Source organism: Carettochelys insculpta, chromosome 13 (assembly GCF_033958435.1).
Source record: "Carettochelys insculpta isolate YL-2023 chromosome 13, ASM3395843v1, whole genome shotgun sequence".
Classification (NCBI taxonomy): domain Eukaryota; kingdom Metazoa; phylum Chordata; order Testudines; family Carettochelyidae; genus Carettochelys; species Carettochelys insculpta.
In genome coordinates this window covers 27770904-27842992 of record NC_134149.1, presented here as the reverse complement: position 1 = coordinate 27842992, position 72089 = coordinate 27770904, and the positions used below count along the sequence as shown (strand labels likewise).

At 44.9% G+C, this 72089-nt stretch overlaps 1 protein-coding gene across 2 annotated transcripts; it reads left to right on the top strand.

Annotated features, from left to right (window-relative positions):
* The first annotated feature begins 50119 nt into the window (after positions 1 to 50119).
* Positions 50120 to 65029, top strand: ITM2A (integral membrane protein 2A). Of its 2 annotated transcripts, none has more exons than XM_075007412.1 (6): positions 50120 to 50286; positions 54880 to 55011; positions 55291 to 55479; positions 58114 to 58224; positions 59968 to 60118; positions 63984 to 65029. In XM_075007412.1, exons 1-6 carry the CDS (start codon positions 50203 to 50205, stop codon positions 64070 to 64072), a joined length of 756 nt encoding a protein of 251 aa, XP_074863513.1. In that variant the 5' UTR covers positions 50120 to 50202; the 3' UTR covers positions 64073 to 65029. The 2 variants fall into 2 exon arrangements, with proteins under 2 accessions (XP_074863513.1, XP_074863514.1); XM_075007413.1 differs by lacking the exon at positions 50120 to 50286 and adding an exon at positions 54146 to 54405.
* Positions 65030 to 72089: the final 7060 nt, after the last annotated feature.

Here is a 72089-nt window from a genome sequence, read left to right as displayed (position 1 = left end):
ATCCCCTTCCTTCCCAGGGAAGAGCCCCTGACTTTGTGGTATGCAGCAGCAGAGAGGACGTTGGGAACCACTGAGTTAGCCAACAGGTCACCCCATTGAGTTGTGGAATGCAGCAAAGCCATATGCCATGGGTGAATGATGAAGGCTCACTCCCTGCTGACTACACACCTAGCTGGCCCGCTTGGCTAAGCACATGTAATCCCCTGTAATCCGCTCCAGGAGTGTCCTGTGAGATCTCAGGTCTCCAACCGCCACCTGTCTCTGGACAAGGATCCATGTCCCACTCACAGCTTCCGGCCTTGCATTGTGATAGCCCAACAAGCCTATCTGCCCTCTGCTTTCCTCCAAGGGCAAGGAACTGGCAATTGCCAGCAGTCACAAGTTACCATACAGCTTCTTCTAAGCAAGCCCATTTATTTGTGAAGTAAAAGCATCACAAAGATAGTGTCAAAACCACAACAAAAGTTCTTCTGTATATATGAAAACCGTGCCCAAGCTGTGTATTATGGGGCCCCAGATGGCCAAAGTCTTTCCGACTTTCCTGCAAGGATCAGAGCCTCTCTCTGACATGAAATCCTATCTGCTGGACAGCTGTGAAGACAGCCGCTGCAGGCATCTGGGCAAGGGGCATGGGGAGGTGGCTCTGTGCCCCTGGAAGGGGCAGGGCCTTGCGTGGAAGGCATTGTGCGGTGGGCAATCACCCCTCAGTGACACCCACAACACAGGGTGCCCCCACTCCTCCCACCCATCAGAGCCCCACAGAGCAGCACTTCAGCACTCCAGCGCCAATTCAAACCGGCCACTGATGCTGCCACAGGAGCAGCAGTGGCAGCTGGGAGCTTGGGGCCCCTTCGAATCACTGGGCCCTGGGGAAGTTGCTCCTTTGCCCTACCCCTATCAGCAGACCTGCTCCTGGCTCAGAATGATATTGAGTCAGCTTAGGCACAGACTTTTTAGAACTTAACCCATTCTTTGCTTTTCTCTTGAAATCCCAGTATGAACCAGTATGTGCAAACCTGCCCAAGGACTGGTACCTCTCTGGTCAGTGCTACACCCTAAATGATTCACCTTAATCATCACACACACAGTGTTTTCATTCCTGGCAGAGTCGTGGTAAGGAGTTGCCCACACAACACCAGCTCACATGGATACCGACTCTTAATACTGCATGGTCCCCAAAGACGTTGATGGGATTGCACTATCTATCACCCTGAGCACGCAGAGCTTCCTCTTGCAAGAGCTCAGCACGTCTGAAAATCAGCCCCGTCGGCGAAATATGACTCAAAGCACAAAACAAGCTTTTAATTTATTTTATTTTGTTCGAGGACAGTTTTTAAAAGTAAAAGCCACTCGCTGGCAATTGTAGAAACTTCCAGAATCATTCCCAAGCCCAGCCAAATGCAGTGTCCAGACACGCTAATACACAGCCCGTTTTGCCCTCAGAGGCATAAGAACTTTTCCTGGCTTTCATTGGAAAGAGCTAATCACACCAACCCAATACTGGAGCCAACCTATCCATGTCATTTGTGAGGTCTTCAGTCGCCTGTTTTCAAAGAGATCCTTTGCATGAGTTTGCCCGAGCCCCTTTCTTTTGTTCCCATTTTTTTTTCTTTGATTCTTTTGCCCACTTTATTATCCTTCCCCAGAACCTGTGCTCAGTGGAGAAGACAAATAATGGAACGGTTCCTCCACAAACTGTGCCATCCTCACTTTCACTCACCTGCACAGGGCAATGAGGTGCCCTCCTCCAAGGATGATTTTGGCACCTTCTTGACAGGGATACTCTTCCCTGATCAAGTGAAGGATAACGTTTTCCCCAGTTCCATGACACGTCGCAAAGGATAAATCTTTATTTCTTTTGAGAAATCTGGGTTAAGATATGGAAATGTATTATTAAATCCAAATGGTTCTACAACCAATGCTTGTTTTGCTCACTCTTCAGCAACATCAACAACGTCCTGGAGCATGAAATGCTGTAACAATATAGCAGCTGTTCCCCATGACCTTCCTAAATAGAATGATGGCTTTTTCATTGGCATTTTTAGCCTGAAGCTATTTGAACTTCAGGGAGTGGGTTTTGTTTTCTTCTATTTAATTTTCTTACATTTAAAAAAGAGCCTAGTCTCGTTTGTTTTCCATGACCAGGGTTTCACTTCCCATATCTGCTACAGAATTGTTTCAGATTCTGATGCTGCTTCCAAAATTGATATTGGTCAAAGCTTTGTAACCCAGTTCAAAATAAGAAGCTAGAATATATTGAAAAAGCAGCCCTTCAAACATGAGCCTCAGCTCATAACAGTGGCCTTTTTAATATCCTTTAATATTCTTTAGCCTGAGTGGCTAGCCAACATTGAAAACCAAGTTTCTCTTAGGAGGAGAAATTGATTACATGAAGATATTGATGATGCCAAGCTGAGAGGGATTGCAAGAGATATGGAGGAGAGGAAGAAAATTTTCTGGACAGACTGGAGAAATGGTCTGAAGTAAACAGGATGAAATTAAATAAGGACAAATGCAAAGTACTCCACTTAGGAAGAAACAGTCTATAGCCGCGTCTACACGTGCCGGCTACTTCGAAGTAGCCACGCCAACTTCGAAATAGCGCCCGCCACGTCTACACGTGGCGAGCGCTATTTCGAAGTTGACATCGACGTAAGGCGGCGAGACGTCGAAGTCACTATCCTCATGAGGAGATGGGAATAGCGCCCTACTTCGACGTTGAACGTCGAAGTAGGGCATGTGTAGACGATCCACGTCCCGCAATATCGAAATAGCGGGGTCCGCCATGGCGGCCATCAGCTGAGGGGTTGAGACGCTTTCTCCAGCCCCTGAGCTCTATGGTCGCAACGTGCAGCAGCCCCTTAAAGCTCCCCGCCCCCTGCCTTCCTGTGCAGGAAGCTGAGAGAGCGTGCAGGTGGCAGCAGTAACACGCGGCCAGCCTGCATGCCTCCCTGCAGCCCAGAGAAACCCCCCCACGCTGCGATGGCCACCCGTCAGCCCCCCAAGCGCCCCCAGGACACCCCCCTCAAGGGGAGCCAGGGCTCCCAGCCTGGCAGCCAGCCCTGGAAGAGGCAGCAGGGCCCCTCCTGGACAGAGGCCGAGATCCGGGACCTGCTGGGGCTCTGGAGCGAGAAGGAGGTGCTCCAGGTAATGGGGAGCAAGACGCAGAACGCGGATGCGTGCGCTCGGCTGGCCGAGGTCCTGGCCGCCTGGGGTCACCCTGCCCGCACTCCTGACCACGTCAGGAGTAAGGTGAAGGAGCTGCGGCAGGGTTACGCCCGGGCCCGGGATGTGGCCAACCGATCTGGGGCCGCCCCCGCCACTTGCCCCTTTTACAGGGAGCTCAGGGAAATCCTGGGCCCCCGGCACACCTCCTCCCTGCCAGCCACTCTTGACACCTCGGCCGACGAGCCCCAGCAGGCCCCGGAGGCGGAGTCTGCCCCAGAGGCAAGCCCTGCACTCCAGGGGCGCCCCCTGGGATGCCGGAGGAGGAGGAGGGGGAATCCTCCTCCAGCGATGGCGGGCTCCACATCATCATGGCTTCCTGGAGCTCCAGCAGGGCGTCCACCCACAGGGTGTCCCCCGACCGTGGGAGCGGACCATCAGGTATGTACCCCCCCGGTGCACACCCCCGGGGTTGAGGGGAGGGGGCAACAGACATGACCAGGGCCCTCCACATACCCAGATGACCATGGCCCCAAGGACAGCAGTGGCATGTCCCTCAGAAGAGTGCATCAGCCCCTGCCCCCCCAGCAGGACAGTACCATGCCCCATCCCTGGGGATGTGGGGAATGGAACCTAGGGTCCCCCGGGGGGAGGGGGTGGGACACCCATCAGCATCAGCAGCATCTCCCGGGGATGGGGATGGGGAACCAGCAGCAGAGGGGTGGGGGGACAAGGGCCGCGGCTCGGGGGCCACACTAACAGCTGTCTCTACTCTTCTTCCCTCCCGTGTTCCACAGCTGCACCATCGGAGGGCCCGGAGAGCGCCAGCGAGGTGTCAGTGGTCCCGGAGAGCCCACCAGGGCCATCACTCCAGGCCAGCCTCTCGGCGGAGCACCGACCAGCCCCAGGGTGGGGCCGACGGCGGACCCAGCACCACCACCGGACGGCGATGGACCCCCAGCTGCTGGTGACCCTCCGGCGACAGCTGGAGGTCTCAGAGCAGCGCCTGCAGGTGGACGAGCGGCACCTCCAACTGCAGGAGCGGGTGCTGGCCTGGCACCAGGAGGCATGGGGGACCTTTATGCACAGTTCTGAGCACATCGCGGACTACCTGGCCCCCGCATGCCGCGCCGGCCGCCGCTCTGCCCGCCCTGCCTGCTCCACCCGCCGCTCCACCCGCTGCTCCACCCGCTGTCGCACCGCCATCCGCCACCGAGGGGCCTTCCGCCAAGGGGGACCTGGGGCCTGCTGACACCCACTGGCCGTATCTGCTGGTTCGCCCGGCCCCCAGACAGCCTCGGCCAGGGCTGAGGCCAAGGCGAGGGTCGTGCCCGCCAACCCCCAGCGCTGGACGTTAGGGGGTGTGGGGCCCAGGACGTGCCCCCCCCTTTGTACATATCCCCATTATGTTGTATATAGTTTGTATTAGACCCCTGTTATTTTATTATACCTGACCCCCCATGTAAATAGTTCTCCCCTTCCTTGTGTTCCACTGTTTGTTTATCATATAATATATAATATATTTGTAGTAATAATAAGAGAATTCACCATTTTGTGGTTTCACAAACAACAGGTCTATTTTTATTTGCAAGAAAAGTCAGGGAGGTGTGCTGTTGGGTGCTCTGTGGTGTGGGCGTAGGGGCAGGGAGTGTTGTGGAGGATGGGGGGGTGCAGTGGGGGGCCTGCCAGCGTTCACCCCGCGGCCTGGTTAAAATGGGCCCGCAGGGCCTCCCAGACCCGGATCCCCTCGGGGTCCACCTGGCGACTGGGGGCAGCAGGTGGCTGCACGTCAGCCCTGCCAGCCTCCACAGCCCAGCCCTGAAAGAATGCCTCCCCCTTGCTCTCCAGCAGGTTGTGGAGTTCGCAGCACGCGCCCACAATCTGGGGGATGTTGGTGGGGTCAGCATCAAGGCGGGTCAGGAGACACCTCCAGCGCCCTTTGAGGTGGCCAAAAGTGCGCTCAACCACCTGGCGCGCATGGTTCAGGTGCGTGGTGAAGCGCTCCTGGCTGGCTGTGAGATGGCCCGTGTAAGGGTGCATGAGCCAGGGCCGGAGGAGGTATGCCACGTCTGCGACGATGCAGAGGGGCATCGTGGTGTCCCCCACAGGGATCTCCCACTGGCAGATGCAGGTCCCCGCCTCCAGCCAGCGGCACAGGCCCGAATTCCTAAATACCCGGGCATCGTGGGTGCTGACAGGCCAGCCAACATAAATGTCCAGGAAGCGGCCCCGGCTGTCCACCAAGGCCTGGAGGACCACCAAATGGTAGCCCTTCCTGTTCAGGAAGCGTCCTCCGCTGTGCTCCAGAGCTTGGATGGGGATATGGGTCCCATCCAGAGCCCTGAAGCAATTTGGGAAGCCCAGGGTGGCAAACCCCGCAATGGCAGCATCCGGGTCCTCAAGCCGCACGAGCCTGTGGAGGAGCAGGGCGTTGATGGCACGGACGACCTGCAGGGGAAGGACATGGGAGAGCACCAGTGAGGGGTGTGCAGGGTGTGTCTGGCCCTCCCCTCCCAGGGCTCCCCTCCCACCCCCAGGGCTCCCCTCCACCCCCAGGGCTGCCTCCCCCTTCCCATGGGTCCTCTTACCTCCATGAGGACAGACCCAATGGTGGCCTTGCCGACGCCAAACTGCTGCCCCACAGATCGGTAGCTGTCTGGAGTGGCCAGCTTCCAGACAGCGATGGCGACCCGTTTCTCCACGCTGAGGGCACGCCGCATGGCGGTGTCCTGGTGCCTCAGTGCAGGGCTGAGCCACTGGCAGAGCTCCAGGAATGTCTGCCGGCTCATATGAAAGTTCTGGAGCCAGTGGTCGTCGTCCCACTCGCTGAGCACCAGCCGCTCCCACCAGTCGGTTCTCGTGGGGTAGCTCCACAGCCGGCGGCGTGTGCAGCTGGTGGGCGGGGTGCAGAGGACAGCAGGGTATGGGGTTGCTTCCTCCTCCCCTGGGGACAGCTCCTCTTCTGTGACTAAAAGGTGATCATCTGCCTCCTGCATGGCATTGAGCAGGGCGAGCACTGCTCCTGCAGGGGCGGCTGGGTGGACCTCTGGCTGCTGCTGCTGCTGCTGCTGCTGCTGCTGCTGGGGGTCCATAACTGCTTCGCCGAGGTGTGCGTGCCTATGGCTCTGCAAACCGCTTGCTGTGCAGGCTGAGTGTGTCTGGGAGGGACCCTTTAAGGGAGCGGCTAGCTGTTGCCCCGGAAGTGCTAGTCTGCCCTGTGACCCTGTCTGCAGCTGTTCCTGGCACCCTTATTTCGACGTGTGCCGCTTTGGCGTGTAGACGCTCCCCTGCAGTGCCTACTTCGATGTGGTGCTGCCCAATGTCGATGTTGAACATTGATGGCACCAGCCCTGGAGGACTTGTAGACGTTATTCATCGAAATAGCTTATTTCGATGTTGCTACATCGAAATAAGCTATTTCGACGTAGCATTCACGTGTAGACGTAGCTTATTACACACATAGCGGAAGTGTTGTAAGCAAGACATGAGAAGTTGTTCTTCCACATTGCTCCACACTGATTAGGCCTCAACTGGAGTATTGTGTCTAGTTCTGGCACCACATATCAGAAAGGATGTGGACAAATTGCAGAAGGTCCAGAGAAGAGCAACCAAAATGTTTAAATCATGACCCATGAAGGAAGATTGAAACAACTGGTTGTGTTTAGGCTGGAAAAGAGAAGACATGATAACTGCTTTCAAGTATGTAAAAGATGGTGACAAGGAGAAGGGAGAAAAAATATTCTGTTTAATAACTGAGCCTAGAAATGAAGCAATGAGTTTGAATTGCAGCAAGGGAGGTTTAGGCTGAACAACAGGAAAAACTCCTAACTGTCAGGGTGATTAATCCCAGGACTAAATTGTCTAGAGAGGGTGTGGATTCTCCATCACTGAAGATTTTGACAGACACTTGTGAGGAATGGTCTAGATGCTACTTAGTCCTGCCATGAATGCAGGAGACTAGACTTGATGACTCTACAGGTCCCTTCCGGGTTTAGGAATCTAAGAATGAAGAGCTTTTGGTAAAATTCTGTTCATTTACAAGGAATGGAACAAAGCCGTGTTCTCAGTAGCACGTTAGAAACAACGTCAGCAGTTTCCTTGCACGTAACTCCAAGTCTGCCTCTCGAATACTAGATCCAAAGGACTCCGCTTATCTTCTTCCCTGCCTCAGGCTCGCGGCTGCTTCTCTCACTTTCTACCCTATGTTTTCTCCTGCTTACTCTCTTTTTCACTCGCTCACACACCACTTCAGCCAATCAATCCTCCCAGCCAGGGCCACTGATGGCGGGGAGGGGCGGAGACAAAGGGGCAATTGCCCCAGGGCCTGGCTATTTAAAAGGCCCAGGGTTCTGGGCCGCTATCACAGCTTCAGCACCAGCTGAGGCCATGGGCCCTTTAAATCACCGCTGGAGCCCTGTGCAGTGTCGTCTGGGTGGCACAGAGGACAAGCTGGAGGAGGCTGGCTGCTAGCCCTGCCCCTTCCACCTGGGGCTCCATTCCTCGCAGCGGCCCCGAACCGAGCCTCTCTCCTCCACATTGCCCAGGCTGGCAAAGTGTGCTGCCAGCCCTGCTCTCGCCCCTGCTTTCTACAATCAATCTCAAGAAAACTCTTTAGCCCACCTAGTTTAGCTTCTGATCAGCCTTGCCATGTCACCCACTGGGTGGTGGCTTTCTGTGGTTTGCAGTTTTTACTACATAAAAGACCATTTCATTGCTCCGTCCGTTTAGCCTGAAGGAGAGGGTTAGTACACCCACCAGCTGCCATTAGGTCTGTGAATGACAGCAGTCATAAACATCTTCCAGGGTGACAATATTATTATCCCTGTGCATTCAGGAACTCCAGGCTTGAGTACTAGAGTCAGTATATCTAGTGACAAAGATGTGCTCCAGAAACGTTCCAACTGGTATAACACATGGTTATACCAGTCAGCCTAGTTTTCAGCACTTTACACTGACTCCCTGGTTGAACACATCGTCTACTTAATGGTCTCTCCTTCCGGATATTAAAAGTACTCTGTGGGGTGGATTCCAATGCCCTGAAATATTATCTCTGCCCCCACAACCATGACTTCTAAGGACACCCATGCTGCATCAGAACAATGAAACTGTTGACCACCTGGGGGGATTTTTGAAAGATACATCTTTCAGGGAGTGCTGAATCTGGGCTGTGGAACTCAGTCCCACAAGAGATAAGAATGGTGACAGGCTTCATGGTGACAGGCAGATTTCCCACAATTAGTTCTCTCACACAGACAAAAGCACAAATTACTGTACAAACAACTCATATCACATTCTGGTCAAAGAACAGAGTGAGAGATTTACTGTTTCAACAACTTTAGTATTTTAAGTATGTAAGAAGGTGCACAGATCCTATAATTATAGGGGAAATGTGTAATTAGTATACCCAGATATTTTTCAAGTGCATACAGGCTAAGTGACTTGGTCAAGATCAGCATGACTTTGTGACAGAGCTAGGGTGACAATTCAGTTCTATTGTTTTCTAAACAATGCATTTCACAATGCCTTCCTGGCTTCCCTTTTGTGAGCTTGGTTTTCAGAGGTTATGAGCACTCACATTCTCATTGTCTGTAAATGCAGATGTCCAGCAACCATGAAAAACAGATCCCACAGAAGGTTGGAAGGGGGCACTGGGGGCTTCTATAAGACTATAAGAATGGGCATACTGGGTCACACCCCAGATCTATCTAGCCCATCTTCCAGTGCCAGGTGCTTGAGGAGGAATGAACGGAACAGGTCATCATCAAGTGAGCCATCCCCAGTTGTTCATTCCCAGCACGTGGCTATCAGAAATGGTATTCATAAGCCTTACTGGTGGCATCACAGATGCCAAGCAGCAAGAAAGCGAGTAGGCTGTACATGCAAAATAAGTTTGTTTTGCTCTTAGATGATGATCCCCAATGAGACCTTAATTTTGTCCCTCTTGTACTCATACTGCATCAGCAGTGGTGGCTGGAGCCCTGGGCCCCTTTGATTTGCTACCAGAGCACTGCTGTCTGTGCTCTGAGGGCTGAGGGCAGGGAGGGACAAGCCACAGTCTGGGAGGCAGTCAAGGCTGACTGCCCTGGCCCCACCACTTATGCTCCTTCTGGAGATGTGGAGCCAGCCCACACCTTGCCCCAGGGCCCCTGGTAGCTGTCGACTCCACCCATCAATGGTGACTGGCATCAGGTCCCTTTGACTTTGCTTGGACTGATTCCAGCATCTAGTGTTTTTAGTATTTACAGCTGCCTTCATTTTTCTCTCACATTTGAATTCCCTACTGACTGTAACTAACATTGTGTCTTGAGACCTGGGAACCTTTTCTTATTTCTCAAACACAGGAGAATTTACTGCCAAGATCTTACCAGAGCTGTGCTTCGCATATTGGGAAGTGTCTTTCAGTATTGATGTCTGCCTCTTAAAAACACTGACCAGATTTTCTTCTTTGCCAAGAGAAGTCTGAGCAGTACCTCCTGTGGAACGTCATTCAGATTGCACCATGCCTCAAGTAAACTATTCCAGTGTCTTATATTAGCTTAATTGGAGTGAGCAGTACAGCCACTAAATCGTTTGATTTTCCCTTATCTCACATTTGGGCTAGTTTAACCTTTGCTGTTTATCTCTCAGCTGAGCCTCAGGCTTTTATTATTAAATAGTAACTCTGTCAGTTCAATCTTTTCATGTGTTCAGCATGGACAGAGTAATATTTCTGCCTTTGCTTATTTGGGGAAGAAAAGATGGAACTCAGCACACTACAGACTTGTGACACTGGCAATAATAATCTGCAGGCTCTACGTGGCAGCTGCCATTCCTCCAGGGACATTCTGCAGGGTCACATGTAGATTGGTTTTGACCATTTCACCTTAGAGATAAAATGGTTATACAGTGCTGGTGACATCCACCCTGTGCACTAGGGTCCCAGAAGGTGGCTTATGTCCCAAGGAAGAGACTTCCATGGCCCATAATCCATTTGATATTTCATTCTGTACTAGGTTCCTGGTGGGAAGTGTCAGTGGAAAAACATTGTCTGGTTCTGCCATTGTATAATGAATGGGAACTATGAGTGGAAGAATCAGTTCCAGTGAAGTACCGAATCCTGACAAACCTTTGCCCTGGTCTCCAACTGCACACAAGCACAAGACTCTGGAAAGTTTGAAAGAGTTTGGTTAAATTTTTAATCCATTCTTGCCAGCCTCTGTATCTTGTGGTTTCGATGGGGCCCAGAAGCTGCAGCACCAAACCGCTCAATGTGGCTGAATAATTTACAAAGTCTATTTCCAAATATTTCCATGAATAAATAGGGGTGGGTAGAGTGTGTGACGGCCCCAGCTGCAAGCACAGCAGCTGATCCTGTAAACGCAGGCTGTACCTCTCTGATTTGGCACTCTCATCTGGCAACATCCATCGTCCAGCATGATTTTAGTTAGACAAAAGTCCACTTATCCTGGGCGTGGCCAAGTTTCCTGTGATCCCATAAAGCTTGTTTACAGCCATCAGTCCTGGCTCTCGGTGTTCTGTGCTGTTATTTAGCTCTAATTCACCCCTAAACGTCTTCTAAGAGCCCAGTAAGCAGTGGATGTGTTGATAATGCTGTTAGACAATATTGACTTTCCATCAGGTGGCAAATTCTCTCCTTCAGCACCAGTTAGGTCCCAAGGGTGCTGGACAGGTACAGGTTCAACCTTGTACCTATAAGTAACTTTACTTACATCAGTAGTTCAATTGACTTCAGTAGATTTTACTTAAATAAAGTTTCTTAAATAAACATTTGTATGACTGGCTCCTTTTCCAATGCACATGCTTGTACTGAGCATACCTGTGTACTTTCCAAGACTTCTGTTAGAGTCAGGTGTTTAAAGGCAATAGACCTAATTCCCAACAAGTATAACGAGACTCCAAGCCATAGGGATGATTCTGACCCACTATTTCTATTGTATTGAAGATCCACAACAAGGGCTCTATTCTCATTTTGATGCATATGGAATTCATTTTAGGCTGTTTCCTCTATCTGTGTACATCATTCTTTCATATGAATCAGTTATGGAAAGTCTCAAGCCTCAATTCAGGAAAGCACTTGAGTACGTGTTTAACTTGAAGCTTAGCTTCACAGGCAGTAAAATCAATGGGAATTCTTTGTGGCTAAAGGGTAGAGGCTCAGGACCTTAATTTTCAGGATTTTTCTAGTATAAGGACCAGAGTTTATGCAGATAAACATTACCACATTGTTTTCAAGATTATTAGATGTGTCGTACTGTTATTGAATCCAGTCGTTCTTTATGGAAAACAAACAAACAGCAAGTATTTGTCAGTCTCAGCAATGAACTATCGTGGCAGCAAACTTAATCTGGTGTTAATTAGGCTTGTGGAAAACTAAATCAAGCATCAAAAACCACAGATTATTTTAGGCTTCCTCTAGCATAAACAGAAAGGCTTTAGGATCCATAACATATTATTTTTGTTGACAGTTTTCCACTTTTCCAGCAATATATTTTATGTATTTGATAGGTTTTTTTTCTTGATTGCCTCTAGCTCTCTCTTCTTTTGGCCTCGGCAGGGCACTTTGCTAATCCTTCCTATTTCTGTGTATTTAAGCAGGATTACAAACTTCAAATGTATTGTAAAGGAAACCTGTATACAATCTTTCAAAGCCACTTATGTGAGCCAATGAGAGAAGTACCGGTCTTGCAAGTAAATAGAGAACATTTTGGAAATCATCCCAAGTGTTTATTTATAAGCCATTTTTAATTACTAAGCAGGAATGAATGAAAGAACTGGAAAATGTAAAATGACAGAAGGTTTTGCATTACATTACAGCTCACGCAGAACAAGGGAGTGATCACAGTGCTTTCAAGTCCACATCATTTCATTGTGTGATTCTGACTTGCTGGTTTATTGACAGTCTAATCAAAAAAATAAACTGCAAACTCTTTTTTCAAATAACGGAGAGGCCTGTTAAAAAGGCGCCTTTAAGTAAAGCAGAGAAATAGCCTAAAACTGAAGCTAGAGATAATCAGGTAAAGAAGAAAGGGAGATAGGACGTGAACAGATAATCCAGTAAACTGATCCAGCAGCTAGATGAGCCACAGTACAGAAGGAGCTGTATGCTGCCTGGAGACAGATCTGTCCTATGTTGAGAGAAGAATGTGTACCAAATGCAGAGATAGATCTGCAAAAGCAGAGACCAGATAGAGCTATTAAATTAATTTAGTTGCACATCAGCACTTCTTCAGCATTTGGATATGTCTGTCTCTGAGGATCAGCTCAGCTTGCAGCAGAGTTTGGACCTGGCACTGAACTTTGGATGGTTTTAGTTTCAGCCAGGGGCAGAAAAATACTGGCCTGCGGGCTGGATCTGGTCAACCAGCATTAGTCTATGGTGGGCCATCCTCCATATTTACCTGAGCCTCTGAAGGTACCATACGATCACAGCCCTCATTGGCTCTGGATTGCTGTTTGTGGCCAATGGGATCAGCTGGAATCAGTGTCCTGGTCTGCACCACTTCCTGTCGCTTCTGCCTTTCAAAGTATAAACAAATGGCTCACAATGGCCGTGTCTACACTAGCCCCAAACTTTGAAATGGCCACGCGAATGGCCATTTCGAAGTTTACTAATGAAGCGCTGAAATGCATATTCAGCGCTTCATTAGCATGCAGGCGGCCGCGGCACTTCGAAATTGACGCGCCTCGCCGCTGCGCGGCTCGTCCCAACGGGGCTCCTTTTCAAAAGGACCCCGCCTACTTTAAAGTCCCCTTATTCCCATCAGCTCATTCCCATCAGCGCATGCTAATGAAGTGCTGAATATGCATTTCAGCGCTTCATTAGTAAACTTCGAAATGGCCATTTGCGTGGCGATTTCGAAGTTTGGGGCTAGTGTAGACGTAGCCAATGTGTTTAAGCACTGAGCAAGTGGGCGTATAATCTCTGAGCATTTGCAGTCTGACTGGAATAGGTAAAATTCAACTGTCTAATGTACATATGCAAGAGTGGGAGTGGTATGTACCAAAGATTGATTTCAATGGTACAAGGCTAGATGGGCGCAGTGGACTTGGAGCTCAAATTAATTTGTTGTACAGCAAATGTGCCACATGTATGGTTGACATGCAAATTGGATGAGTGGCAGGAGGCAAGGAAACACTAATCTATAACCAACTGAAGTTACTGAGCAATGAGAAGCTTGTTGGAGCCTTTACATGTAAGAATAGCTGTATCTCCATTCTGTAAAACTGGGTGCTACCAGGATTTTTATTTATTTTCCTTACTAGTTCCAAATCTTCGTCCTTGCAAACAGCACTTTGGAAAATGCAGGGAACATGGAGTTATAACCTCAGGCATGCTACTAACCATGCTTTATGAAAGTCGAGCACACATGAATCAGATTCAAACCCTGGACGCCACGCCAAGTGGTGAGGGCCTGACGACGTGAGGTTTTTGAGGGACAGTTGAGGACAACATAAATCAGATCACCTTCAACTTGGCACATAAGGAACTAGGGAAGTGCAAAAATGGAACAGCTGAACACAAACAGCACTGATATGTACTATTTGGTATTCCACCCTAAGTTCCCAGTAGAGGTTTAGCCCCTATCTGGACTGTGCTATTTGACTGCTGGCAACCTTCTGAGGGGCCATTCCTGACCTGCAAAGTATTGCAAGCTACCAATAAGCCCAGGAATAGGAAGGTGGGAACAGACAAGATGTTGATTCAATTGGAGATCATATTTTTACCTGACAAGACCTTTGTGCTTTTTGTCTCTGTCTTGTTCATTCTTTCCCCATCTTGTCACATTCCCACATGCAATCCAGACTGGTGAGAGGTTACACAACATCTGCCCTGTAATCCTGGGTGCCTCATAATGCTGTCACCACAGAGATAAAGGGCATTTTTCCATGAGAGCTGAGGTGCAGAGGTGCAGAAGTACAAGAGAAGATGCTGTGTGAGTTGGGAGCTGGTGGGGGACAGGCACTGAAATGGAAGAAAGGGGCAAAAGAGTTACACGTGGTAGTGAGCATGGAATGGAGGGAATCCATAACACGTGCGAAGGGACAGAGCAGGGAGAAGAGTGTGGCAGAGAAGTCATGGACATTGATGGACTGGAGTTCCCAGAAGGGGTGGATGGTGAGAAAATGTGATAGTGTGAGCAGTTTGAGGGATGGAATCCAGGAGCTGAAGTATGAAAGAAGCAGTGTGTAAAATAAGGTTGAATGAGCGTCCCATTTGCTTGATCACAGAATACTAGAACTGGAAGGGACCATCCCACATAGACGTTTGTCGAACCTGCTCTTAAATATCTCCAGTGATTAACCACCCTGATTATTCCAAAATAAAAAGGCAGTCAAGTAGCACCTGATTATTCCAGTGTTTAACCACCCTGACAGTTAGGAAGTTTTTCCTAATGTCCAACCTAAACCTCCCTTGCTGCAGTTTAAGCCCATTGTTTCTTGTCCTGTCATCAGAGGCCAAGGAGAACAATATTTCTCCCTCCTCATTGTAACTGTCTTTTAGGTACTTGAAAACTGCTATTATGTCCCCTCTCAGTCTTCTCTTTTCTAAACTAAACAAGCTCAGTTCTTTTAGTCTTCCCTCACAGCTCACATTCTCTAGACCTTTAATCATTCTTGTTGCTCTTACCTGAATGAGAGAGTTGACCCAGAGACACAGGTAATGCAAAAAGGTGAGGTTGAGGAGGCAAGAGGACTAAAGGGTCAGACAGCATGTCAATATGGTATTGAGGATGAGTGTGGGAGACTGTGATCGGAGGCAGAGCCAGGTATCAGACCCAGAGTGTTGGGCCATGCAGAGTAGTTACGTGTATGGCAGTTGACATCAGTATAGAGCAGGAGAGTAGAGGAGGGTAAATGGAGTGTTGTCAAAGGAGCTGGAAAGGGAAGAAGGCTGGGCTGGAAGCAACCTGAGAAACCAGTGATCCCACAGTTCCATGGGAATGACTTACACCTGGGAATCCTTTACACAAGGTCCTGGCTGGGATGATTTAGTGAGGGTTGATCCTGCTTTGGGCAGGGGGCTGGACTTAATGACCTCTTGAGGTCCCTTCCAGCCCTAGGATTCTATGAGTCTATGGAAGCGACTGAAAAACAACACTTATGCTTATCTGTCAAGGGGAGCAACTGGTGGTTCTGCATAGTATCATAACCAATTTCCCTGCAAGTCCCAGGTTTGAGGTGCTGCATAAGGAGCCCTGGCAGAGCTAAGATCCCTGTTTATGGGATTCTTAAATTCTGACTGCACTGAGCTGTATATTCATACATGTCCCCCATCCCACTTCCATTTATTTTTTTAAGTAGAGAGTCTAGGTACCCTTCTTCCCCCCAGTCATACGTCGGAGTGGTATTCAACAGCATGGCTGATTGGCCTTGCAGAAGATTTATTATGTATATTTGTTGTTGTTATTAGTTGTAGATTGGGGCATCCATTGAGGAAGGCAATGTGTAAAAATACAGAGTAAGAAACAGTCCCTGCTCCACAGAGCTTCCAGACAAAATAGAGACAAGGGCGACACAGTGCTGAGATAGAAGTATGTCGCCATTTCAAAAGTGAGGAACTGAGACACAGGGAGCTTAGATGATTTGCCCAAAGTCACAGAGAAAATCCATGTCAGAGCTGGGACCTGCCCACAGAGTTCCTGAATCATGATTCAGTGCTTTCACCACCCGCCTACCCTGCTCCCTCTCACACCTGCAGATTCAAAGAGAAATGGAAAATAGGGAGCAAGAGATAAAAATGGCTTGAGAAGTTTACATCAGTTTCTGAGCACAAAGCAGATAAATTTGGATTCCTATTAGCTGTGCCCCAGGGCGAGGCTGACATGAGGAAACATGTCCTCCCTGACCCTCGTGAGCCTCGGCTGTAACATTAGCTAAGAAGGCTAACGGCATATTAGGGTGTCGTAGGAGGAGCATCTCAAGCAGATCGAGAGAAGTGGTTGTTCCCTTCTATTCAGCATTGGTGAGGCCACACCTGGAATATTGTGTCCAGTTTTGGGCCCCCGGGTATAAAAAGGATGTGGAGGTGCTGGAGCAAGTTCAGCAGAGGGCTACAAAAATGATTAAGGGGCTGGAGCACATGACCTATGAGGAGAGGCTGAGGGATCTGAGCTTAACAGAAGAGAAGACTTAGGGGTGATTTAATAACAGCATTCAACTTCCTGAAGCGGAGCCCTAAAGAGGATAGTGAGAAACTGCTCTCAGTGGTGTCAGATGGCAGAACAAGGAGTAATGGTCTGAAGTTAAAGAGGGAGAGGTGTAGGTTGGATATTAGGAAAAACTAGTTCACCAGGAGGGTGCTGAAGCACTGGAATGCGTTGCCTAGAGAGAGTCCCAGCTTAGAGTCCCGGCTTGACAAGGTCCTGGCTGGGATGACTTAGTTAGGGTTGATCCTGCTTGAAGCAGGGGGCTGGACTAGATGATCTCCTGAGGTCCCTTCTAGCCCTGTGATTCTATGATTTTCCCAGGATGATTTTTTTCTTAAACAACTTCTCTTCCCCATTGGAGACAGGTATGTTTTGATATCATGGTCCTAAGACATACTGCTGCTCCCCTCTGCTTGTTACAATACTGTTAATCACTTTGGTCAGTGCAAATCAACTCCCATTCTCTGCCTAAATTCATGTTCCTACTTTCATGTGCCCCTTACAGTAAACCAGGACAGTGACATGGCACAGACTCTTCTTTCAAACCCATAAGAGCTTTTCTGGATTCCTGGAAGGATTCCTGTGTCTTCAACTAACCGCTAGTCTGCCACTCTAGCAGTTTTGTCTGCTATGTCCTCATGCTGTGCAGTCATTGACACTGCATGAAGACAGCAAGATGCCATTCCATCATTAGATCCATCAACACAGTCATGGTCTTCTCCTTTACATATTCTGTGAGGTGTACAAAGTAGCGTTTCCAAATCTACAGTAAAAATACCTTAGCTCTTCTGCCCTTATCTCCTCACTTCCCTCTTCATGCCAGAGCATGAAAGATCCGTTGAGCAATGCCTATGTAGGACGAAAATAGAGCTGCAGCCTTCCCGCCTCCCAGCTGCTGTGTCTAAGTGGCAGATCTTTAAATTGTGAGATGCTTCAAAGTAGGACTGTTATTTCAAGTAATTTCTTAGAGATTTTGTGACAATCCCAGCACCCTGTACAACTGGACTCAGGGTAACTAAGGCTTTAAAGGCAAAAATTTGGAAAGAAAAGAATAAAACATTTGAAAATGTTTTAAATATTTCCAGTATTTTTTTTCTGAATCATATGTAGCATATACAGAATACAGGGTGGTGTGGTGTGAAAGCTTGATCACCATTCTTTTGGAATGAACACATGGTCCATCGTGGCTTTGACATTTGTAAGTAATGCTGTCATCCCAAGATGATGTTGATTAGACCTTTATACTATAGCATGATAGCATAGGTCAGATACATAATATTGTGGTGAGGTATAAATATAGTTTGTATAGCCCTTATACAAGATTTGCTTTGCTGTTCAGTCTGTAAAGGCTTGGATATGGCAAGAGCAGAAGAAAAATATATTTATGTTTAAAAAAATCAGACCTGGAGGAATTTTTCCATCCTGATTCATGATCCAAAATTGTTCTTGGATGTTACAGTACAGAAGGTTGTTGCTTCCTTTTTTATTATAAGGGACTGTGTACATTCAGTGATGAGACCATATTTAGAAAGGGGAAAGTCTGTGAATATTCAGAGAGTCATTTCTGAGCCTTGGGGTCAAGGAGGGCTTCAGGGTTGCAACCAAGTTAAAACTCAAACCTGGCACACATGCAAACACACTTGTTGACAGTCTCTCAGGCTAAGTCTACATGACAGCTTAAACTTGAAACAGGCAATTTCAGCATTTGGCACTGTCTTACTCCTCCTGCAACAAGGTGTACAGGGATGCTGAAATAGTGCCCCCGTCATTTCGAAATACATTTTGAAATAAGAGGAACGTTTCAAAGACACAGAGTACCTATTTCGGGATACTGAGGTATCCTGAAATAGCTCTGCTGTGTAGATATTGCTACAGTGGGAATACATATATATGCGCAAAGTCATTCTGCTAGCATCACCACATGAAGCCTTGTTTTTTTCAGTGTTTACTCTTTCTTTATTCAACCAAGCTTGCAGACAAGTCACTGAAAGTTTGTCTGAGATAGAAGGGAGGTCTGAGTTGTCCCTAGCTTTTAGAATACCTCAGGTTCATATGCAAGATAATTTACATTCTTTTGGAAAGTAGGATTTTGTTCTTGTCTCTTCCAAAAAGTGAAATCGTGTGAGCCATGCATGTATTGCCTGGTTTTGATCACGTGGCATATTTAGAGCCAAACTAAAATCCTCAAAATACACAGTTCCTACAAAAATCATTAAGGAAAATAGTACCTTAAATCTTCTGCTACCCCATGCTGCTCTAATTAAGAACTCATTATGGCAATTGGTATGGAAAAATAATGAACAAAGAAAGGACAAAGAAAGCACAGTATTTCAATATAGGTAATGTTTCCTAGTTACTAAAACCATAAAGAAAAACCATACTATTTCTCCACATGCTGATTAATGAATTAACTGCTTCTTCCCACACTCATCCATATTTCAGTCTCATGTTTTTGGTAACCAGAGGTAGGAAGGAAGATTCATGGACTCATACTCAGCTCCTCAATATGACAGTGACTTACCTTAGACCTTAGTCCTCCTGGGCTACCAACATTTTCCATGTTTGCTTATCAGCTGCTGGGTGACCTGTCTTCCCATTTCATATTAATTTTTTCTATGTTCTTGATAATCGTATGCTTCCAAGTCATCCTAGGTCTACCCCTCTTTCTTGTTGGATTTTCTGGTGTCACAGTGACTATCAAGCTATGTCTACAAGAGGGTTTTATTGACAAAATGCCACAGAACGTTCAGATTTCCAAGGCATTCTGTCAACAGTAAATCCACAGACTGCAGCAGTTTTGCTGACAGTGGTATCACACTCCTCACAAGGCATAACGCCTCTGTCAACAGAAAGCGCATCTGGATGTTCTGGGGGACCCTCTGTCAACAGAAAAGGCCTCCAGGGCACTGCGCTGGTGCCCCAGGGGACACCCTGTCCACAGCAATCAGAGCTCTATGGTGCCTGCCTCTGTCCATTCTTAAAGCCACAGGGAGCCTGGGAAACCCTGTGGCAGGAAGCTGAGAGTGCGGAAGCAGAAGAGTTACAGACTGCAGTTCCCCACGCCCTAGCAGCCACTCCCTGAGATCGAGCTGTCCCAGATGGCACACAGCCAGACCCTCTGAGACACTTCAGGCCCCCGAAAGCCAGCTGAAGGGGTCTCAGGACCCACCCTGGGGCACCAAACGCAGGACCCTCTTGTGGACCAGGGCCGAGATCCAGGCCCTCCTGGACATGTGGGGTGAGGAGGAGATCCTCCTTCAGCCCACAGCTAAGCTGTGCAATGGCCCCACCTGCACCCAGATGGCCACCGCCCTCGCAGAACAGGGCCACCCCGCCCAGAGCATGGAGCAGGTATGGGCAAAAGTTAAGGAGCTCCAGCAGGGCTACGTCTAGCCCTGTGACGCCAGCCAATGTTCCAGGGCAGGGCCCCATACTAAAATCCTCCACAGCCTTCCACACCCCTGGGGAGGGCTGCAGCCTGAGAGTCCCTTACCTCCATGAGAAGGGCCCCCCGATGGTGGACTTCCCTGCTTCGCTCTGGTTTCCCATAGACCTGCTTCTCCGCAGGGATGGCGAGCCACAGCCAGGTGTCCTGCCTCTGGAGAGCAGGGCTGAGCCAGGCACAGAGCTTCAGGAAGGTGGCCTTCTGCATGTGGAAGTTCTGAAGCCACTGCTGGTAGTCCCACTGCCCCATGACCAGCCAGTCTCACTAGCTGGAATTGGTGTGGTGCCTCCAGATCAGCATGTGCACCCAGAGCCAGGGATATGACTGTGTGGCAGCAACATCGAGTTCCTCAACGCTGGTGTGTGTGTGGCTCACCCTCCCAGGGGAAGAGGAGGACAGCAGCGAGGAGATGCAGTAGGTGCTGGAGCACCTCTGGGTGGGGCCATTGCAAGCTCAGGGGCTGCTCTGCCACCATGGCTAGCTGGACAGTGCTGTGTCTCTCAGCAAGCACCAAAGCCCTGCTATAGCATCTGTACTGGCCCTCGTGGAGGTAGGCACACCTTGGCATGGGCAGGGAATGGGCATCCTGGGAGGGGGCCTCTAAGGGTGTGTCTTGCTGGGGCTTCCAGAAAGGATTGCCAGCCTTGCGACCCTGTCTGAAGGTGTTCTGAGTGGCCATTCTGTCAAAAGAGCAGCTGCTTTGCTGTCTGGCCACGATCTGTCCACAGAAGTTTTGTTGGAAGATATCTTCTGACAAACTCTTCTGTTGACAGATTGATCTAATGTAGACACAGGCTCTTAAGACAAGCCAATATTGATCTGATGAGGGAGAAAACGTACATAAATCCATGGGCCCGGACCTAATTCATCCGAGGGTTCTGAGGGTGTTGGCGTATGTCATTGACGAGCTCTTTGCCATTATCTTTGAAAAGTCGTTGAGATTGGGAGAGATCCCGGATGATTGGAAAAAGGCAAATGTAGTGCCCATTATTTAAAAAACGGAAGAAGGATGATCCAGGGAACCATAAGCCAGTCAGTCTTACATCAGTCCCTGGAAAAATCATGGAGGGGCTCCTCAAGGAAGTCATTTTGAGGCACTTGGAGGAGGGGAAAGTGATCAGGAATAGTCAGCATGGATTCATGAAGTGCAAGTCATGCCTGACCAATCTGATTAGTTTCTACGATGAGATAACTGGCTCTGTGAATAGGGGAAAATCAATGGATGTGATTTACCTTGACTTTAGCAAAGCTTTTGATACTGTCTCCCACAATATTCTTGTCAGCAAGTTAAAGGAATGTGGATTGGATAAATGGACGGTAAGATGGATAGAACGCTGGCTAGAAGGTCGGGCCCAGCGGATGGTGATCAACGTCTCGATGTCGGGATGGCAGTCGGTTTCTAGTGGCATCCCCCAAAATTCGTTTCTGGGTTCTGTTCTGTTCAACATATTTGTTAATGACCTGGATGAGGGGTTGGATTGCACCCTCAGCAAGTTTGCAGATGACACTAAGCTAGGGGGAGAGGTATATATGCTGGCGGGTAGGGATAAGGTCCAGAGCGACTTAGACAAATTGGAAGACTGGGCTGCAAGAAATCTGATGAGGTTAAATAAGGACAAGTGCAGAGTCCTGCACTTGGGCCGGAAGAATCCCAAGCATTGTTACAGGCTGGGGTCCGACTGGCTCAGTAGTAGTTCTGCAGAAAAGGACCTGGGAGTTGTAGTGGACAAGAAGCTGGACATGAGTCAACATGTGCCGTTGTAGCCAAGAAGGCTAATGGCATATTAGGTTGCATCAAGAGGAGCGTTGCCAGGAGATCCAGAGAAGTGATTATTCCTCTTTATTCGGCTTTGGTGAGGCCACATCTGGAGTATTGTGTCCAGTTCTGGGCCCCCAATTATAGGAAGGATGTGGATACACTGGAGAGAGTCCAGCGGAGGGCGACCAAAATAATTAGGGGGTTGGAGCATATGACCTATGAAGAAAGGTTGAGGGAATTGGGACTGTTTAGTCTGCAGAAGAGAAGACTGAGGGGGGGAACTTGATAACAGCCTTCAACTTACTGAAGGGAGGTTGCAAAGAGGCTTGAGAGAGGCTGTTCACAGCGCTCACGGATGAAAGAACACGGAACAATGGTCTCAAGTTGCGGTTGGGAAGGTCCAGGTTGAACATTAGGAAAAACTTTTTCACTAGGAGGGTGGTGAAGCGTTGGAATGGTCTACCCAGGGAAGTAGTGGAGCCTCCATCCCTGAAGGTGTTAAAGTCTCACCTTGACAAAGCCCTGGCTGGACAGATCTGATGAGTTTGGTCCTGCCTAGGGCAGGGGGCTGGACTTGATGGCTTTTTTAGGTCTCTTCCAGCTCTATTGTTCTATGATTTTATGATTCTATGAAAAGATTATAATAATCTGAGGTGCCCCATATTTATAAAGAAGCAGCATTATTAGCAAAGATTAGAAAAATAGAATACAACCAGCAATAAAGCTGACACCCTAAAACTGGCACCAATTAAACTAGCACCTTAAAACAGCCCCAAACTTCCCAGAACATTTTGATTAACCTCATTATAAAGATATTCATCGATCAGATACTACAGAGATAGGCACACTAGAAACATGTGGATGGATGAATAGATGAATCATCTGTGCTAGGCAGGAAGCTTTGACTTGGATCTGAGGTGGTTGCTTTTGAGGGGGTTCCATATAAATATACGTAAAGTTTGCTTATTGACAATAAGCCTTACTGAGCAGACAGTTTTCATCTCCTTACATGGTCACAAAAGGACGCAGAAGACAATGCAGTTTTCCATACCATGAGACTGCTCAGAAGAAAGTCTACCCAACTGTGTCACCACACTGTAGGCTTGTCTGAGACACACTCCATTCACATGCATGTCTACACTCATTTGTGACACTAAGCCTAGTTCCACAGAGAGGCGAACTATGAAATTAAATTGAACAAGTACCTGGACTGGCAACAATACCTTTCCTTAGAGACTGGAGGGTAACAGCCTGTAAGAGAAACAGTTCTTTGTGTGTCTCAGACTGGGACAAGGATGCTGTGAAAGTGGGAGCAGGGGGAGTCTATTTCCCTTTGAAAAAATGCACAAGTCAAATTACACAGAATGGCTGAGGGCGGGAAAGTCACCAGGATCAAGTTGTCTTAGCACAATAAACCTCAAGGACAAATGCCCAAGATAAATCTCTATCTCCTGCATAGTGACTTGCAGGGCACAATCCATTAGCATGACACTCCCCAGATTTCCATGACTTAAATAGGACTGTGCATGGTGCCTTATGCGGGGGAGGTTTTCAAAACACAAATGTAGAAATCATCATTCACAGCTGGCAACTCATGGACCAGACTGGAGGATGGTAAGGGGCATGTTACTCTTACCACTTATGGAAACACTGTGTCCTTCTCTCTCCTGTGCTATTAAAATTGATTCAAATGTACTTTAGAAATGTGAAACATTTTCCAGGTCTAAATCAAACAATTTTGTATCCAAGCCTCTGGATATTCACTCTTTCCACATGTTCTGGGGAGCTGCTGACAGTCTTTTCTTGGCTTCCCCAGTCATCCAGTTCAAGAGGAAATTAAGTCACATTAAGTGATGATGAATGCATGAGATGAAGGAAGAATTCCTACCCTGTTCAGTCTAAAGAGGTTGGTTCAAGAAAAGCTGTTACAAAGATTTGGCTGCAGAACTGACATCTCTGCCGACTGATATAAAACCAAATATAAGATATTATTTTGTTCTGATGCTTGCTTTGCTTTGCTTTGCAACACAGATGTAATTTTAAAATGAAGGACATAAATTATGTTAGACAAGAGAACCCAGCCAGCACTGGACAACAAAACTTACATTTTAGATGCAAGTCTGAGAATATCACGTGCGTGCACTCAAATGTAATTATATTAGACTGAAGTGCATTAGGTGAGATTCCCATGAGATTTGTTGGATGAACAGATGTTTTTTTCTGTTGCCTACAAAAATTGTTTGTATATTTTTGCATTAACAGTTTATGGCCACATGCTTCCTTGAATAACATGCTGATAAGTATAGAGTGATTTGCTAAAATGGCTGCCTCCACATGCTACTTACAAGCTACAGCCTCCTGCTGCTTAGGATGACATTGCAACCCACAGCACATCAACCTGAAGGTGATGAAAATTTTTGCAAGTGCCTGAGAAGGAGCAGTGGTTTGAAGTAATATGGGAAGAGTGCAGGTGAACACAAAGTACTGTACCTCCTGCTCTGGAAAACAAATAAGATCCTGATCCTGCTGAGGGATCCACCTGTGCAGAATCCCACTGAATTAAATAGTACCCAGAGCTGAGGTCCAGTTACAGCATTAGAGACAAAATGAATGCCCGAGTTGTTCAGAAGTGACCACAAACGTCCCTTAGTTTTCTCAGTATGTTACTTGAGGCTGTCATACAAAATGTTTGCTACATACAGCATGTTCCATAAAACGTCTGAATAATTAATTTATTTCCTCTGAAATTCAGAATCTGACTGTTAAAAATGATGTTCTTTTCATGCAGAAAGAAAACCGCTTTTCAAACTCACAATAAAGAGTCAAAAATGCTGGGCCTGATTTCCCCACTCCGCTAAACCAACTGCATCTACCTGCCGATCTTTTGGTTGGAGTTATACCCTGTAACTCTGATGTAACAGGGAGTATATGTCCCTGTTTTCAAGTACGCACTCGTCCAGCACTTTCTTGTCTCACAACGTCCAGCAGGACAATGGAAGTTGCTGGACCAGAGAACACCCGGACCAGAGAGCTCCAGCTGTGTGGGTTACAGTAGAGCCCTGCTGATGGCAGAGAGCCTGACTGGCAGCCTGCTCTGGGGAACCCAAAGGGCAGGCCCAGGGCAAGGAGCCAGGCTGGGGAGCCCCAGTACCAGGAGTGTGGCTGGGATTGGGGATCCCCACTGTGGAGAGCACAGTCCCAGTCTGGAGCCCCACCAGAAGCCCTGCAACAGGGAACCAGCAGGGAGCCCTGCTGTGCCACAGAGCTACTGGCAGCCCAGCAGCCGTGGGGACCCTGGCCAGGGTGGAGGAGCCCTGCTGGCAGCCCTGCAGCTGTGGGGAGTCCCATAGCCCTGGCTGGGGTAGGGTGTCCAACCGGCAGCCCTACAGCTGCAGGCACCCTGGCCAGGGCCAGGAGAGTCTGGCAGCCCCACAGCAGAGTAGCAGCTGGGGCACAGAGCCCCACCAGCAGCAGGAAACCTGGCCAGGGCAGGGGAGCCCAGCAGCTCTGTACAGGAGCCCTGCTGGAGTGGGCCCTCCCTTCCAGGCAGTCTGGGGGGGCTGACCTCCTCTTGTCCAGCAAATCCCCTCGTTCAGGTCCCAAAGGTGCTGGATGAAGGAGATACAATCTGTACTCCTTAATTTCATTGTCAAGTGTCTGCTTGTCTTTTGTTACCCCACACCAGTGTACTAGGGCTTACCATCCTAAGCGCTGGCTAACTGCCCTCGTATATTCCAGGTCCCAGGCAGGCTTGTACAGCCTGTGATGAATCCCATGCTTCACTGCCGGTGGTACTCACCCCAACTAGCTTTCACCTGTTTAGCACCTGTCTGCACATGTGGCAATCACACCTCTGAGTGAAGTGAAGACATATCCTCGGTGAGTGCTTCTCTAAACCACATTACCTTGCTGTCAACAAAAATCCACATCTTGGGATGTTGGAAGAGACATATTTTTGATCGTGTCTAAGAAGATAAGAATCCTGTGCAAATGGTGGGTGAATATCAGACTGCCAGGGGAAAATGAGCTGTACATTCTGAGATTTCCTGGTTCCTGGCTATGGATTCCACCATGTGTGATGCTGTGGAGCACATCTCATTGACTTCAGTGGGACTACTCATGCTCTTAAAATTTAAGCCTACGTGTTAATGTTTGTAGGATCAGGTCTTAAATTATTATAGAGAAAAGGATGGAAAAAGAGAAAATGTGTTGACCTTTGTAATGGGTGAATTTGCTCTACTTTGCCACAAGATGGAGCCTTCAGATTAAATTGAATCCTTGAGAAAAAGCTGATTGTATAAAGGAAAAAGCCCCATTATTTTCAGAAAGCTAAATTAAAGGAAATATGTAGTCATTTTTCTTACATAATTGTCTGAGTGCCTTTGTGAACTATAATACATTAGTGGCCTCTTCCCGAATTAGCACACTCCCATGGGAAGCCACTGAACAATGTGGTTTTTGCTTATTAACAAATCTTGTTTTTGTTGTAAGACTTTGTGGGTGGGGAGCTGTGGTAGGGGAAAGGACAAAATTGCTGCAAAACTGACAGAAACAAGTGATAAAGAAAAGAGAAATATGGGAAGTCAGTGGACATTTTTCCCATTTGTTTTAGTATTTTGTTTATTTTTTAATCCCATTTTTTTTAGTTATGCTCTCTTTGTATGTCCTTTTATTATTTTCAAACAGTAATTAAAACAGATATTGGAAGTGTTTTCTAGTTCTAACCCATGTAAATCTTTCCATAGTGCTTCTACTGAATAATAAAATTTTAATTCAGTCCAACAATATGAGCTCTGTCTACAACCACACATCCTTCGTCTTTCCTTCCTTCTGATATTCTTACATGACTCTCATCACTAGGTTAGGTGGGAATCTCCAAAAATATGAAGCATACTGATATAGATGCACTTCTTTTTCCGTCTCAATACTCTCCACCATGGAGGGCCTGGACTGTTTATTTTGTATGGTTTCTTGGTTGGTTGTGTTATTGTGGGAATGATGGGAAAACAAATGGAGTTTAGATTTCTCTGTGAAGGTGCTTGATGTTCATGGTCATTCTGAGAGTTAGTGGGAGTGAATGTCAAGTTACACATCATCCACTGGGAAAATCTGTATTTGAGTCTCATTCTGGAGACTCATAGTTCCATCAGTCCACTGGAATGCAGCAGTTGTGGCAGATGATCACACATATAATTTGGGCCAATCACACAGAAGACTAGGAAGATAGTGACCAAAACTTTGAACTTCACCCGAAATTCCTTGGGCAAACAAAGGAGGGAGTGAAACATGGGAATCATGCACTTTCTGTGAGCTGTGTTCTCATATTTAGACATTTCAAATAAATATACATCTTCCATGAGAAAAACTCAAAAAGATTGGCAAAGATTTTAGCCTTAATACATAGAAACAAATGTTGCCCTCTTACCTTTACCAACAGGCAAGTCATAGAATTGTAGGGTTGGAAGAGACCTCAGGAGGCCATCAAATCCAACCCTCTTCTAAAGCAGGACCTTTCCCAACTACATTATCCCAAACAGGGCTATACCAAGTTTGGACTTAAAGTCCTCTAGGGAAGGAGGTTCTATCACCTCCACATGTAACCCATTCCAGAGCTTCACCACTCTCATATTGAAGTAGTTTTTCGTAATATCCAACCTAACCCCTCCTCTGTTCACTTGACTCAGGTGAGTCATTCTAGTGACTTTAGTAGGACTGCACACTGAGTAAGGGGTCAGGCTTTGGCCCTGAGTAGCAAGTGTCTAGGAACTTGCCCTTTCCCATCAAACCCCAAAGGATTCAGGATTATCCCCAGTGAGTCAGACCACAGCAAGGCCCTTCCATAGACTGATCTCCTGGCAGCATAGCATGGGGAAATGTGTCCTCTGTAGCACGTCTCCCCACCTTAGCACTTTGTAAAGGATCTCCACAGATGTTCCATGTGACAAGATGTCCATGATGTTTTCACAATACTGGGTTGATAGGAAAAGAGCAGCAATCTGACCACATTCACTGGCACCATCCTCTGTTGTCTTGTCATTTTTCCCATGTGAAAGTCTGCCCAGAAGTTTATTTATCCAGGATTCCGTCCATGGCGTCTACTGACCAGACACATAGGCTACGTCTACACATGCACGCTACATTGAAATAGCTTATTTCGATGTAGCGATATCGAAATAGTCTATTTCGATAAATAATGTCTACACATCCTCCAGGGCTGGCAACGTCGATGTTCAACTTCAAAGTTGGGCAGCACCACATAGAAATAGGCGCTGCGAGGGAACGTCTACATGCCAAAGTAGCACACATCGAAATAAGGGTGCCAGGAACAGCTGCAGACAGGGTCACAGGGCGGACTCAACAGCAAGCTGCTCCCTTAAAGGGCCCCTCCCCGACACAGTTGCACTAAACAACACAAGATCCACAGAGCCGACAACTGGTTGCAGACCCTGTGCATGCAGCATGGATCCCCAGCTGCAGCAGCAGCAGCCAGAAGCCCTGGGCTAAGGGCTGCTGCACACGGTGACCACAGAGCCCCGCGGGGGCTGAAGAGAGAACATCTCTCAACCCCTCAGCTGATGGCCGCCATGGCGGACCCCGCTATTTCGATGTTGCGGGACACGGATCGTCTACACGTGCCCTACTTCGATGTTCAACTTCGAAGTAGGGCGCTATTCCCATCCCCTCATGGGGTTAGCGACTTCGACATCTCGCCGCCTAACGTCGATTTCAACTTCGAAATAGCGCCCAACACGTGTAGCCATGAGGGGCGCTATTTCGAAGTTGGCGCCGCTACTTCGAAGTAGTGTGCACGTGTAGATGCGGCCATAGTGACCCATCCAGTGTCAGCATGGCTTCTAATGGAAAAATGCTTGCTGGACTGGTGTGTAGATGAGCAGCATAAGGAAACAGCCATTGCTCCAGATCCTCTGCAAAGTCCTTCCTTGTGGCTCACTAGTCCCTGTGGTGTTGGGAGACGGAAGTCTGAGAATGCTCAAAGCCCCCCTGTATCAGGGGACAGTTCACAAGAAATTTCCCAAAGTTACTGCCCTTCAGGCCCATAAGAAGGGATCCACCTAGGCAGCAAATATGAAAACCCTGATCCTGCCTTGGGCTGCATCTGCTGATCTGTGAGTTCTCAGATCCCAGGATCCTCCCAACACCCCTTTTGGATCACAGGAGAATGACCTACGCTGTGATTTTAAACTGATTGGTCTCTCGAAAGATACCCAGTAACAATCGTTCCAGAGCCACATAACACGTATTCTATTCTTGGTGGGAGAATGAGATGGCATATCAGGTCACTATCCTTTGGGGAGCTGCTGGACATGAATGTGATACATTCCTTTAGTATTGTGAAATTTAATGTACTATAATTGGAGGTGCTGACCATTCTGCCTCTCTTAAATTAGCACGCCTGTAAACAAAGCAACATCCATTCCGGAAGCTGTTTACATAAAAAAATATTTTATATTGAAAGCGATATGGTTGCTTTTTGGTGTGCAGACACACAGCCTTGCATGGAGAAAGTGGATTGCTCAGTTTGGATCTAGTCCTGCTTGCACTGACGTTAATGAATTTTGCTGTTGACATCCGTGGTAGCAGGACCAGGCAAGTTTCTTCTGAATATCGTCCTACAGCATCTAGCAATATGTGCAGTTGTTGTGCAATATTTCATGTGGGTAGTGTCATCTTTTTTTTTTGTAGTGTGTCCACACCCTTCCGTGTGGCATATTGTGCCATCTCCGTTTTGTTAATGACAATGACACACGATACAATGAAAATATGTTGTCTTTTTCACGACTATATTGGTGCACAAGCAGTAACAACCTGGATTTAATTGCTTGCTGAGGAGATAAATCTGCATTATATTTCTGGTTTAACTAACCAGCTGTAAAGCGATGGGGTTTCCAGGCACAGCTAAAGGAATCAAGCCAGGGTATATTTGCTTAAATCTGGACCACTTACAGCTCCAAGCTGGGATTTCCTTCTCACTAAGGCAATGAAACCAGCCCAAAAGTACCTCTGCCAGCCCCTCTGGCCAGCCAGGAGCCACACAAACAAACCCACAGATTCTCCAGCTGCTCCAACGGCCTAGGCCAACAGCCCCCATTCTCAGGTGAGAGGTATTAAAACCTGTTTAATCAACTCCACACAGACTCTTCCGAGCCCCAAAGGGTCCCAGGTCAATATGTACATGGATGTTACCCAAATCACCATGCCATGCCAATCCTTCAGCTCTAACACCTAAAGGTTTATTAACAAGGAAAGAAAGAACGGGGTGAGAGAAAAAGTGTTTAAGTGGTATATTACATACACCAATCACAGATATTGATGCAGGCCAGCAATGTCCTATGCTGATTTCTTGGAAGTTTTTGCTAGCATCCTTTTGGGGGATGGGCTCCCACTCCAGACAGGCTTAAATCATGAGGACTGAAAGAACCAAGATGGTCCCTGCCAGCGCCTATCTTATAGGTTTTTTTCTGTGTGGAGGGAAAAATTCCTTTCTTCTCCCATAGGTCTTGGCTTACCACCTGACTAAGTGGGTTACTGTGGAATGTTGCCATGTGCTGCAGCCCAGGACGAAAATCCCACATTCCTGAGATGTGTATTGGACGCGCAGGACTCTGTTCCTTTGTTTAGCCCATCACCTGGGCTGGGGAGGAAATCAGGCCTCCCAGCTCTTGGATCTAAAACATTTCTATTACAGGTCTATAGTCAATATCAATAACATCACATACAAACTTGGCACTGACAAACAAGTAACATAGACAGATTCAGGGCATTAGGAGACACCTCACTGGGCCCTCCTGGCATAATATTTAGTGCCAATAGATAAAACAGTTACAGGAGTGGCTTTCATAATTGACTTAAAAATCCAGTCACATCACACAAGCGTGTCATTATTTTTAAATTAATTATTTCAAGCGTGTTGGTCTTCTACTGTCCATTTCTGGTGCTTGGGCTCTTGCTTGGAATACAAACAAAGCCACCGAAGTTTTACCTTGTCTGTGTCAGTCTCAGATATAGGGGCAGCCAGAGCAGTGACTGAGTCCTGATGAGTTGTTCACATGGGGCAGGATGACTCAGAGCAGAGATGGGCAACCTAGGGTAGTGAGAGGGTCGCATGAGTGGCCGGCCATCTCAGTGGGCCACAAGATTGTTGTAACCAAGACAAGAAGTCCTGTGGCACCTTAAAGACTAACAGAGATATCTGTATCTCTAAGACACAGACTAACCCGGCTATCTCTCTGATACTTGTAACCAAGACAGTTTCTCAGGACAGGTTAGTTTTCCTAGCTGTACTTCTGTACATAAAAAATGCAGAGTTTGCTGATTGGATTGTAGCAATGCTTTGGCTGCAGAGAGAACACATGGGTCTTACAGGCAATGTTGTCTGAAATCAGCATGCACCTCGGTTCACATGGCCTTGCTTTATCAGTTTAGTAATCCTGGTAAGAAAAAACGATGTGAGTGGAAACCAGAAGAATCTGGCAACCCTGTGGTGACTTAGATGACAGGAAACAAAATCTCTCAGGGGCCACACTCGGAACCCTGATGGCCTGCATGTGGCCCACCACTGAGTCAGAGGATATGGGGGGCACACTTTATTGCTACTCCTAAAAGAAGCAGCATGCATCATCACCTCCTCAGACTGAGCTGCTGACTGGAGTGTGTGTACAGTGCTGGGAGCCTGGCCAAGCCACTGGGACTGGACCATCAGTGGGTTCACACACTGTTTCCTCAACCCAGCACTCCAGAGAGCACTGGGCTGGCATCTTACCCAGCTAATATGAGGGTGGGCTGGGGAATAAGAATGCTTGTATAATACTGTGTCCTAATATGGGTGAGAATTCCATACTTCGCTACATTTTTCTTTGTTAGGTTGTGTCTTCCAAGTGTTTGTACAGCACCTAGCACATGGTGCCGGCTGCTGTCACAACTATTCTGACTACACTCAGCTCTCACCTCCCCTGATGTAAATCTGTTGTAACACCATTAACAGCTTCACTGGAAGAGGAGAAAGGAAACAGATTCCCAAGAGTCACATGCTTCCTGCTTTTGCAGGACCAGAGCCTTTCTTTGCCCCCATTCTTGTTCAGGCCTGGGTAGCTTGGGGCTGAGTGCTGGGTTAAATAGGTGACTGTTGAGGATGCCTGGGTTTGAATATGAGTGAGTGAGCCAGGGCCAGGAGAGGAGGGGTGAAAGGGGGCTTGTTTCTAGGCAAGTTGGAGGATGCACACAGACGCAAGGTAGATTCCAAAGAGCGGATAGAAATGCTGAAATGATGGCAAAGGGGAGCGTTAGGCCAGGGCTTAACGCTCCCGTCTGCCATCATTTCAGCAAGCTCCCTAGAAACTGAAGCTCCTGCAAGTGCACACACATTAATGATGCACCCCGCATGGACCCACATACACCAACTTTTTCCACTGAGTTTGCAGTAAATACTCCCAAGCCTAGAGCACAGGTTTTGAGGTTCATAGGTTACTTGAACATTTTTGAGGCTGTAACAATTCTCTTCGGTACTCTCTTCTTTATAAAACCAAATGCCAGTGTTTCCTTCGTGGGAGCCAGTCTCAAGGACAGACAGATACTCCAAACTGCAGAACTACCATGCAAAGAATTCGTTAACATAAACAGTACTCCAAACAGTCTCTTCGTTCAGCTGATATTTGGGTGACTGCAATAACTTGCACAAGAAAAGCGAGAGCAGAATGAATGTCAAAAGGGTGACGCATACTGTTTCTCTAATTGCTAGCTCCTTTCCCCCTTTCCACGCCCATTTTCTCTGTTATCTTTCTTTTGCCACAGGCAGCTTCCATGTTCTCTTTTTTCCTCTTCTCTCTGATGTCTCCTTTCTCTTTCTTCAGATTGAATAAAACTTGTTCATTAAAAGACAAAAGACTGTGCGATATACTCCCAGCTGAGTGCTTTGGTTCAATGGCTGCATGATGGACTCCAGACCTGAGGCTGCACCCTCTCCTTTCAGCAGTCACTGAACAGAAACTGGCCCCAGTGAATATTAATCTCTAGTGTCTTTTGAAATTGGACAGAACCATTTCTGCTAATTAGGATGAATGTATAATTGTATCTAATAACTACAGCTTTGCTCCTAGAGAATAGTCCCAAAGACATACCAATTCATTGCCCTCGGTCACGTTATCATTGTTGCTAGATTGTACAGGGGACAATGGGAGACCCTTAGTGCTATAACTAAATCAGTGGAAGATTTTCAGACTAAAAAGAAATGGCCAAACCCGTATAATGAAAATGCTCTGTATGAAGAGGATTCTTTGGAAATACAGCGTGGCAGAGTCAGTGTCACTCCTGGGCCCCAGACCTCTGCTCAGTCCACAGACCCGCTGCTGGCGGAAGCCAGAAAACTGACCAGTGCTAGTGCTCTGGTCAGTTTCCTGGCTCCCACAAACCTGGTTTCCAGCTTCTCCGACTTGCACAAAATTCGAGTTATGTGAGAGTGTGCTGGTGTGCAACCCTCGCATAACTTGGGGGTCTCCTGTATCCTCCAAAGAACAGAATGATCCATACCCATGTTTTACCAAACATCCATTTATCAATCAACAAAGCAGCTGTGATGAGATACTAAACACCCCCTACTTTGTATCTATATTGCAGGCTTGAGCATTAATGACATATGTGCTGTCTGGTATTTCATGGGTGAGCTTGCTGGTGAGTGGCTGTGGCAAAGCAGTGTCACCAGCAACAAAACTGTGATCTCACCCAGGGCCCAAAGCCTTGCTCTCTGTACCTGCAAAGAGTATGCACTCACTTTCTGAAAAAGTATTTCTTGTGAGAGACCATTTGTGGACACACAGAGCAACACAAACAGTAGGAGCCGGACAGCCACCACCTGCAGCCTGAGCACCTTCCCAATCTGGCCTGTGAAACATTTTGAAAAAGTTATGGAATCAGGCCTGCATGACTGCCACTCCAGAGGGTTGGACAGCAGGCAGGAATTCATGGCGCCCAGCAGCACCCAGGCTCCCAGTGCCCACGTAGTCCCAGTTGCAGTGGCTGCTGCTCAGTTCAGGAAAATGCACCTGCTGCTCCACTGCAATGTGACCCAGGGAGCTGCCCAAGCTGAGGCACTTCTGCAGCCAGCAGGCTGGGGCAGGTGTTGTTTGTGTTTGGTTACACTGAGATCCCAGCAGGAGAATGCAAGTGTTAGCTGCGGGAGGAAAGCGGGAGAACCACATCCCAGGGTGAGGACTGAGTTTCTTGTCTTTTATAGGATGCTGATCTCTGCTTGGGCTCTGGGACACAGGAGGAGATACTATGACCTTGCACGTAGTGTACTGAGAACCTCAAGAGTTCAACACCCATGAATCAGATCCCCCAACCGGCAGAAAGAGAATGGCAGATTGAAATCACAGATAAAGGTACACTTGGGATTTTTTTTCATAGGCACCTGCTGTTTGAGGTCTTTGGCTGAGTCCAGGCGATGTTATCTTTTTGTTATCTTTGTTATCTTTTTTCCAACAACCTGGAGACCCAAAGTCTTCTTTGGGAAAAAAAAAAACAATAGAAAGAGAAAAAGACAGCTGGGATTCTCTCCTAATGTCGTGCACCAAGCATAACCCACGTCAGAGTGATCGCCACTGATAGCGGTGCACAAGGCATCAGGCAGGGAAGTTCCTAGATCTGGCATAATTCTAATAACACGGCTGGGGCTTTCCAGGAGGCTGGAGTTCAGATCAGGAGAGTTGGCATCACTGATATAGTCAGTTTTCACAAAATGGGTTAATAGATTCACAACCTGCACCTATGGACAGGATGGTGCTGCTCACACCTGCGCTGAGCCACAGGGAAATGCAGGCAGCAGCATGAAGCTAGCAGCAGGAAGACACTCTAGCCCTGCTGCTCTGCTGGTAGTGGTGTCAGGCCCCCCCAGAGGGTTTTTAATTGCCCAGGGGCAGCAGGTGGGCCAGAGGCCGCACAGAGGGAAACACGCAGGCCAGCAAGAAGGTCTGTGAGACATGACAGGGGGAACGTGTGCAGCCCCACAAGAGGTGAGTGTGCACTGGCCTGCTAGGGGGGTTTCAGGACTGACACTAGCTCTACTTTGTGAGTTTGAGATTATTGCTCTAAAGGGATCCAATGGACATATCCACTCTGTTCAGACTGTAGTGTTTAAAAAAAAGAGTTGCATGTTGGGGGGCGGGGGGGGCAGAATCCTTGTGCAGAGTCTCAGCTTTTTTTATTATTATTATTATTCATTTTATTTGTTTGTTTGTTTTTAATTATAAGTAACCCCAGACTTCTCTCACGTACTCCTAAGGGCATAGAATCATAGAATCATAGAACACTAGGACTGGAAGGGACCTCGAGAGGCCGTCGAGTCCAGCCCCCGCCCCAATGGCAGGACCAAGTACTATCTAAACCATCCCTAATATACGTCTATCTAACCTGTTCTTAAATATCTCCAGCGATGGAGATTCCACAACCTCCCTTGGCAATTTATTCCACTGTTTGACCACCCTGACAGTTAGGAACTTTTTCCTAATGTCCAACCTAAACCTCCTTTGCTGCAGTTTAAGCCCATTGCCTCTTGTTCTAGCCTCAGAGGCCAAGAAGAACAAGTTTTCTCCTTCCTCCTTATGACTCCCTTTTAGATACCTGAAAACTGCTATCATGTCTCCCCTCAATCTTCTCTTTTCCAAACTAAACAAGCCCAATTCTTTCAACCTTTTTTCATACGTCACATTCTCTAGACCTTTAATCGTTCTTGTTGCTCTTTTCTGGACCCTCTCTAGTTTCTCCACATCTTTTCTGAACTGCAGTGCCCAGAACTGGACACAATACTCCAGCTGAGGCCTAACCAGCGCAGAGGAGAGCAGAAGAATGACTTCTTGTGTCTTGTTCACAACACACCTGTTAATGCATCCCAGAATCATGTTTGCTTTTTTTGCAACAGCATCACACTGTTGACTCATATTTAGCTTGTGGTCCACTATAATCCCTAGATCCCTTTCTGCTGTAGTCATTCCTAGACAGTCTCTCCCCATTCTGTACGTGTGAAACTGATTGTTCCTTCCCAAGTGGAGCACTTTGCATTTGTCCTTATTAAACTTCATCCTGTTTACCTCAGACCATTTCTTCAATTTATCCAGCTCATTTTGATTTATGACCCTATCCTCCAAAATAGTCGCAACCCCTCCCAACTTGATATCATCTGCAAACTTAATAAGTGTACTTTCTATGCCAATATCTAAATGATTGATGAAGACATTGAACAGAACCGGTCCTAACCCAGACCCCTGTGGAACCCCACTTGTTATACTTTTCCAGCAGAATTGAGAACCATTAAGAACTACTCTCCGGGTATGGTTATCCAGCCAGTTATGCACCCACCTTATAGTAGCCTCATCTAAACTGTATTTGCCTAGTTTTTTTTTTTTTATAAGAATATCATGAGAGACCGTATCAAATGCTTTACTAAAGTCTAGGTAGACCACATCTACCACTTCTCCCCTATCCACAAGGCTCGTTATCCTATCAAAGAAAGCTATCAGATTAGTTTGACAAGATTTATTCTTTACAAACCCATGCTGGCTGTTCCCTATCACCTTACCACCTTCCAAGTGCTTGCAGATGATTTCTTTAATTACCTGCTCCATTATCTTTCCTGGCACTGAAGTTAAGCTGACTGGCCTGTAGTTTCCTGGGTTATTCTTATTTCCCTTTTTATAGATGGGCACTATAGTTGCCCTTTTCCAGTCTTCTGGAATCTCTCCTGTCTCCCATGATTTTCCAAAGAAATCACGAGTACCACCAGTTGAGAAACATAGTCGTAAGTAATTTGAGGTGTTGAAACAAGGGGCATTCAACCTTTCCCAATTACTGTACCCTTTGCAGAAGTCAGATTAGTTTTTCCTACCACCAAATTAAACCTCCATTAAAAACTACTTGCTTACAAAAACATGCAAAACTATCACAGAAGACTACAACCGAAAACATGCTGACTTTTTACCACCTTATTATCAAACAAACGAATTGGAATAGAAATAGTGTACTTACATTTCAGCATAAGGCATATGAAGAAGCAGAAACAAATCATTGTCTGAATGAACTTTTAGACTGTAATGACTTTTCTAGTGGTTTTTATGTAGCCTGTTGTAAAATTAGGCAAATATCTAGATGAGTTGATGTATCCCCTGGAAGACCTTGGTGCACCCCCCAGGGTCCACATTGAAAAGCACTGTCCTAGAGGACTCCTCCATAATAAAAAGCATAGAACTGTGCTGTGTATGATGAGCAAGCACTAGAAAAGTGGTGTCCAACCAGTTTTGAAGAGAATTAACCACCTTATTCTGAAAATATATTAATTGTTCAAGCCATTTATCCTCACTCAACCAGCCCAACAGCTACATGTGGCTAGTGGCTAGCATGTTGGACACCATGGCACTAGAAAAGATAGCAGTCAGCTCTCTCATAGGATCAGGATAAGCCAGCATGAATCAGTACAATCTGAACCTTTCTACCTCAGCACTCTCTCATCCAGCAATATCCATAATCCTGCATGGCGTTAATTAGCTGGATGACCACTTATCATGAGGGTAACCAAGTTTCCTGTGTTCCCATAAAGTTTGTTTCCAGCCACTAGTCCTGGCTCTCAGTGTTCTGTGTTGTTATTTAGCTTCAATTTACCCCAAATGTCTTCTAAAAGCACATAAGCAGTGGAAGTGTTGATAATGTGCTAGACAATATTGACCTCTCAGGGCCTGGCAACTTCTCTCGTTTGGCACTGGTCAGGTCCAGAGAATGCCAGACAAGAGAGGTTCAACCTGTAACATATGCTTAGAAGACAGGTCCAGCAAGCAGCAGCAGAGTGGTGATATGTGAATACAGTATCCATGATAGAGGTTTAGGATTCAGGATAACATGATATCAGCAGGTCAAGGACAGGATATGAAAAAAAAAACACTTAGATGGATCCTCTGGGAAAGAATGCCTCCCATAAATCTGAAAACCCTTGTTTGGGAAAGGCATAGAAGGGTACAGTAAAGTGATACGCAATCCTCTTCAATTAATAAGCAGTCCTGTAGAATCTTAAAGACTAACAAATGTGGGTCTGACCCACAGAAGGTCATGACCTAATAAATTTGTTAGTCTTTAAGGTGCTACAGGACTGCCTGTTGTTCATGAAGCTACAGACTAACTCGGCTACTCCTCCGAGACTAATCTGCCCCAAACGTCTTCTGGAGAATTTGAGGAAAATGATGATTTGACGACATTAACTTTCCTTCTGAGCCTCCCTGGGCTGTGGAGTCCTTGCTGTATACCCAGAACAGCTGCAGGCTGGTAATAACTCTAATAAAGCCACACTGCCAGTGGCTTTAGAGAGCCTCAGAAACCCTGGAGCCAGTGCAGAGAGTCAAAGTCTTTGAACAAATAGCCCTGTATCTACAATGAATCCCTCCAAATCTGTGCAAATTTCAAGGCCTTTTTGTTCTCTCTGGGGCACATCAGGGCAGAATTTGACTCCCTGTTTATCTGAGGGTTAACCACAGCAGAAAATATTACAACACAGCTGCTATCTTTTGGGAGCTTGGAAGCATTTTGTGATGATGAAATCCTTGCAGAGACTGAAAATCACAAACTTTCCATCACCCTTATATGGTACTTTCTTTAGAACTAGTAGATCTCCAGGACAACAAACGGGATTAATCAATGCAAATTATTTACGTGTGAAACATGGAGTTCTGCCAATGCACTTTTATCCAAATACGTTGCTAAAATGCTAGCAAAACTTCAAGAATGCAATACCTGCGTGAGTTTGCCTGCATACAGCGGCAATAAATCTCAACAGAAATAGCTCTGCATTTTGTACAGTCTGTGCATTTTCTGTTTGCTCAGCTGTGCTGCATATGCAGGTCATGACGTTAGAAGTGGTGCAGAGCAGCAAACAGGGAAAGCATGGCCTCTAGTCCACCCCATCACACGTGTAGCTCATTCCTCCTACCACACTTGTGCTCTGAAAACTTGTCTGGAGGAGCGGGGGCATTGCCCAGCCTCTTCCAAGCACTCTGGGGTCCAAAGAAGTGTAGGGAGGGAGCATGGTCTCTTTGCTTAGGAGGTGGGGATTAAAACTATGCCTGACCCTTAGGTAGGCTCTACAGTGGATGGGACATCTATTTGCATACTTTCTCCCCACTGCATAGCCATAGTAGGTAAGGGCAAAACACAGTCTGGTTCTATATCGTGGTATAGTGACTAAGTAAAGATGACATATGCCTCATGTCATCAAAGTCGTAAGCCAAAAAGAAAACCGTATTGTTTATCCAGACATAAGGGCTGGGTCTACACAAGCCCCTTCCTTTCGGAAGGGGCATGTAAATGAGCGGGTTTGAAAGATGCCAGTGAGGGGCTTCCATGAATATGCAGAGCCTCATTAGCATAATGGCAGCCACGGCGATTCAAAAGTGAGGCTTTCGAATTGTGCACCACCCGGGGAGATGGGGACCTTCCGAAAGGACCCCCCCCGCAGTTTTCGAAAGCCCCTTCTTCCTATCTGGTGTTAGGTAGAAGGGACTTTCAAAAACCGGGGCGGGTCTTTTTGGAAGGTCCCCATCTCCACGGGCAGCACGTGATTCAAAAGCCGCACTTTCGAATCGCTGCGGCCGCCATTATGCTAATGAAGTGCTGCATATTCATGGTAGCGCCTCACTAGCATCTTTCGAACCTGCTCATTAACATGCCCCTTCCGAAAGGAAGGGTCTTTTGTAGACACAGGGAACTTGTATAAAATACACTGTATGGTCTTTGACTCTGAAATTGTCTAGGAGTTCAAACCTGACCATATAATGTATGCATATGGAATCTTGCAAAAAATGCAGAAAGGGTGTGTATCTACATGCACACTTCAATAAGCAATCCTGTGGCACTCTAGGGACCAATGAATTTAGATTATACACCTTTAAATACAAGATTTTTGTACTGAATTATGTACATGTAAAATCCTATATTTAAAAGTATGGGTTAGATCAGGGGTCAGCAACCCTTCTGAGGCAGTGCCAAAATTTGATGTTTTGACTTCTCTGTACAGCCCGAGTGCCGGTGATACTTTTTAATATTACTAATAGGCCTACTTAAAACAGTTTCACTTATAAATAAATTAAGATACAGAGCTTTACCATTTAGGTGATGGTTGGTAGCATTAGCTGGTCTTCTGTTAATCCATGGGCAGACTGGTTTTGAGCAAGCTCCCAGCTGTGTGGGGGAGGTGGGGCGTGACTGAGCTCCGGCCTCATATGCTGATGAAAATCAGGGTGTGTCACTCTTGGCACCTGGGCTGGGGGTTGCTGATTCCTGGTTTAGATTGTGAAACAAATCAGCAAAATACAGTAAATTCAGAGGAATGGATGCCACAGAGAAGCTGTAATTTAACAAGGCAAAGAGTGATCCAACATTCAGCTTGGCACAGCTTCTACAGATTTATATAAGAACGTAAGAACAGCCATATGGAGTCAGAGCAGAGGTCCATCTGGCCCAATATCCTGTCTTCTAAGAGTGGCCAATGCCAGGTCTCCTAGAGGGAATGAACAGAACAAATAATCAAGGCATCCATCTTCTGCCTCTCAATCCCATCTTTTTGCAAACAGAACCTAGAGACACCATTCCAACCTAACCTAGCAAATAGCCATTGATAGACGTGTTATAATCTTGACCTTCACAACTTTGTTTGGCAAGAAGTTCAACAGCTTGACTGTGTGTTGTGTGAAAAAATACATCCTTTTCCTTGTTTTAAACCTGCTGTTTGTTAATTTCATTTGGCAATCCCTTGTCTTATGCTAAGCAGTAAATAACACTTCCTTATTTACTTTCTCTACACCAGTCATAAATTTATAGATCTCTATCACATACCTCCTCAGCTGCCTCTTTTCCAAGATGAAAAGTCCTCGTCTCATTAATCTCTCCTCATATGGCAGCCATTCCAAACCCCAAATCATTTTGTTGTCCTTTTCTGAGTCTTTTCCAGTTTCAATATATATATTTTGAGCTGAGGCGACCAGACATGCAATATTGCATGCAATATTCAAAATGTAGGTATACCATGGATTTATATAGAGGCAATATGATATCTTCTCTCTTATTATCTAACCCCTTAAAGATTCCCAACATTCTGTCTGCGTTTTTGACTGCCAATACATATTAAGTGGATGCTTTCTGAGAATTGTCTGCAATGATTCCAACGTCCCTTTCTTGAGTGGCAACAGCTAATTTTTACCCCATTGTTATATATGTATAGTTGGGTTTACATTTTCCAGTGTGCATTACTTTGCATTTATCAACAGTCATCATTTGATAAAAGGAGCTCCCTGGTAGATAAGAAAATTCAGCACTAACACCAAAATGGAAAGACCCACATTAAAATCTGATTGTTAGAATCATCAATGGGTATTGGTTTTAAATGGGTAAAGATATGAAAGAAGAGTAAATTATATCAGAGGAGAGACCACATTCTGCACCAAATTAAGGGGTAGTATAGAGCGGCACTCCCACACAAACCCTGAAGCTATGGGAGGCATTGTCATTATCTCCTGCGCTCCTGCTCGTCAAACACATCCCTGCACTACCCAGCACAGGGCCTCTAGTTAAATAATATATGTCAACCCTTAGTATCTTTTGACAAATATTAGGCAGAGTACATAAAGTAGTGACTCAGCCCTATTACCAGGAGCACTCTTTTTAAATGTATTTTAATTACAGGCTCCGCTATTAAGTGATGGCTGTGATAATATTGTAATTTGAGCCTTCACATTTGATTACTTCATTCTCAGAATGGCTGGTCTGATCATGGCATATATTTGCATAATACATACCCATGGTAACCTAAGCCAAATTCGGCCCTGGAGATTAATTTTGTCTAAGAGGCAATTAAGTGACTTGCTGAAGAATAGACAGCCAATCACTGACGGAGGTGAGATTAGAACCCCAGAATTCCTAGCTATACTAGTCTACTAGATCACATAGCTCTGCAAAGTACATACACATTCTGTCTTTTGGCCTCAACTCAGGACAACGTTTAATCATGTCCTTAACAACGACTTAAAGGAAACTGACATATGTGCTCAAGTGATGTCCTTAGTAGAGATGCTTTCGTGAACCTGGGTATTTATGCAGAAGTATGATGGAAACAAACTGTAAGAATACTTTAGATTTTTCTAATTCTGTGCCCTCAAAAACCTAAATATTATGCACTATGTCTTCTGCTGGAGATGCAACACCTTTCAAGACAGCATTGGAGGGGCTCATCATAGACTTAAATCACCAGGTGGCTCATAAGCAGGAAAACAAATTCTATGAAGAGATTTCTCTTAACACAAAATTAAGATACCACAAGCAACTTCCTGTATCCTTATCAGGTACCATATGGTTTCAAAACACTTCCTCTTGCACTAAACTTTGTGGCCTAAAATTATGAAGAGATAAGTTTAAGTTCCTCTGCAACTGGAAGCACACACAGCCTTATTTTCCAAACAAAACAGCAAAAGACCTGTTCTTCCCCATATGCACTGCAGATAGGAAACCTAAGCCATGAGTGGTAGCTTAGGTCTTAGGCAGCTGTTAACTTTACTCATGAACAGAAATCTGAGAACTTTGTTGTGGCTTTGCTGCTCATAGAGTGTTGTGAGTCTCTTCACTCATGATGATAAATATCACACCACAGTGAAGCCCTGGTATGTTCTGTTCCTTAACAGAAGGTATGCAACTCACGTGCAACTTTTTTTTACTACATGTAGCTGAAAAATGACAAATCCTTTTAACTGAAAATGGTTGCACTGTAAACTGCTGTTATGACAGGTGTTCTGTGGTATTTCTATTTTTGACATTTCAGGTTTAAAACAGATTAAATACAAAAAGACACCTGTAATCTAAAGCCCACATGAGCTGAGAAGGATAACCCTTCATTTTCTGTAAGCGTTTCTTATTCTGCAGGAGCAGATCCTTTCACAAAGCAAAAACGTAGTATAACTGATTGCAATAAACTGAGGGTGCAATATGAATAAGGAAGCATTAATGGACTGAAATGTATAAGGTAGATTGTCCATAAAATGAAAAATAGTCTTTAAAAAAGTTATAAATTGATTGTAGTTGTATGATACCTAAAATGTGCTTACTTTTTTTCAACCATTTTGTGGGAAAATCTACCCAAAAATTAACTGGAGATATTTGCAAAATTGTTAGTAACATATACTGCATCTTGAAGGGAATTTATTCATGTTAACAGAATTATATATCTGTAGGATATATTTTCCATTAAACTATATCCTTTTAGTTAAAATATAGTTCAGCACGGCTGACAAAACTCTACTGAAATGCTTAATAGGCTCTCCTAAATGTTTCATGTCAGTTCTGCAAATTTCTCCAGCTCACTGGCTTCATGTCACAAACTTTACAGAATGGGCTACTTGATAGACTTTTTTCAACTGTATTTGTATATGGGGATTTATTGTGTGTTGCAGACCTATACATTCATCATTAATGCCATATTGACAGGGATAGCTACACAATGCGCAAAATAAGCAGCATTATGCAGCAAACTTGGAGATACAAGAATCAGACTAAATGAGAAGTCTTGTTACTCAGGCTTCTTGTAAAGTTTTGTCTATGGTCAGAAAGTTAACTAGTGCTGCTCTGCCAGCTTGTAGGCAAGCACAAACTATGTACAGTGGTCTTACAGCATATGCAGCCATATAGGGATGAGTGTGGATTTCCCCTTTCTAGGCTTGCAGGTAAACCAAAATCAAGTAATTGTAATTCTCCTTTTGTAGACAAGAGAGGCTGGAAATTGCAAATACCAGCAGTGGTAGAATGTGGGTCTTGTCACTTGTTTGTGTCACATTCTGGGTGACTTGGGCAGTAGTTAAAAAAAGTAACCACTCTCTGGGCTAAAGGTGAGACACCAAATTGCAGTTGGTAAAGTAAAAGGAACAAAAAGAAGACCAAGGATAAAGGGGTGGGATTAATTCCACTCTCTTTCCTTTTTACGGAATCCAAGAGGATAGTCCTTTGGTCAGCCCTTGGGTCAGGGTGTGGAGAGACACTTGGCGTCAGTCTAGAGTAACCCCCATCCTGGCCAACACACAGAATGGTGTTGACAAGCCATGGAGTGAGCCATGTTCGCACTGCTTCAGCCAGAGGGAGAACTGTGGGAGCATGGAGCCATTGAGGGTGGTTGTAGGGGTGAGATGTAAACGAGAGGAAAAAAGGGACACCTCAGAAGACGCCTGTCAGTGCAAAGGTAAATAAACAATACATGTCTACCAATGTGTATCTGGTCAGTTCAGCAGGAAAGATCTTGATCTTTTGGTGTTTCTTGGGTCTCCTCTAAGAATAATATTAACAATGTTTATTTTGAATTGCAAAAAGAGACTCTAAAATTAACTCAACTCTAATGAAATTCCAATGGCTTCATTAGAAATACCTCCAAGGCCAAATTGACTCTGTTATCTTCCTAGTTGCTGCTTGCTCTGCACACTTATGGGAGTTTTGGAATCTCTTGTGGAGTTTTATCTTGTGAGTCAATTGCTGTGTGGGCAGCAGAGCTCCTATTCAGTCTTCAGTCTGAACACAGTCATTAGAGAATTTGTTTTTTCACCCTGTTGCTTAATCGGTAACCACTTCTTCTTCTGAGTCTCCTTCAAACTTGCCTTTCTGGTAAACAATTCCACACTGGTATAGAGAAAATGGACTCCAGTGACTTTCTCCTAAATGTAAATAGGTTCCTTTCTCTCTAACTTTCCTTTCTGTTGTGCTTCCATAACAATCAAAAGAAACCTACAATATTTTCTGAGGAGAGGATCAGTGCAAATTAAGTCCACAAATGCATTAAAATAATAATCAAGCTTTTGCCAAAAATATTAATCTACTCCCACTACAACAAAGAAAAATGTTCCAACCAGTAATGGGAATAAGGTGGAGTGAATGACACTGAGTAATTAGTATACAGAAATAGGCAGTGCTTAACTTGGGATGAAAAAGTGCCCAGCTCAAGCAATTAGGTGCTGGGGCTCCAGCAATTGTTTTACATTCATAACGCATGCAAGAAGTCCAGAGGTGCCAGGGCTATGAACTGTCAAGCCTAAAGCTCCTAGCAAACTCTTGGCACTAATGAAGCACTGGAAACAGGTATCCTCCGTAATAGTTACAGCTGCAGCGGGAAAGCAATAGGTCAGATTCACCGCAATCATAACTTAATTGAATAGCTTCTTTAAAGATAATGTAGTTGAGTAATAGCTTTTGTTGAACAAGATTTCGGTTGGGAAGAAGGGCAAGATTTTGAGCTTACAGCGAACTCATATTCAGGTGTCTCTAAAGTTTAAAGCTTATCTCTTTCACCAACTAAATAGGTCCAGAGAAAGACATTGTCTCACATTCTTTGTTCTCCTCATACCCTGGAACCAACATGGCTACAGCAACATTGCAAATAGCTTACATGGGCAGCCTTCAGCATGACTGATTTCAGATTCTAAAAATACGGATGGAAAGTTTACTGGGACTCTTAGGCTACGTCTACACGTGCAGCCAACATCGAAATAGCTGATTTCGGGAGTTTCGGGAACTGGTTAGGGAATTAACGGAGAGTGGCAGAATTGACAGAGTGAGGGGATGAACCAGGAAAGACAAAGAGGAAAAACTCTGGGAAGAGCAATGGAAAAGGATGGAAGGCGAAGGCAGGTGAAATCTCAAATGTCTAGATAAAGCGACTGAACGCTCCGTGTTTATTCAGACTTATTTCTTTGTCGCAAATCTATAGGGAACTTTCATGGCTAAGCTTACTAGTGTCCCTTTAATTTTCAGCAATGGACATATGCAAATTAATCATGGTTTAACATTTTACTAATTATTCCACTTCTAAAGACTTTTAAATTATAACTACATCTTACGTTTGCAAATGGTGTTAATGATTCATTAGTTGCTTTGTGGAAGCACCTAGAGCACCTAACCCCCCTTCTGTTGGGCACTGTACAGCGCTATGAGAAAAAATAACCAGTGCATATGTAATGAGCATTAGAGATGCCAGTTCCAGCGCCATCAAGAGCCACTGTGGGCCCTGTGGCAAGGTGGGAGGGGGGGCCACCTCTGCACCCCAGAAGGGACAGGGTCAGTGGCAGAAGGGGTGGGGTCTAGGGTATTCCAGCGTTACTGGGACCACAGTGCTGGCCTCCCCTCCCCTCACTCCCTCCAAGCTATGTGCAGCCAGAGCTGTGCTGCACCAGACCAGCAATTGAAAGGGGCCCAGAGCTCCAGCTGCCACCACCACTGCTACTTTGGCAGCGCTGGCAGCTGGAGTTCCAGGCACCTTTGAAAAGCCGAGCCTGAGGGCAATTGCCACTTTTGCCCCCACCCTTGGCAGGCCTGGCCCATTCCATAGTGATTGAATAAGCAGACTGAGACCTAAAAGTCCAATGAGGGTCCTGTCCAGCAAAGTGTTTAAAGACAAGGTTGAACCTCTCTAGTGTAGCATCCGTCATCCAGCATGATTTTAGTTAGCTGTATGCCCACTTATCATGCGTGTGCCCAAGTTTCCCATGGTCCCATGAAGTTTGTTTACAGCTACCAGTTCTGGCCCTCAATGCTCCGTGCTGTAAGACCAGTAAGCAGAGGATGTGTTGGCAATGCTGCTAGACAATAATGACCTGCATTAGGAGAAGCATTTCCAGCAGATCTAGAGAGGTTATTATGCCCCTGTACTCGGCAATGCTAAGACCACATCTGGAGTATGGCATCCAGTTCTGGGCTCCCCAGTATAGAAAGGATGTGGACACATTAGAGAGTGTCCAGCAGAGGGCAACAAAAATGATTAAGGGGCTGGAGCACACGACCTATGAGGAGAGGCTGAGACATTTGGGCTTATTTAGTTTGCAGAAGAAAAGACTGAGGGACAATTTGATAGCAGCCTTCAACTTCCTGAAAGGGGGCTCTAAAGACGATGGAGAGAGACTGTTCTCCGTAGTGATGGCAGAACTTAGATATTGACAATTGTTACAGTCATAGGGAAACTAAGTTCGTATCCTACTGTGGATGATGCCAAAGAGAATGAGTCACAAAAGCAGCAAAGCTATTGACCTACAATGCATAATAAATTTGGTTTTATGTCTTTATATTGCAATGCTTCTCTAATAGCACAAACACCAGTTGGCTTAAAGGGACAATTTAGATTCTCTTGAATTTCAAAGTGATAAAGATGCTCTCAGAGTAAATACCAGTAAAACCAGAAATTAAGGTATTTGGTAAAAAGAAAACCAAAGATAATCGTGATTGTGAAAAAAATAGATGAGACACTAATGTAATTATCGTTGGATTTTACGAACTCTAGGATTGGCTGGAGCCAACAAAGTGGGATAATTTGAAGGAAAGTGGAGCCAGTGCCTAGTGGAATTATCTGATTCACCAATAGTTTTGTGTTCAACATGCAAAGAGGTGGCCTTGTAGATCTTTCAGGTTAAAGTCAGATCCTCTGTATTAATTGATACAATAGTTTGGGGCTGTAAGGTTTCAAAGAAATGAATTTCCTAATGTTCACATTCCTCTTCATGGGCTATTGTTCATTGCAAGTGCTTAATGACATTTAATCAGATTCATTGGTATAAAATAGTTTCATGTTGGAGAAGTTCTGAAATATTGAGATAAATGATTACTTTACATATGATTTTAGGCATAGGCTGGCAGTAGAAATGCCAAATAATCTCAGAAGGAATTTTATGAGATTTCCACCTTAGTTTTCCAAGAAATTTGGATAAATTTCCAGAAAGCCTTCATAATTTTGGACGCTTCCATGGACGAACTTTCTTGAGGCACACCCAACTCAAATTATGCAGAACATGGAAATTCGATCCTGATCAAGATGAGACATGCAATAAAGATACCCAGATAAAGTGCTGGCGACATCTAGAAAAAGTGCTTGCCTCTCTTAGTTTTATCATTGTGGAATTCTGCTGTCTTATTAAGAAAAACAAGAATATTCACACTCTCAGACAAAGAAAAATAGATGCTGAAGGAGAGAGAGAGACAAAGCCAATCTGGGCAAGTAATACTAAACATAAAGAAATCATCCTAGAAATTATTCAGATAAAATATAAAATTCCAGATTTCAAATAGAGTATATGAGGGTTAGGCTTTGTGCAGGGTATACAGTTTCAGCAAAAGGAAAATGAATGTAGCAGTGATACCTTCCTGTAGCAAGATTAATCTAACTTTGTTTTTGGTGCTGTGGTGCTATGGATTTTTTGTTTTTTGGCTGAACCAGTTCCTGACATGCAAAAGCTAGGAATGAGAAATAAATCCATAGCTGGTTACATGGCAAAAATGAGGAAAGATTACATTTTGTGATAGGCACACTCAGCAGACCCAGACAGGTTAGAAGGTTATAAAGGATTTGATCATTCTTATTTGAAGTCAAAGGCAAAATTCTAATATATATAAAAGAAAATTGTACTGTAAATATAGGGTCAAATTCCAGCAGGATTGACTCAGATTTTCATCAGTCTAAAGCAGGAGTTCCATGTGGTTTGAGCAATGAGGATCTTTCGCATGAGGCATTAAACCCTAAAGTCTTGTCTGCCCTGCATGGTCATTAGATATTCCTTCATGAGAAAGGGTGCCACAAATACATTTTGTCACAATTTCCCCCCTCCTTTATGCAGTTGTGCAGCATGGTGCCCTTTTGATTACCACCCACTCTTGCTAGAGCCATCCACTATTCATTGGTGTCTGATCTATTTGTGTCCTAGTAACTTATCATCAGTACCACCAACCGGGGAACAGGAGGGAGGGAAGGGAACAAATGTATAGTCTTGGCCTTGCAAAGGGGCCTAATGCTCCTGACCACCGCCACTGCTGTAGTAGCTGCGGTGGTGGCCTGGCACTCCAGGCCCCTTTGAAATGCTGTAGGAGTGCACTCCACTGCACCACATGGTGTCTGAGGGCTGGTGGGGGGAAGGCAGGGCCTTACTCCCAGTGGCTCTAAGGGCTGGCTACCCTTGGTCCTGCTCCTTCTGGAGACATGAAACTGCACCCCACATACTGTGTCGCTGAGCTGCCCTCCCCATACCTTGCCACAGTGGTTGTTGTCAGCCATGCTGCTTATTATATGTGTGTGTGTATACTGATTACTTATATAAAACTTCCAGCCTTCCCAAATTCACACCCCTGAAAAATGCATGATGAATTGTGAGATCAGACCTCCCTAGGAAATGTAGCTATTGGAGGGGAGAAGATGGGGCAGGGTGGGACAGGGCTTCGTGGGGGGCACCCCAGCTGGCAGGTGCTACTACACATCAGGCTCCAGCTGCTAGTTCACCAGGTCAGGGAGGGAATGGGACTTCCTCCTCCCCTGCACAGGCACTTTTGGGAGGAGGGAATAGATCCAACCCACCTCCAGGTAACGTTCCTTCCTGCAGGAAACTTCAGGCTGTGGAGCAGACAGAACCCAGCGCAGAAATGAGGGTGGCAATCAGATGAGATCCCACCCATCCACAATAGCTTTGCAACCCTCCATGACCTTCTTTTGAGTTCAGACCCCACCATTCCACCAGAAAATTGACCAAATTAAAATCACCCTGCCGTGAAATTGACCCAAATTGACCATGCATGGGATACATCCCTAATAATATTTTGCCACGGAGCAGTATCATTGTTAATGAGCGGCGTCTTTGTCCTGTCATCTTGTCAGGACAGGAACCTCATTTTCACAGACAAATATAAAATACCACGGACAATTATGCCACTATATAAATAAACGTAAAACACTCCTGCATGGGAGGAAAGTTGTTTAGACAGGACACTAGGCACATTGCGAGTGGGTGGCAGGGCTGGACGAAGGCTCAGAACAAAATGAATCCTCCGGGTAGGGAGGGGCAGAACTGAAATTGTTTTGACAAACTGCTATGCAAAGGCACATGGTGTTGGTGCGTAACTAAGGCTCCTGCGCCTACCTACTGTTTCTGCCCCAGGGTTTCCCACAGCCGCCCACGTAAACTCAGCAGTAACACCACAGTCCCTAGTGGGCTTCATGGCGTATCAGGCCCCTCTCCTTCTTGAGACCAAAACCTTCCCTGGAGCAGTTTTCCTTTGTATTGCTTGGCCCTTCGGGAGCTGGGTTTGGCAGGGCGCAGGGACAAAGGGGTGGCAGCAGGGGACTGTCAGGCTTAGGACCCAAAGGCGTTTCCCGAGGGTGGCAGCGCTTAGGCCCTGACTGAGCAGCAGCTGAGAGTGCCCTGGGCCGCTCCAGGCGGGATGTGCAAGCAGGGACCCCTCCGGCCCCAGCAGAAGCGCGCAAGCAGGTGGGTGCCCACAGCCCGCGCTGGGAAAGGCGGCCTCGCGGCCAGGAGGCGGAGCGGGGACGGGAGGCTCTGACTGGAGCGTGCAGCCCAACTCTTGCCGTGAGCTACCCCGCCCCCCCGACTCGTTGCCATGGAGACCGTCCTCCCGCCGCTCCAAAGGGGCAGTATTATGACGCACCCGCCCTGCAGGGGGACGCCCCGCCGCCCCTCGCGCGCTCGCTCGCGCGGCTCCGCCGAGCTCGCGGACGCGCACGGGGCGTAGCGACGGAGCGCGCGCGCACAGACGCACGGGCGCGTTGGCTCTTCCCCCCCCGCCGGGCTGCGAGTCCGGAACAGCGGCGGTTGCGGCAGGGCAGTGCGCAGCTCGGAGCAGGCAGCGCCATGGTGAAAATCGCCTTCAGCTCCCCCTTCGCTCACAAGGACGAGCCCAAGAAGGATGCGGGCGAGGCGCTGGTGGCTGACAAGGTGCGGGGCGGGCTGTGCGGGGCGCCTCCATCTTCTTGTGGCGTCAGTTGCCTGGGGACGGTCGTAGGGCCCCCGGCGAGGGACTAAAATGGCGGAGATCGAGGTTGCCCCCTAGGGAGGGGGCAGCCGCTTGCCGGTGACGGGGGTTCTCTTCTTTGCTGCCCCTGGGGGAAGAGGGGTCCTTGGGGCCCCTGCAAGCGGCGGTCGGAACTCGGTGGGGAGGGGTCTGGTCTCGGCGTCCCGGTCACTGGAGGGAGGGATCCATTTTGTGTGGTGCGGGGGGGCAGTGTTGCTCCAGCCTCTAATGGAGGCCGGCTGGCCCGCTGCGCCTCGCACGGCCATTTGCGTCCCTTTAACTCACTTGCTGGTGTGATGGCGTCGAGGATTGCGGGGCGCCTCAGAGCTGGGAAGCTGCGCTGAGCTCCCTGCTGCGCAGCCACCCCCGCAGCTCCCGGCTGTGGTGCTAATCGGGGGGCAGTGGGGGGGGGGCGCTATGGAAATGCAGCATCAGTGCGCTGCTTTATGCCGTTCGTGAGCCGCGAATCCGCCACTGCCAGCGCAAAGTACGTCCTGTTCAGTCCGCGAGCCCCGAGACGGGCTTTAAAACGCTCTCCAGGGGCCGGGAAACAGTGTGCGCTGGGGCTGGGGGATGATTGCGCTTCGATTGACCAGCTGACCCCACTCTGGTCTGAACGTTGCACTCTGGCATGAGCAGCTAGAGTGAAACTGGTTTAAAGACACGGAAAGGGCGAACCAGCCAGCTCATGTAGTTCTACAGTTGACCCCGATCACCTTCACGGTCAAAGCCTTTTTGTCTCCCAATTCTGGCTGTGCCTGAACATGCAACTGCCCGTGTTGTTATGAAGGCATTGTTCCAATTATTAGGGAAGATGGAATTGTTGTAAACTGTCTGTGATTAAGTTAAATGTGATTAGAATTAAGGTTTCTCTTTAAGAACTTTAAATAGAAACTAGGCAAAAACACTTAAACGTGTCAAGAATTTTTTTTGTTAAATGGTGTAGTGTAAAGGAAAGAGTGACTTTTTCGCTATGCTTTTGCATTAGTCAGCTGTAGTCTTAACCACTGGGTTAGCTAAACTGTTAGCTCTAGAAAGATAATATAAATTTAGTTCCTGTGTACTTATACAGACACACAACAGGTCAGAGGCTGAGTTCCCATCTATCCTGGTCATTTGCATATCTAGTAGGAAAAAAATGCATTTTAGCTTGAGATTGGCCCATATATCCTGTTTGTGTAACTGACTCTCTTATTATACAATAGACCCTTCCCTTCCAATGATACAGGCATTGAGTTGCACATATCTTGGGTTGTCACTCAGAGAAGTGGGAAGACTGACCAGTGCAGCACTGTATCCGCTGCCCCACAGGAGAGGAGAAACCCACTGTTACCAAGGGTGGTAGCCTTACTCTCCCTGTGCAGGGGCAGCAGCTTCTGTCAGTGAAGGTAGTCCAGAGTAAGGCTCTCAGCTGTCTTCCCTGACAGGAGTGGGGAAACTGACCCAGGGCAGATGACCTGCTCACTTTCCTGGCTCCCCTGAATTGCCCGAAAGTTGACTTATGCAACCCCCACATAAAACAAGGGTCTACTGTATTTGTCCATAAAATGTCTGAGTTCACTTGATCTTTGTAGATATATATTTTAATCGTTTCAACTTTAACATGCTACCCTTTTTTTTTTTTTTTTGCAGCCTGAACACTTTTGTATGTGTTATGTATGCCTTTTTTCTTTTTTTCTTCCTTTCTCATGAAAATGAGATGAGCAGGTTTTCATTTGAGCTACATTGTGTTGACTCATGCCTTTCAAATATTGACTTAAACTTAACTACAAAAATCCGCAGGCAAGCTTTTTGCTCCAACTCCAGAGTGTAATGTAGCAAATCTTAGGTATGGGTGAATACCACACAAATCCACCTAAATAAAAGTGAAGTAAGCTTGGCTATTTTCACTTCCTTTTTGTATTTGCTGGAATAATGGGAAGAAGACAAGTTTACTGGCACAGTTGTTTCCTGAAGCATATTTCAATAAAATATCAGACTACATTTGAACTCTATTATAATGCATACAATCTTCCTTTCGTAAAATAAAAGAAAACAGTAAATGTTGTATGATGTGTTCAGAACAAACCATAGGTATTTGCCCACATTATTATGAAGTGAAATAAGTTTCCCATCTAGACAGCTTTAGGGGAATCTTCATAATTGGAGCAATAACAGAAGCACGCCAACATTTAAGTAATCGTGACAGGATGGGGAACCATTTAATTGTGTATATATAAATATATTGTGCAGTATGATGGAAATATTTAGGGGCAAAATAAGACTGTCCTTAAATGTAAGGTGTTTTTTTTTTGTTAAGAGATTTTATTGTGTCCCATTCTAAATGTCTGCATGGTGAAAGAATTCTCACCACAGAGAAACTGGAATAGGTTTAAAATTTTTTCAGTCTACTACAAGCAGCTGTTTTGCTGAATCAGTACTTGTTTACACCAGTAGTACTCAAGCAGAATATCAGAAATGCATCTGACATGGTTTAGTGCCTGAACCAAACTGTTTAGCTGATAACTTCCTTCAGTATGTGAGCTTTCAAGTTTTTGCTCAGCAAAACATGGATATCCTTTTTTTTTAAAAGGAAATGGGTAATATTCTTACAAAAGGCGCTTTTCATGTGTTTGTTTATATTCTGGTAGTGCCTAGAGGTCCTGGTCATGAATTGCTGTCAGACTATGTTAGGCACCTAGGTATAAACAAAAGATGATCCCTATCCCAAAGAACTTGTAATTTAAGTCTGTTACAGTGGTTCTCAAACTTTTTGGCTCGTGGCCCACCCCTTTCAATTCTAAGCTTTCAGTAGACTGCTAGGCAACCACCCATTTGCTTATCGTTAAATACTGAATTGTTCAATTAGGCTACAGGAGCATTAAAATGTAGATATACAGCTGTAATATAGAGGGTGAGGCACAGGGCTGGGAGCCAGGGTGGGCTCCCTGCTGTGATGGCAGTCTTAGGGAGAGAGTCCTGGGCCTGCAGCCCTCCTGCAAGATGGTTGCAGACCACACGTTGAGAACCACTTATCTATATTAATCTGTTCCTGTACTAATGTGCTATGAAGAATCCAGCCTATAGTTGTGGGGCTCTTGCATTTTGCATTTGTTGTTGTTTGTGTGCATTTGGCAAACATAGCTGAGAAACCCACAAGTTAGCTGTTCCCTGAGATATTTGCTTCTATTTTGTACAAGTAACACCTACTGTTAATTCTCTGAATAAAACACTACTTACAGCCTACCTCCTAGTCATATAGACTTCTTACACAGCAACAGAAGAACACTAAATGAATAGGAAAAAGTTATTGAAAAAACAAAAAAAAAAAGTGTGAGATTGAGGTTTAAAAAGACACTTAGATATTTACATAGCGTGTAGTGGCTTTGTTTTGATGGACTCTTTTTTGGTCAGGAACAACGTATGAAAGGAGGTCATTGTATACAAAACCAAGAAAAAAGCTTTGAAAAAGCTTTGACTGAAAGAAATCAAGATCTTCCCTGCCTCTTTAAAAGCTTTTGAAACTTGCTGGAGTTTCTTCAGATAGCTTACTGGAAGAAGGATAGTTAGTTATACATGTGATAATAAATAGGAAGTTTAGATTGCCTCAAGCTCATGAAATCTGCTGTATCTCAAATGTAAGACAGCAATGAAATTTTGCATATTTTTGAAATGGAGTTATTAAATTAATACAAATGTTTTTCCCTTTCTAGCTGGAGTCTGCTGTGAGCATTTTACAGTAAACTGTCAATTTCAGGGACCATGAATGGACAACTGTGTTCCCAGAGTCCGGTGGTGTCTGTAAAATCCTAAAATCCACAACTCCCGTCAGGGAAAAAAAAGTTGCAACTTACTACTGCTGTTGCCTGGAGGAACCACCACCTCCTCCGCTGGAGCTGCTGTGCACCCCTCTCACCAGGAGTGGGGCATGTACATTGGCAGATGGCACTTGCCACTCATGTGTGCATCCTAGTCCTGGTGGGAAGAGCATGTGGTGGCGGCAGAGTGCCTCCAGCTGTGCATGGTGGGCTCTGGCAGTTCCAGCTCCAGCGGCAGTGACTCTGGTGAGTTGCTGGCTTTTGGGGGGGCACAACTGGGGCTAGAGGAGCTGGGGGGGCAGTAAACCCTCATTTAATGGACTTTTGGGAATAGTGGATGCCCCTCATCCCCATTAGCCTGTTAAATTGAGGGTTAGTGTATTTATTTTGAATATACTAAAATGAAACGGTTTAACATCAGAAGACTTGCAGTTTTCCCACTTCTGGCCAAGAGTGGGTCAGACTTCCAAAGGCTTTTTGAAATTGCTGCTGTTAGCTACATTTTACACTAAGAGCATTTTCATTCCCTTGTTTTTTAAAAAGTTGGGCTTAGGTTTTCCTGGTAGTGTGCAAGGGCAACTATTGAATAAAAAGCTGTATTTGAGAAAAGAGAATGTGATGTGCCATGTGGCTCACGGTCAATTGGGTGGCAGAATAAGTGTGCTTATAAATTCAAGCAACTAAATTTTTGTCAAATCTTGTATCTATTTTTCTTTAAAGGATCCAGAAATTGCAACACGTGGAAACGAAAATTCATCTGGAAGGTGTTTATTGACACTTTTGGGTCTTGCATTCATCTTAGCAGGTGTTGTGGTTGGTGGAGCATGCATCTACAAGTATTTCATGCCTAGGGTAACTTGAATATTTATTTGCTTTGTTCAGAATAAATGTTTGGATTTGTGAACTTTTTTGTATTTTCACAATCTAAAAAAATCAAAATAGTAATTAATAGGTTTATTACGAGACTTCTGTCAGGGTATTGATTAAAAATTGAGGCTTAACTGAAATGTTACAGGCCTTCACCCTTGAAGGTTAGGTAGAAAAGAACTATACTTTTGTTTTAGTGCTACTTTACATTTTAAAAGTGAAGTGCTACACCAAAACAATGACAGAGCTGACTTTTATTTTTAGCACAAGATGTACCGTGGGGAAATGTGTTACTTAGAAAATGAAAATCAGGATCGCTCTGTAGAACCGTACTACCTGCCTGTTGCAGAAGAAGCTGACATTCGGGAAGATGACAATGTAGCAATCATTGATGTTCCAGTTCCAAAGTTCTCAGATAGTGATCCAGCAGCTATTGTGCATGACTTTGACAGGGTGAGTTTAAAGGGTCATTTTTAATACTTTCGGAAAATGGATGGCTTTACTGCCTACCTGTTCTCAAAATGATAGTTTACTGTGACTTTGTGCATTTCTCACTGCTACTACTGTAATTAAATATCTCTTGATAAACTGTCTCTCAGTCTTAATAAAGAGAGCTTTATTAGTGTAGGCATAAACTCTAGCTTCACTACTCTTAAATTTGGAAGCCTTTTCAGTTATAACAAGTGAAACAGGTTCATTTACCAGAATGGATTTATAAGTTGCTATGCAACTTAAGCATGTTTTTGGCTGTGACAGATTTTGTAACTCCTGGTAATTGAGCTGAAATGCCACCTACCTGAAAACTTAGAGTTTTGAACCTGAATTGGGACAGGAGAGTAAACATCACTAATTTTTAAAAAAAAAACAAAAAAACAAAAAAAAAAAACACTTTAGCAAGTCTCCTTTTTAGCTGTTGACTGAGGAAAGGGCCATACAGCAAAACAAATGTCAAGTTACTTTTATTTTGTGGGGGTGGTAAAGGAGGCTGATGACAAACTCCTATTCTAAATGTATTTAAATTGGTAGAAAGCTAGGAACTGGCAGCACTATTGGGCTATTTAGATGTATCTTTCTAGAACAGAGTGGGGAACCCCTGCCTGTGATCCAGATCTGGATCCGGATCCAGAGAGCAGTTTTCTTGCATCTGGACCCTGAGGCTCATGACTCCTGTCCCCCATCAGGGAAGGGGAGGGAAATGACAGTAGCAGCTTCAGCGCTTCTTGGAGGCTTTATCCTGCCCACTCTGGCCAGAATTTCAGCCAAGCAAAACAGGGGTGGGTGGTGCCTGGGAGTGTGTGGGGGAGGGGGAAGGGTGCAGAGCCACATGCATCTGGGGGTGCTGCCCAGACTCTGGCATCAGACGACAACTGTGCCCTGCCCAGACCCTCTCCACACTCTTGCTCCCTCCACCTTTCCTCCTTCCCCAACTGTGACTACTCCCTTCCAGACCCTGCAGCCCAACCCCTTCAGCAACCATCCTCCCACCTTCCCCTGCACTCTCCATCCTGCCCAGACCCCCAGTTCCAGTCTACTCATGCACTCCTGTCCAGACCCACCCCGCAATCCCAAGTCTGCTGCTTGACAGATCCTTCCCACACTGAACCCCTCACTTTTTGCCCCATCCCAGAGCCTAGAGGTGTCCATAAAATGTACTAGCCCTGGGCCCATCAGGCACTGGGGCTGGTGTGTATTTGGAACGAGGAGGAAAGTGTGTGAATTTTTATTTATTTTTTTTCCCATCGTTCTCACTTTTGTGTAGCCTCTGACTGATTTGTCTGTGGTTCACTGGGCCCTGGCCTGAGAAGAGGTGTCCTGGTCCTGTTTTAGAGCCAGAACTGAAGAGGGGTGTGTTGTAAAAACATCGCTGTAAAATAACTAAAATTTATATTTAAACTTAAATATATGAATCTTATAGATATGAAAGCTTCCTTTTAAAAATTATGACAAAGGAAGTTAGCTTGAGAACAACTGCTCTGTGTTTGGATCACACTAAATCTTCTCCAAAATTGGTCATATTGTCATCTGCACAGACATCAACCAAAATTGGGATTTTTTGAAAAGCCTACCTAATTTTTGCAAGGTTACATTGTGAGCAGTGAAGATCATCTCAGAGCAAATCAATGTGTGTGACCTTGAGAAAAATACATTAAAATGTGGCATTTTCATGTATTTTAGAAATAAAAACAAAACAAAAAAATGCAGTTGCTTTTCAGAAGTGTGTACTGGAGTCTGTTGTAATCTTCAACAGGCAGTACTTCTGTAGGTGAAATTTCAGCTTTTGCAGGGGAGGGATCTTCTGGATACATTCCGTTTTTCAAAATCTACTGCCTACCTATGAAACTATACTGAGCACCAAAATGTGAATATTTAACAGTTTTTCTGCTGACTCCTTTTACTTGCTTTTGCTGCATCTCTTCCATTTTTATTCTTTAATTCACACTCTTGTATGTCCTTTGTACAGTAGAACCCCGAGATATGTGCACTCAAGTTGCACAAATCTTGGGTTAACGTGGCTGAGTGGTGGGGAGCTGGCCCCTGGCTCTGGGCTGCCTGCCATTCAGGAGAGCTGGGAAATTCACCAGTGCCAGCAACCCTGTTAACTTTCCAAACTCCTGTGAATAGCGGGCAGCCAGGAACCAGGCAACAGGTGTTAAACTCTAGAGGAACATTTTAATTAAGTGCTTATAATTACAGGAACAACTTTTCAAGATACCAAGTCCTATTTTTTTGATATTAAATGTATTTCTTGTCATAAGAAGCTTCTTCCTGGTAGGAAGACTTTCTTTTAAAGCATGAAGGCTTATGCTCGTGTTGCCTTTCACTTCCTGTTTAAAAGGCTCTCTTACTTGACGTAGAGCTGTAGCCTTTGTCATACTCTGTATCGAAAATAGTTTAATTTAGTTCTATTTTTGCTTGGTCTAGAAAGTTAATTCTGTTTTGATGTGTTTAATATGCACCGATCTTGGCATGCTAGATTTTTTTTTTTGAGATTCTGTAAAACACAAAACTAAGTCTATTGTAATCATCCCAAAGTAAGGTAATACTTGATTGATTTGAGAATCGCTATTAAACCTCTTTCCATAATAGCTTCTGACTGCTTATCTTGACTTACAACTGGGTAACTGCTATGTGATCCCTCTGAACACATCTATTGTTATGCCACCAAGGAATCTGATGGACCTGTTTGCAAAACTGGCGGTATGTAGAACTTTTCTATTTTGCATAGCATATCTAAACGTGTGACTTTTTTTTTTGATAATAAATGAAACTACATGTACAAAATTCGGTAGCAGTAACTGTCCCCATTCCCACAATGAATCTTTTTGCTCTCGAGTGCTTTTCCCTTCAGCTCACCGTCTCTGCAATACAGCTTGATGGTCATGTTTCAGTACATCCTGTACATGTTGATTAGATAGTTAGCCTGAAAACTTAAGTTTTCAGGCTAACTGCTCTCAAATACTAAATATCTAGCTTTTAAGAGAGCAAGAACTTGTAAATAACGTCAGATCTGGCCTTTGGGGGGTGGGGAACGTACAACAGACTTTTTTGAAAACAAATGGTCTGAAATTGGAAGTGATTGGAGTTTTGTGTGTGTGTATTTAGACTCTCTCTCTTCCAAGTGGTCGACATCTAATCATACACTGGTGTGCAGTTGTGAACTTATTTCGTGATACTAACTAAGAATCAGTTGCCTTTCAAGGCACTCTGCTTTTTGGAATTAGAAAATCTGATTTCTGCTTCCAAATGAGATTTTTGAACTGGGGTTAAGCTTTCCAGGCTGTGTTTTCCAGTTAAATATATATTCTTCTCAGCCAGCATGGATTTATGCAGTTTGATTCATACATCAATATAATTTTTTAGCTTTACGGAGACATTAAACTTTTAAGCAACCTAAGAATTGAAGAAGGTCCATGATGGGTTTGACCAAAGGTCTGTCTAGTCCAGTGTCCTGTCTTCTAATAGTGGCCAGAGTCAGATGCCCTTAGACTATATATTTTAAAAATAAAACATTTTAAAGTCAAACAGGAAACTGCTATTGATCTATTAGACTTGCTCTTAAATTTTGGGCTTTTTTTAATCCAAAAGCCAGAAAATCAGATGGCCTTTGAAACCTATTTAAAATTTCTAATAGACTCCTCACAAACTAAAGAGAACTGTGTTGTGCCACGGTATTGAAATCAGCAGAATGTTATCGCCTCTGGCCAGAGAGAGAAACTTAAAGGCACGTGGCTTCATGGCTTAGTTACTTGTGTTGGAAACAGTTTTAACTTTTGCTAAGGTGTGCCAATATCTTCATGGAAACAGACTTTCTAATCCTTTCCTCTGTGGTGTGTGTTTTTTTTGTTTGTTTTTGTTTTTGTTTTTGTTTTTTTTTTTTTAAAACATACAGGGAGGATAGTGCCTAAAAGAAGGGGATCTTGTTTTACCTCATTGCTCACTTCTCTTATGCTCCCCTGTTCTCTCATGTGCTTATGAAACTGCTGCTTCTACAGAGAAATTTATCTGCCATGTTGTTTAAAATATGTGGAAGTGTCTGCTTTTTTGTCTTTTGTATATTCACGTCCTGGAGATAATTAGCTTTCAAATAAGGAAAACATAACCACTTTAATGGTGGGGGCTGAACTGTCCACTTTGACGGACTTAGTTTTTGCCACATGCTTGGGTTGTGAGAGTAGGTATAGCATCTTAACTACAGCTTTTCTAATATAGTACCCTAACCTGATTCAATTAACATTTGCACTCTGACCCTTAATCATGGGCAGGTAATATTTAAAAATACTGCTTCATTAACAATCTAATGAATAAAATTACCATGCAAAATCCTGTAGTAGTCAAAATTAACTCTTTTATCAGGTGATAATGCAGAAAACTAGCATAGTTTCTTAACAGAATGTTAATGAAGGAATTGAACTGCGGTTTCTTTTTTTTCCCCCCTTCTAGACTGGTTCTTACTTGCCTCAGACTTACGTAGTTCGTGAAGAAATGGTGGTAACAGAAGAGATAGATAATGTATCTGATTTGGGCATTTTCATTTATCAGCTTTGTGTAGGAAAAGAGACCTTCAGACTTCAGCGCAGAGATCAGAGAGCAGGTGAGTGTTTTTGTTGCCTGCAGTATAGGCAATACATTATTTCAGTAGACGGGAAATTGGATTAAAAAAAAGCTTTGCTCAAGAAACAGGTAGGTGTTCATACCCCACAAGACAGGCTCTTGCTGCCTTTGCTTGCTTTTTTTTTTTATTTTAAATTAATTTTGTTCCACTTGAAATTCTTTGAATCCAAAGATTTTCTCCTTCAGTAAGACATGAGTTCTTACAGATTAAACGCTGAAAGATATGCCCAAATACAAGCCTGAATGGGAATTTACTTACGCTCTTTCGTTTTAGTCAGCAGTCTTGAGACAGTAGAGTGTTTGGAATTTGGGAGACTATATGTATGAATCTTGTTTTTGTTCCCACCCCGTCTGGACAGTTGGCCTTTGGATAATAGGGTATTTCTCTTCGGTTAGTAGCACTTAAACTGTAGAATCCCTTTTGGTGGATGGTCGTTGGCACAAGCAACAAATCTTGGAAGAAATCTTAAAAGGAAATCTGAAAGAGACACGCCTAGACCTGCATGTGATACAACTTAACATTCATGCTTTGGTTTTAAAAATTCTGGTTCACGATTCAGTTTCAACCAAACTAGAGCACTGCCACCTATTCAGATATGAACTTGGTGTGTAAGTCAGTGGTTCTCAAACTTTTTTCATGTACTGCTTGAAAATTGCTTATCTTGATCCACTTACTGATCTTTCCAAACACTATTTGTGCCCTTAGCTAACTGTTGTAAAGTGTTTTGGACAAAAGCACAGTATTAAAACTCTTAATGAACACTTTCTTTGTTCCAAAAATCAAAGTGCACAATTCATATTTTAATATTGATTAAAGGTCTCTTCCCCACCACAGCAGCTGTGGCCCTGGAGCTGTGGAAAGTCCCCTTTTTCCGGCTGCTACAGACATGCACATCCCAAATTCTCCCCACCTAGCTCCTTTTTCCCCAACCTCACTGGGCCCTTCCACCTACAGTCTATTTCCCCCAGGCCACCACCTCACTTTCCACATGAGGGTCCAAGGTCCAGGCACCTAATTAGTGGCTCACAGGCATGGCTCCACTATTTAGGTGGACAGCCCTTCATTCGTTTGCGTGACTGGCCTGGTGTGTGTGCCTTAGCAGGAAGGTCCACAGATTAATTTGAGCATCTCTGATCTAAACTGTTGGAAATGCATGTGAATACACAAATATGCCAACAAAGCTGAATAATACTGGGGGCATTGATCATCATAGCTCTTCAAAGCACTTGGAGGTTTTTTATACCCAGATTACTGTAACTAACTCACATCAGAGGTAAGTCGGTCTCTCCTTCATCCTAATAGAACTACTGGGGTTGCTTATAGGAAACTGTTTGCTGAACATTGAACTTCTATTTTTCCTCTCTCTGCATGGGATTCCTTTCCTTGCTTTATTGTACAGTAGTAGCCTGTGTAGTAATATGAAAGGATATTCCTCCTCAGCTTGCTGGAGGTTCTCTTGGTGTCTTCTATGTGCAGGTGCTCCTAGCCTGCCCTAGTCTGTGAGCAAGGGACTCTATTGTTATGTCCTACTATTAGTTAACTAATACAATCCACTTTTTGGTCTCCCAACATATCTGTTGTCGTCGTCTTGATCCAAGGCCCCTATGATTTTGCTTCTTGATATTGTCGCTATTAGAAGAATAAAACTTTAAAGGATCAGCTGTTTCATTTCTGCTTTTGTTCTGCTGGCAGTAATAGAAAAGATTTATATACAGAAACAGAAATCTGTGCCCCTCAGACTTGCAAACGTGGGGAGAGGGAGGGTATTTGAGTCCTAGGCACATTTAAGATAATACTCTGTCCCAGTGAATGATCAATGCACTGAAGACTTTCACTAGTGTACTTCATTTGCCTCATGTGACAGTTTTCTTTTGCTCTTGTATATTAACTCTCCACTTAGTGTTGCTAACATATCATGTATCAGAGAGATAGCTGTGTTAGTCTGTGGCACCTTATAGACTAACGGATATTTTGGAGCATAAGCTTTCGTGGGCTAAGACCTGCTTCATCAGATGTTGGGGCGGGGGGTGGTTCAGAGAGGTATTTAAAGAGTGGAGTCCCAGTAAGAGGGAGGGCCACTCTTTAAATACCCCTCTGAACCCCACCCCCCCATGCGTCTGATGAAGCGGGTCTTAGCCCACGAAAGCTTATGCTCCAAAATATCTGTTAGTCTGTAAGGTGCCACAAGAGTAACATCATGCTAATGCATTAGTACTGACGGCAGGAGTTCAAATGTGCAATTTACATTAGTTGTTCGCATGCAAGTCTTTTTCAGGAAATAAGTAAACACATTTTACTGTGGTACAGTATGTTGCCATAATTAGGCTGGTGTGCCATTACATTTTTTTTTAGGGTATTTTAGTTATACTTTTAAGAAAATTGCCTGGGTCTGAAACTCTTCGCAGAAAATCCTAATATAAAAGATAATGTCTTGTTGTTAGCATGCAGTAAATGCCTTCATGCCTTTATATAACCAGAGATGCTCAAACTGATGAAAACCTATATATTTTTCATGTGGCAAACATTTTATTTTAGAGGAAGAGGAGGAAAAATAATAGAAGAATCATGCACTTAATCTACAGATCATTCAGATGTTCACTAGGCCTGATACTGGGGATTGAAAACACAGTGCTGGTAGTCTCAGCTCCTGGAGTGCAGCTCCTGGATTCTTGCCGCTAATTTGTTGACTCTTCAGAATTTTTTTTCCCGCCCCCTAGGAAGCTTAATGGGCTTGGGGGGACAGACAAGGAAAGACAGTAGTATATGGCTTATTTTCATTCTAATAAGTGTTTTTTTTTTTTTACTAGTGAAACGCAATACATAAGGCAGTTTTATACCCAGTTACAGAATTTTCTAGTGGCTTTATAAACTTTTGCTACAAAAGCCTTTTTAAAATAAGTGAAAATTCAGACTGTAGGCCACTCTTCTTGTCCATTTTTCTCTTGTAACAATATAAACAGGGTGTTGGCAGCTAGTATTTGGAAGGAGATTTTCATCGAAAACTTCTTGTTCTGCTAATCTCCCCAAGCAAATCTGTTGGTTATAGTCAGCTTCTGAACGTTCATGAGTTATCTAACATCACTGAGCACTGTATGAGGGAGACTTAATTCTAATAGTTACCATTTTAATCATGATCTTGCCATATTTTTGTCTAATTTTTTTTACAATTAAAACCATGTGGGAGGATCAGTTTTTGCTATAGTAGGGATCTGTATCCACTGTCAAGTTTTAATGTATTTTATCTATTGTCAACAGAGTGATAAATCAAGAGAATTGTCATATTTCTGTCAGTGAGTGGAAGTTTTGTTTATTTCACTGAGACCAGGATTGGGTCCTGGAGAAGTACTGTGTGCTATGTGAAGGTGGAAGTGCATGTTGGAACAAAAAATTATGTTCTGCAGTATCTCTTCTTCAGAATTACCTGAATGCTAAAGGGGAATTGCCTTCTGCAGCTTGAAGGAGTTAGGAAGGGCTGCAGTTTAACAGATGGGCCATTATGGCATGACTCTAATTAGTGTTGAGACAACAGCTTACAGTCTGAAGAGCTAAGAGGATACTAGAAACAAGGACACCTGACATTTATTCATTAAGTGGTACTTAGCAACTGTTTAGCCCTAATGTAATGTCAACACCACTTTGAGAGTAGTGAGGTTTTATATTTAATCAGCAGCAACCTTTTGTACAACCATCGTGACAACTTAACTGAATTGGCTTACACTATTTGTGTACTTGTATATTGCCAGATTAAACCAGTTTGTGTGCATGCATGCATGGACACACATGCACTTCTACCTAATCTGTACAGACCATATCTTGTAGCTTTAACTTTTTTTCTTCCTCACAGGTCTCCAGAAGCGCTCAGCTGAGAGCTGTCGTACAATCAGACACTTTGAAAATTCTTTTGTGGTTGAAACAAAGATCTGTCAACAGTGAAAGACACTGGATGGAAAGTGACTATTTCACATCTTCATTAAGAAGTCTGAGCTTTACAGCTTGACTTCTAAATTAAAATGTGCAGTGATAATCAAAAGCCTTATTATGCATCTGCTATGTATTGCTTTTATTACAAAACACATCACCATCTCGGCTTTCTTTTATCCTTGGTGTAACAAAGTGGCTTTCACTGAAACAAATTTTCGAAGTTAAGAAACTTGGTATCCACTTATCCATTGAATGTGTCTGACAGAATTTCTCTGGAAATGATGGAAAAATACAGAGTTAATTGATTCCTTTACCAGAATCAGTTTTTACACCTTTTGATTTTTCCCAGAATGGCAACATTAATGCATAAATAATCTGTGGTTTGCACATTTACTGTTGTTCTGTAGAATTGCTCTACACTCAGTTTTCTCATTTTAAAAAAAAAAAAAAAAAAAAAATTAGCACCCAGGTGTGAAGCATGTAAGATCTAACCTCAGTGATTATAAACCTCTAGCATTGCTTTTTTTCATTTTGTGCAATTACTGTATTGAACTCTTATGTATATTTGGAACCTTCCCTAAGTTTACATTTAAAATCTTTATACTTTTGATTTGTGTGGTATTTAGTTGTCATAGATTTAGTTACTGTTAATCACTAAAGTTTGTGTCAGTGTTTTGGTTATAAATTGGTTTATCTTATAACTGCCTGTTTCATAAAACCTCTCTTGGTGTGGATGTGACTGTAGCTATAAATTTAAACTACTTTGTTCTGTACACAAACTTTTTAGATCAGAACTTTTTATGAGCACGTAGGAATAATATTGCAGTCATGAATATTGACCGGTGTTGAGAACTGCAGTATGAAGATGGTAAAGATTTGCTAGAGTGCTGCAGATTCAAAACTTATCTGTTTTAAAAGGGACTTTATATTGACACACATACTGCAACCTTAATAAATGTTTCTTTAGAACGATGGTATTGGTCTTAATTTATGATGCTTAAAATGGTGGGTAAGTGTACCATACCAAATGGAGGCTAGGGTGGGGAGTGGAAATACAGAGTGGTGTTGTGGGAGGGGGAGGTAAACATGGATATAAGCTTATGAAGGAGCCTCTCCTTTTATTTTGCTGATCATTATTGTACTAGTGGGAATCTAAAAATTCAACTTGGAAGTTTCTGGCTCTTTGAGGCTTTTTCCTGTAAAGGTACTAGGTTTTGGTTTTGTATGACATGGGGGAGCACTTATCATTGGCTGTCTGTATTGACCCCTAGTGCTCATGGTTTGAAGTAAGTAAGAAGTCTTCAGAATGCAAAATGGCTGCTCATTTGCACATTTGTGGTTAATGTTCATATTCATGAGACTCATTTGCATATTTAAGCAGTGTAGGTGTGGTTCTGCTGTCAAAAACAAAAAAACAAAAAAACAACAACTTGTCAGAAGCATAAGGGGCTGCTGACAATGTTTGGTGCTTTTTTTTTTTTTGTTGCTCTGACCAAAACACACTGCTTGATTTCTGTTGTGAATATGCAAATTACCCTAATGTACACACTAGCCACATGACTATTCAAATGAGCCATCTTTTTGAATTTTCAGAGCTCAGTGTGGGCACAGCTGTTGGTTTTTTGTGAGTGTCCTGCCATGGCCTGTAGTTTTATAGCTACAGTGCAACTAAAGCATAAAAATCCTTTTCATAAGGTTCTTGAGCAGGGTTAATAAAAAATACTTTGGGAATGTATTTAGTTTTGATGGGTATATTGAGGCATGCAGAGTAACTTTCAGTAATGAATTTCACCACTCCTGAGGTGGATAATACAAATTATTGAAATTTACAGAACTGTAAATAAGTGATGATGATGTTGATTTTTGTGGCTTCACTTTGAATGGAGTGTTGGGTGCGTGCACACATCGAAGCATTTTAAATAAAGAGCTCACTTGACTATTGCAGAATTTCATTATTTTTCTCCTTGCAAATACATTCAACTGCTAACAAAGTGTTTTTTTTTTTTTGTTTGTTTTTTTTAAGGATCAGCCTGATGTCCCTGAATTTTTATCATTGTATAAGAGAACCTGACTTATAATTTTGGGTTATGTATGTCATACCAGATTGCTCTACAGAAACGGGTAAAAGACATTGCATGGTGACTTCATACCTAGTTAACGTCCCTGTCACTCAATCCTGGTGTTGATCTTTAGAAAAAGATCTACAAACACAGATTAATGTAGCTCACTTTTTTAATACTTACTATTTTACCGTTTAGAAAATTAAATGGTTACCCGTCTGACAGCTGTGATTCAGAAAATCATTCTAGTTTAATGGGTGTTTGAGTAGGAAGAACTGGGAGGCAACTGATATTTTTAGAATGTATGCTGCAGCCAGAGTTCACTGTAAGATGAGCACTTGGGTGGTTGCCTGGGAGAGATTCTGCTAATCAGCTGAGTGGCACCTGAGTGCCCACAGCCACCCATAGTGGGCAGCATTAGTTTTTGTTGGTGCTTCACATGTAACAAAATTTTATTCCACCCAGGAATGGGGGAAAAAAATAGAGGGAACAGTAGTATATGGCTTCAACCAGCAAAACATTAATTGCTGCTAAAGCAGTGGGATAAACTGGTACTGGGGTGGTAGATATGTTTCACATGCTGATCTCTCATTTTCCAGGGAGCTGGTGGTGGTGATCCTATCACGGGTGGTGTTGAAAAGTGCCAGTGTGACTTTGTCCAGGTCGGCATTGCCAGACTTCAGGTCAAAGTATCACTGTCTCTGGAAGTGGAGACCACGCTGCAAAGATACAGCTCTCTTGCAGGTGTTAGGGCTTCTCTTCCTTATCATTTTATAGTGGAGAAGCATGTGGCCCTGTGTGCTTCTAATACTCAAAGCACTGAAGTATGTGCTTAGCTTTTAAGGTACTTCATGTACATGCTTTGAAGTGGGGCAGAAGTCTGCAGCACAGAGTTAAAAGATGAGGATTCTAATTGTCCTTTGAACAGACTTATTAGGACAAGATCAGAGATGTAGCCGAGTTAGTCTGTAGCTTCAAAAACAAGTAGTAGTCTTGTGGCACTTTATAGACTGACAGATATTTTGGAGCATAAGCTTTTGTGGGCAAAGACCCACTTCATCAGGTGGACATGGCCCAGTATCAACAGCACTTATCAAAAGAGTTAAAAACAAATCAGCTCAGACACGGGGATGTGAACCTTTGTCGGAGTCTAATGGGGAGATAGTTAATATCTCCTCATTAGACTCTGACAAAGGCTGACTTGTTTTCCTCTTTTGAGTACTGTTGATACTGGGCCATTTCCACATAGCTGAATAGACCTTGTCAGCTCTGGCCCTCCCTCTTACTGGGACCCTGGTCTGTAAATACCCCTCTGAAAGCACCCCCCCATTCATGCATCTGGCGAAGCGGTGCCGCAAGACTACTTGTTATTAGGGCAAGTCACTTTATCGCTGCCTTGACTTTTTTTTGTGTTTTCCTCACAAGTAAGTGAGGTAGGGAATTAATACCTCCAAAAGATGTCTAGTGTCGTTTGCCTAATTGCTTTTGACATGCTTGTGTGGAAGAACTTAGTAAATTTAGTTACTTACATTTTGTTTTTCCGAGATCTTGATTGCAGAGCAAGATGAAACTTTTTAAAAATACTTCATAACCACTTGACTGGTATTAAGTATTCTAGGTACGTTTCCAATAACTCGCCTTCTTCCAACTCAGGTTTAAGAACCTGGTGGAATCCACAGCTGCTGTACGACACTAGAGTAAAGCAATAGCTTTGGTCAGCTAATTGGGACTGCGTAGCAAGAGTAATAAAGCAAATGAGTGTTTCAGAAGATGCAGGCAGCTTCTGCACTAAGTTGAATTTCCAGTGAGTTCTAATAAAGTTCCTTTTAAAAACAAAACTCCATATACACCTAGGCAGACTTTTTTTTGTGGGTGGGGGTGCACTTTTTTGGGCTTGCAGCGCAGCACATGGTGCATAGTTTTTCACAGTCCAGTTTCTGGATTATGTAACTACTTGTTTCGGTTTGCAGGATCAATTGAAATCTCAGCTGTATACTTCAAAATGAGGCTGAAGCTTATCTTGACATCTGCCCATTTCCTATTTTTTTGGCAAGTATAGGAATGGGAGGATCAGGCTCTAAGGCCTAGATTCACAAAGGAAATGTAATAAGAAGCTCGCCCTTGAGCTGCCTCAATTCAATAATGTTAAGGTGCCACTAGCATTCACAGAACCACTGCAGCTGCTAGCTAACCCTATAGATGCTTTGGCTGGGTGTTTATTTGCCCCCAATTTCAAAGATGGCATGTTAATCAGGGTGATGGGAGATTACTAATGAACTGCTGTGGTGAATATGCAACACTCATTAGGCTAATTCTTCCCCACGGCAACTTCAAAGTGTCAGACTTCAAAGTGCTGGCATGCGGGGAGCCACAGGTGCTTCAAAGTGCCTTCACTCCCCAAAATTTTGGGGAGTGAAGGCCCTTTGAAGTAGCACGGGCTCTTAGAAGTGCCTGTGCCTACCCACATGCTGGCACTTTGAAGTTGCCCTGGGGGCGAATTAACCTAATGAAGTGCTGTGTATTCACCGCAGCACTTCATTAGTAATCTCCCACCCCCCTGATTACCATTCCCCCTTCAAAGTTGGGGGCGAGTGTAGACAAGCCCTTTAGGTATCAGAGTTTCCATTAGTAAAATCCCCCTAGGCTCTTCGGTTTCTGATGTTAAGTACAATGCCACCTGGGAAGAAGGCCTAGTTTTGTGAATTCCCCTTATCTCCTCAATGGGGCCTAATCTGGTAGGTGTACTCAGAGGACACTTACCACCCCCACAAAAACATGAAGGGGTGGTGGCTTTGTTACCAATAACACATGGGGTCCACAACCAAAATAGCAAGATCATCCTAGCTCCAGGAGAGGGTACACAGCTACGCATACCACATGGCAATAGGTGTCAAACAACCTTAGAAGGGTTTTGCTCAATAATGTAGAGGATTTCTGGTTCATCTTACTGGCTTTTGAGAATCCCTGATTTAATTACTTAGGCCATGTCTACACTAGCCCAAAACTTCAAAATGGCTGTGCATATGGCCATTTCAAAGTTTACTAATGAAGCACTGAAATACATATTCAGCACCTCATTAGAATGCCAGCAATCGCGTCACTTCGAAATTGACACAGTTTGCTGCTGTGAGGCTCGTCCAGACGGGGCTCCTTTTCGAAAGGACCCCGGCAACTTTGAAATCCCTTTACTCCTAACAGCAGATAGGAATAAGAGGATTTCGAAGTTGCCGGGGTCCTTTCGAAAAAGAGTCCTGTCTGGACAAGCCACTGGGCAGTGAGCCATCAATTTTGAAGTGCTGTGGCTGCTGGCATTCTAATGAGGTGCTGAATACGTATTTCAGTGCTTCATTAGTAAACTTTGAAATGGCCATTTGCATTGCCCTTTTTGAAGTTTTGGGCTGGTACAGACATGGCCTTAGCCTTCCTTTTTCATTGTACCAGGAGCTTGGGTGTCTACCCTGGGGTTCAGAATGTTAGTGTGGGTGCAGTTATATCATCTATTGGACCAAATTTGCTAATGAAAGACAAGCTTTCAGACTACACTGAGCTGTTCTTTAGGTTTGGCTTGGGTAGAAGACCTCTGCAGCTTTAATCCTGGTTCTTTTCCTAGCAGAAGTTGGTGCGATAAAAGGTACTATCTCACCCTCATCTGATACTCTTGGACCGATATAGCACACAACAAAACTGCAAATGTCTTAGAATGGTCACTTCCACTACGTGATAACCTAAAAGTTAGGGACCGAAATGCCTAATTTTCTACCTCCAGTTTCTATCGGCTTACTCTTTCCTAAAGCCTTCTCTCAGGATTTCTTCTTTGCAACCCTTTTACTTTAGTATGCACTAAGCTTTTGTGTAGCAGTTTTTAAACATTTTACCGGTAGATGGCTCTTCAAGCTAACTCTTGTGGTTGTTGAAGTCTACTACTAAAATAACTTAGTGAAAGTAATAGTCTTCTATTTTTATGTACTTCATTATTTCACAGACCTCAAGTACTTTAATGTCTCATTGCAGACATTCTGCTTTACAAACCATGTAGCAAAATAAAACTGATGTTTGCATTGTGCTATTCTGTGTCAGAATTTTAGAGCTGCTTTGTACTTTGAGCAAGCAGGACGTATATACTAAAGGAAAGAAAGTTGTTGCTCATGATTCTCTGTCTCTCATATATACATAATTTTAGAGAGTGCCTGTGCTTCTGTGAGTCCATTTGTTCAAAAAGTTCTCCTAAACTATAAGAACTAGGCCCACTGACTTTGCTATGCATCTTCCTCTTAACCTAACTTAAACCAAGGTCAGGGTTTGGTTGTGCCTGAACAATAAAGTGCTGGGAAAGGGGCTGTTTTCCAGAGTATGGAAAAGGAGGTGGTGGAGGGGCACAGAGAAGAGATACTGAGAGTGGCTACTGGGGGTTGCTGCACACCAAGGACTGGGGCTCCACCATCTTGCCTGCCAGAAAGAGGAGGTAAGAGGATCCTCCTTCCCCCCCCCCCCCCAAACTCAGAGCCTGCCTCCCTTCCCCTCATGGAGAGCTTACAGGCCACAGGAGGAGCTGCTGGAGGGGGCAGCCTGCAGGCCACAGGTGGGGGCACTGGAGGCCAGGGGCAACCCCCAGGTAGCCTGCAAACAATGGCAGGAGGCAGCCTACTGAAGTGTGCCCTCCTACCACCAAGGCAACCTGCAGACCACAGGAGGGTAGCTGGAGAGGAACAGCACACACAGTCTCCACCCACAAACAGCTTACAGGCCACAGGGTGGATAGCTGAAGCGGGGGCAGCCACCTCAAATCTGGCCCAACCCAGATAGCCTGCAGGCTGAGGGGGCAGCCCTAGGAGCATGGCCTGTCCCCAGATCGCTGTATCCATCAGGCTGCAGGATGGAATGGGCTGCTGGAGGTAGCCCCCAAAGCACTCCCCCCACACCAGCTGCGGGATGTGGCGGGGGGCACTGTCCCAAGCACAACCCCTGGAACAGGTGCAGGTTGCAGGGGGCAGCAGGAAGTTAGAGCCCTGCCCCCAGAGCATTTCACCTTTCAGACAGGCTCCAGGTTGCAGGGGGGCGGGCATTGGGGTGGCACTGGAGGCCAAGCTGCATGGCCTTCGGCTGTGGCCACACTAGCCCCCTCCTTTTGGAGGGGGCATGGTAATGAGGCACTTTGGCAGATGCTAATGAGGCACTGCCATGAATATGCAGAGCCTCATTAGCAGAATGGCAGCCGCGTGCACTTCGAAAGTGCCGGTATCGAAACGCAGGCTGCCTGTGTACCCAGGGGCCTTTCAAAACAACCCCCTGATTTCAAAAGCCCTTTCTTCCCATTTAGTTTTGTGAAGATGGGACTTTCGAAATCAGGTTCATTTCAAAATGCCCCCAGCTACACAGGCAGTGTGTGTTTCCAAAGCAGCACTCTCAAAGCACGTGCGGCTGCCATTCTGCTAATGAGCTGCTGCATATTCACAGCAGCACCTCGCTAGCATATGCCAAAGTGCCCCATTACCATGCCCCCTCCAACAGGAGGGGGCTAGTGTGGCGACAGCCTTAGCTATTTTGAAATATGACATCCACACACACAGAGCCTACTTCTAAATAGAGTCATTGGACGTATACGGCTTATTTCGAAATAGGCTCTGTTCCCTATCTTAACAGCCCCTATTCTGAAATTGCTATTTCAGAATAAACGCTATTCCTCGCAGAATGAGGTTTACCTAGTTTGAAATAAGCCAACACTGTCAAAATTATTTGGAAATAGCCGTTGTGCTACGTAGACACTAGGGGTGCAGCTACACTAGGAACTAACTTCACAGTTACTTCGAAGTTAGGCACTACATCGAAGTAGCCAGCAGAGAGTCTACACGGGTTTTTCCCTTGCTTCAAAGTTAACTTCAACGTAAGGGAGCCCAATTTGAAAGTCCTTAGTGCCCTACTTCCAAGTTTAACTTGGAAGTAGGGTGCGTGTAGATGCTCAACTTCAAAGT

What these genes read in the sequence shown, in the direction of transcription:
- ITM2A (XM_075007412.1), top strand. Translation starts at nt 50,203, where the DNA reads ATGGTGAAAATCGCCTTCAGCTCCCCCTTCGCTCACAAGGACGAGCCC. An exon ending in ACAAGTATTTCATGCCTAGG is followed by an intron (nt 55,012 to 55,290) that starts GTAACTTGAATA and finishes TTTTATTTTTAG; the next exon opens with CACAAGATGTACCGTGGGGA. An exon ending in ACCTGTTTGCAAAACTGGCG is followed by an intron (nt 58,225 to 59,967) that starts GTATGTAGAACT and finishes CCCCCCTTCTAG; the next exon opens with ACTGGTTCTTACTTGCCTCA.